We start from the raw sequence: 72,089 nt of genomic DNA on the forward strand, positions 1-72,089 counted from the left end.
AAAGCATGCCTTTGAGCAAATATATAAACAGAATCCTGTCATTCCTGTCGATGAAAAAGGAAAAAGATAATTTGCTTATTTCCCTTGTTTGGGCCCGCCCCTCCAGGTCCAGGGGGTGTAACCAACCACTTACGTAAACTTGAGTCCCCTTCATTTAAGAATATTTGACCTATCATTCCTAAAGAAGAAGAAACCCTAAATACTGTAATTAACACACGTAGTTGCTACATATGTATAAAAAATATGTTAACTACACGCTAATTACGATGCCGTCATAATGGGTCTATTTGTGGCCATTGTTGTCACACATTTATCATACTAACAGTTGTTGTCTAACATGTACGCCTAGACAGCCTGATGTCTAAAAGGTGTCCACTAATTAATCATACCTGGGAGGGTGCTAAGTCCTGATAATGCAGCAAGTGACATGGTCCTCCAAGGATACACCGCCCACTGTGACGCGTGGTCGCGCGGTCAGTGGCCACACCTAACAGGTACACTAGAGCTCGCATATGACTACGCAATCCTACGGCTAAAACTAAAAAGTACTTGTGAGCGCATACCCGTTCCTACCTTAAATAGATTTCTAGGTCTCTGATCAGGCTAATAAGTAAATGGAATATTCTCTTTTTCTACACGACCAGGTAATTATCATCAGTTACTATAAATTAAGCAAATGATTTATTTGAGGGACAAAACGCATTCCAGCAAAATTTCGTGAATTCGAACGAACCCAACCTGAAAGCAGGATTGAGTTCTAATAAGGTTAAATAAAGAGCTTTCCATCAATAATTTCTAGCGTAAATAAACTAAAATGATAAAACAAATCATGTTGAAGGCAGATATTCCAAGTGAAGAGAAAAAGGGATATAAAATCGGTGGATAAGAATAGTGTTTTTTTTTTACAAAGTTTACTCATATATTGGTCTTCCATGAAAGGTAAATAATTATATGCAAGAGCTTAAAAAAAATCATATGGTATGTAAATGATGCTCATAATTCAAGTATGAATCCATGATGTAAGAAGTCAAACAAAAAGTGTTCAATAAGGAAGAAGGGCGTGGTCCTCCAGCCTTTGATATGATACAGGTTTGTTACGACAATAGATTAGGAATTTATCGATTAATAAAGAAAATACAATCGGAATATTACGTCACAACTCACATGTCGATATCTCGCCGTACTATAAGAAGAGTATCGTTACTTCTATGAGACAGGTTAATTTAAAATTTGAGAATGAAACCCATTTCGATGTGAGTTAGTGATATTTCAATCTTAGAGCCTCTTGTTTGAAAGAGTAAGTATATAAGATCAATCTTTTATTTCTATAAATCAAACCAAAAGCATATTATGAATGAAGAATCGCAACAACTTTTCGCAGCCAAGTCAGTTTTCGTTTTATACAGAATATATGGCAGTATTAGATATCTGATACTCAATATATTTACTTATAGATAGTAGTATACATTTTATCTACATTACAAAAAAAATGGTTAAAATTCCATTAATGATAAGGCTCTCTATTTATTACGCTTGTCTCAGTTTTGTTACAGAAACACAGCTACAGTGACGAGGTGTATCGAAGGTAAAACCGTTCGGATAGCAAACTTACAATTCTATCCTAGAGGGGTCCTACCATTGCTCATTATCGTGAGTGTCACACCCTGGAGGCCATAATAGAACCGGTCCCGTAGAAGTAAGTGTATGATTTAACAACACATTACTAAATAAGGGGTAGGTATCGTAACGGATAATTTTATGAATGTAGATTGAACCAATGGATAAGTGAGAATTATTGTTTTGTGGATGCTGACATGGTTTTTTTTGTTGTCACACAAAATCTGAAAACGTTATTTTGGGCGGTGTCTGATCGACATCGTGGTGATGTGTGCCGTTGGCTCGAGAGGTGTGTGGAAGTGTTTACAACCAGGACGTTTAAACTTGGACGCTTATGTGTGGGGAAATGTAAATATGTAAAATTTATAGACAAGGGTATATATTGTATGATATTTTGATTGTATATTTTGTGTCATTTATTAATTTGTAATAAGACGGTGGACATCGAAATGTGTTCAAGCGCTTAGATGACCGCGATCATGATCGCACTTGTCAAAATGAACGTAACTGGACAGGTGGTGCTGAAAGATTAATGACATGGTGCGGTCATTTTATTCTGAGACAGGATGTAGTAGACCACTGACCACAGCATCGTTTAATTATGATTGGTGGTGAGGTCAAAGAATACAGGACTTAGATGCAATAACAAATCTACTGAATTAGAACTTCTGCATCCATTCATCTACAACTATACAGTAATGACCACCTTCATTTGTTTGAAGACCATGTCATGTGATAGTTGGTGCTAGACAAGAAAAAAAGAAGGTAACTGATACTGAAAGGAATATAAGTGATTGTGTCATTCATTGGAACAAGAAGATGGGGGAAATTATTAAGTCTTTGATCATACAATGCTTTGCAACCCAAAACTTGGTTCAATTTTATCAGATGTGTAGTAAGGTCAGACAAGTCTTGTGCAAACTTAAATATAGTAGATTAAGGAAACATTAGCAGCCCTGCCTATTCTGTATGAGCATGTGATAGGTTGTTTGATACAGTATTTTCAGAAAATGTTTTACTCTTTTTAGGAACACTTTTTAGATTGGGTTTGCCCCTCCGTGGACATTTACTTCCCTTTACCTTGGACTATCCCATTCCCTGTCTTTGGTGAACCTTACTCCAGAAATGCCTAAAACGGTAAGTTTAATGTATAGTCAGGTACATGGTCTTCTGTATTGCATATAATATTATGTTCTTGGGGAACACACAATAATTGGAATTAAGTAATTAAAAAATATATGAGAAACCATTCAAGAATGATGTTATAACTCTGACTATACAGCTGAACCCCTTCTTTATTTTAAAGAATTAGATATTCAAATGATTGAAAGAAATCTAGTTAGCCAGGTCAATTAAAAATAACCCCATTCTGTACATAAAGATGATCCTTGTGTGTAGGGTTATAACATGGCATATATTCCCAAACTTTCCCATATAGATTGCCAGTTTTACATACTTACTATAAAGATTTAGATTGATGAGAGTCTACTGCATGCCATCGCATTTATGAAACTTTGTAATCCTGGCCTAATATTTTTATATTGCCAAGAGTAAGCCAAATAATTTTTGAATTTAAAAAAAATATAACCTGATGGAACAGGATTGAACTACAGACTCTTACTGGTGAAGCAAATGTCATTTTTCATGCAGGTACTTTGCACCATACCAGCTATTGTTACAGTCATGTACAATACAAATTACTTTGTCATGTTTCAAACCTATTGTTATGGACTGGAAAAGTTGTTGCAAAAGTCATGTCTTTGATCTTTATGGAATAGATATGCAGCATCAATATTACATCTTTGTTTTGTTTGAAATGATGAGATTCATTTTAATACTTGGTAAATACTAAAACCATAAATTTGTACTGTTCAAGTTTTAGATTTACTTAATACAGTCCTTACAAATGCAATGATTCTTCCAACATTAGGTGGCTGTTTACATTGATATTTGTAAATATTAGAAGACCCAGAAATGTGATGAAGCATTCTGTAGATTGATCATGATTGAGCCACATTTTCAACAAAGATTGATGGCTTTCAAGTGATCTAACAACAGAAGTAAAAATCACAATGATACACAGTGGTAAATGCTAGTACATGTAGCCATGTAATGTGATTATGGCACAAAGAGAAAGAAATGAAAAGTGATGATAGAATTGTGATAATATGGAAGAGAAACAAGTGCATATGGCAGCAGGTGGTTTTGTGTGTAAATGTTGTAACAGCCCTGTTGTAAGGGGATACCCAGCCAATTACCAGGGATAGCCTAGGCCTTCACCCCAGTGTGAAACAAAAAGGAGGGAAAAGATGTAGGTCTGCGCTACACTGGCTTTGTGCTACAGACATCCGAAAGGAGGTCATTAATGCTTGTAATATTAATAACAAGGAAAGGAAACAAGAAGCTGATATACACCCAGTGATATGATTATGTTTGATTTTCTGAAACTGATAGTACAATCAGTATTGATAAAATTCCAAGAAATTCTGTTATGAAGTCCACTTGACTGGAGATTTTATCATACATGTTCTCTGTTGCAGTCAGAAAGTGTGCTGTTTATGAGATAAAACAATAATATAATAGGTCTCTTCAAATTTCCTTTTTCTAGTAAAGTTACCTTGACTTTATCATTTTATGAACAAAAAATAGCTTCAAATTATGCACTGGTTTAACCCAGTAAAACAAATACATTTTACAGTTGTGACAGAACTAGGTCATATTGTAAATATTGCATGCAGGGTCAATCAATGGCCTATCAGAAGCTATGGAATGTGATATTAATTAGTAATGATAATAAAAAAGGAAAAGGAAGGTTTTTCATCTGATTAAGAAACCCAACTTTATGGTCTGCAATATCATACAAGGTAACTCTTCATCTGTGGTTGATTTTGAACACCTAACTCTACAAATATACCAACTATAGACAGTCAGAGTGAAATATTAATGAATTACCTCAGCTTCTTTACAGAGAAAAAAAATGTTGGGGAAGACATGGTCTAGGTTAGGAAGCCTCAACTAATTAGTACATGCAACCTATATCAATAATACAATGTCTGTATGCTAAAATACATTGTGCTTATCATGCTTTTCCTAGATTATTTTTGCTCAAAGTGCTGAGCTTAACTTCTATTATATTTATAGGTTACAAATATTGTGGATGTTTTTGTGATCTAATCCAATTAAAACCTATTATAAAATAATTATTTCAATTAATAGTCTGACAGTGCGTTTCTGTAAATATATTTAATGAAGTTGTAATAAGAATGAAATAATTAAAAGACAAAGAACATTAACTGAAAGGACTTAATATTGTCCCAATAGAACTGATTGTGTCAACTTCTGGAAACTATGATATGTAGAAAACACACAGAAAACAACAATTAGCAGTCATTATTATGATGGTTTAGGTTAGAACACACTTTAAAGAGATCTATGAATCTTTCTGACATTGTTGAATATATGCTGATAGTATACCTGTTCTGTTTCAGTGATATTTAGTATGTATTTGTCAAAAAAGGTACAGCTCTGTATGAATCTGCTTTCACAATTTTATAAAGAAGTAGGCCTTGGGCAGATGCGTAGATGATGCAGTTTGCAGGATATCTACACAATAGTTTACTGAATACCTACACAAGAGTTTAGACATGTAGTATCTTCAGAGTGTTTTTTTTCAACCTGAAGTTTACAGCAGCCTGCCTACATCAATTGGAAAATACATAGTAAATTCTTTAACATTCAGAAGATGCTTTTGCCTGTATTTTGAGAAAGTCATATACATTTCATTTATAGGGTTTTGGCTGTTAAACAGGGTAAAGAAAATCACTGTTGAGAGGTTTGACCTACATAGATATTAGTGTGATGAACATGTTTTTGTGTATCACAGGATCCTTGCATACTTTTGAAGTCTTAGATAGGTATTTTAAGTCAAATGCATCCTTCATACAACTTATGTTGGGATTGGTTTTCATTTATTAGCCCATGTCATCAGCAAGTAAATCTTGACAATATATGTACTTAAACATTAAGTAGTTAAACAATCTTAACATCTACCTCTCAGAAATTGACAGTCAGATTGTTCATGAAACTTTGTGATAATCATTTCCCTGTGATGGAGATAACCAGAAAGGACCTTCCCCTTCATGGGACAGTTACAGGGACACCAGTAGATCCTTAGATGATAAAGTTGAAAGTTCATATTTAAGAACAGTGAGCAGTTCGCCATGAGACTGAAGGGAGGTGCCATAAAGCTGAAAGGTCGGCTAGTTCAAAACCTGCACATGCTTTAGACCAGCATTTCAGAGATTTAAGTTTATCGTTAGATGTTGAAATATATTGATAGGATAAATGAGCCCACATAACATCATGGTATTTATCAGCAGATAAGAGATGTTTTTCACATAATGAAGCCACCTTTTATTAAAGTACATGGCTGTACCACATATAGGCTCTTAATTCGCTGATCCCATTAATGTTTCTGATGTAGTCTACATCAAAAAAGGTATAATCATGCTTTTCAGGTGTTAACTTGAACACATTGCAGACTTGCCCAAAGTGGAGAACTGCTTATTTTGTTCTGTAAGAATTGGTGAGGTGCACACGATGGCCACACCTGGTAACGAGAGTTTAGATGGATGACAGGTACACTACCAAGTCAGAAGTAGATAAGGTACATGGTCACATACCTTAGTATCTAGACAGGACACAGGGTGTGGACATACACATGTAGGTAGAACTTTAGTCATAGCGGTTATATGTGTATATTGTATACACACAAATGGATATATATGAATGAATTATTATGTCCAGAAGCCAAAGGTGTTATAGAGTAATACAGTTGGTTGGTTAACACTGCTCCTTCTGTTAAATTCTACCAAGGTGTGCTATAATATACAGTAAACAATAAATCTATCTGGAGTATTCTTTCTCTAAAAAATCAGAAAACAAGATTTTGATGGATGAACAAATCTATACTGACCCAGGTCACTAGGTTAAATTTTGGGCATGGCTGGTCATCTGGTTGGCCATCTCCTGTGCCTATCCAATGGTGTTTGGTCATTGTAAGATATCTATAATCTCCAACTAAGTAAATAATATGACAAAACATTGAAATAATGTATTTATTGGTCATATTAGCTTTGCTGATTTCACCACTCAGTAATATTAGATGTGATTGCAGTAGATATGAATCACAACTGCAGGTGTATTGCTATAGCAGTAATGGGGAGGGTCCTAGATTAGATGCCAAGGAAGTCCTATTTTTAAGATAAACATGTACATCATGGGTCCCCACCCAGTAGTTCGGATGTAAAGAAGTCATTATAGTGAGGAAGTTCTATAAATATACACAATATATCTTCAAGTCTTCCTGTACACTTTGTGTTCACTTGTCAGTATAATGACTCATTATATCATTAATTTTTTATGGGAAAATAACATATCCTTCTTTTTCATTTGTTGTACTTTTTTAAGGATGAAAAAAAACATTTAATGAGTGATTTCTTTCTTCTTCTTTTTTTTTTTTTTTTTAAAGTTTATTGAAATTAACTTGTTTACTGTCCTCATTATACCATAACAATGAGGATGATGGGTTGCACTGCTTTCATTGGCTTGATTTAAAATATGTGACATGTTGCAGTTCATGTTATAATACAAAAATATTTTGTTGACCTAAATTTGTAAAGATATGAATGGAATTCTACAATTTTACTATATGTGTGCAATAAGTAGACATATGCATGATTAAACCTGTATTATGTATTTAAGTGAATGTATGTAGGTTAAAATTTATTTGTGTTAGCCTGTCTACTGTTGAAAGTAAACATTACAGGTAGGCATGTTATTTGATTTGGGCGTGTGGCACGTCATGTCACAACAAAACGTTTTCATTAAAGTAGGAAATTCATTTATTACTTAGAATTAACTAGATATAATGTATGGTTACTTTTTCCTGTTTTAATGGGTATGATGTGTGAAACTTGTGGTTTGACGGTTGGTGACATAATTTCTGTTAATTACCTGATAGAAAAAGTAATTGACACACTAAAGAAGTTGTTGATTTCCAGATACAGAGGGGTCTCAGTGCCAACCTTTAAGACATATAGGGGTTTTTTTTAAAGAAAAAGAGAGTTAAAGATTGTATTTTGGATAGAACCTACTTTATCATTAAACATATCAATTATCAAATTTCTATTTTTTTTAAAAAGGGTGCAAATTGTTTTCTAAATCCTTCAAGGGACATCGGGCTGCTCGTTTTTAATTCTTTTTGGCATCACAATGCATGTGAACATGTGAATAAGTGAGATTATTTTATGCATTGAAAGTTTGATGGTGTATTGAACTATAGTTAAAATACCCCGATAAGATCAGATCAGAAATCTTTGTGATCGCTATAAACAAGTGTATCATTATCTTATCCTGTTTTATCTCCTGCATATATCTGTATTTAACATAGTTTATTTCATCAGGTAGACTTTAAAATTCAATCTGTTTCAGATAACAATAATACTGTTGCAGTTCATGCCAGTTTTAGACACTATTTAAATGAAACACCTGCAGAGACCTTTCATTTCTAAAAGGATTTATTGACACAATCAAACACTGACAACAGGCCAAGCTGCCAGTATATATATATACAAGTTAATCTTCGGAGATCTTTATTGATGTGTAGGTGTAGGAGATACACAGTATGTTTTGTGAATCTACATTTAAGGGGATAAACTCTACAGCAGTAAACTATGATGTTAATTTAAAGCTGTTTGTTATACAGCCATATAATGTGATGTCCTAGAGTTTAAACTGTACAGTGTTTATATTGTACTTAACATATAGTATACTGTCTATTGTTTTCTAAAGACTGATCCTGGATAAATATTTTCATTTAACAATGTAATAATGACATGATGTATCGCTGCCTGTTCCATGACTAGGACATTTACCTGTCTAATTAACAGTAAAAGTAAGTTTAGTGGACTGAAATTTAAATATAGATGGGATTTGAGACGGTTATTTGAAGATAAGTCATTTTAAAATGCCCCTCCTCCCTCCTCACTTTTTTAAGATGTTTTTTTTTGTAAATTTTTCAGAATTATGTTTTTCCAATTTTATAAAAGAAATTAAGAACTAACTAACCAACAAGTAAAACTGAATATATGTGAAAACCTGGTGTAATTTATACCTGGTGTCCATTGTAAGTCTTATATATACAAAATCCTGCTGCCAACAATTAAAGACTTCACTGATCGTTAGGTATAGTGGTATTATTGGGTTTTATGCACTTTTCAGTACTGATCAACAAGTTTACTTCTAGACATAACAGGTGTTCCCAAAGTCCTTCATCCAACACAGTTAATGGGTGAACAAGAAGAGATTTCTGTTAACACTCCCATAAATGTGTATTAAAATGGTGAAATTGTCCAGGAGCAATGAACCGTGGTAAGGATATATACCACTAATTAAGACTTCCTGGTGTATGGGTGTGTGTGTATACCTGAGTAAACTTACTATATGTCCACAAATAGTTGAATAGTCTAATTTCTTTTATTGCCAGTGAACAATTAATAACTTGTAAGACAGGTTTTGTGTAGGTCAACAGAAGATAGGTTTAAGTCATTTGAGTTTGCGATTTAGTTTGATGGTTGGGGTTAATACATGGGTAGTCTGTCATGTACATGGTTGGATTATTCCCATCATTCATAGTGTATGGAATGTCGTCCAAGAATTTAAAGATTGACTGGGATTGTCTAAAAGTGGTTTGTGTGGTGGTCTTAATCTTTCCTGTCCCTACTTGATAGTTGTAGGGTTTATTGGATGGTGTTCTGCCTGGAATCTTTATAATCACGGGGTCATTGCATTGTCACAGGATTGATCCCTGGGTCCATGTATGTATACAGTACACCACATTGATAAAATCTTTTACATTGAAATTTGTGTCTGTGACAAAACTTCTTGTAGTTCTCTTCCTGTTTGGTGAAATTGGCTTTTAATTTCAAGCCAACAGAGACTTTTGTTTAGACAAAATAAACAAACATTGAATAACACACAATGTTAAGTAATGATAAATCAATCAAGTTCAGAATATTTCAGATGTTAAGGAAAGGATTGACATGCTGGAGAACTAGTTAATACTGTTTCAAATTCATGGTTTCTGTGTCACAAAAAATGTCGGGATGATTTTTCTTAAAGAATTTCTTCTAGTGTTGTTGTTATATTGCAACAGATATAGTCAGTCCTTTCCCTTGTTTCTGTTGCATTGTACTGAGAGATGGTTTTTCCCTTTGCTTGCTTTATTGGTACATGAATATATAGTAGAGGGTTTGCTACCTCATTGAACATAATAGGGAAGGCCCGTCACATGCTATTTAAAGAAATTTGGATGAAAAAGTCTTGGACACAACAAAAGCACATGAACTGATCAGACTATGACCAACCCAACAGGTGAAATCTGAAGATTTCCTTAAAAATAATCACTGGAAAAAAGAAATGTCTTATCATTCTTACAGAGCCAGATGTTGAATGTGGATGTAGCATTGGGTTTACATTTGTATGAGGAAATTGAAAGATTGATAATTATTTATAAGTTGATAACACAAAGAAATGTATGTTTCAAATTACCAAGTAAGGAAGGAAAGTATCATGATGAATGCGGGAAATCATTTCAGCCCAGGAAATGCAGAACAGTGATGTAAAATATTTTCTACAACTGCACATAGAGGAAGGATGATGGAGCTGTAAATAGCCTGCAGAGAAGCAATGCAGACAGACTGCAGCCAACTAGAGAAACAAAGCAGGCTAATGTTCAATAGGCTTGGGAAAGGGTGAATTAAAAAGTCAACACTGTTGATGAGATCAAACCACTTCAGTGCTGTGGTATTACTGTGGAGGTCTCCTCCACATCATCAAGTTATACTGAGCGTTTTATTCTATAGACAAGGAAGGTGTAACCAGAATTTGGCTTGATGGGATCCAAGTATCATTTCATTGCAGAGATAAGGAACAGACTTGGCCATGCCCCAGTTCATTACAGAAATCAATAGAACACTGTACATTAGAGAGGACTGGATTTAGAAGATACATCCAGAAGATGTACTTGGTTTAAAAACTTTCAAGCTCCATATACCTGGCAGATATTTTTGTCATTATACATGATATGTCATCAAAGGAAAAGCCTTAAATTTAACCAGATGATTTTTTTTTGTACCGTAAATGATTAAAGAATTGCTGTCTATGACTAATGATTCCTATGTGACTTTCTTAAAACAAGTTTCTAGTCGGTACCGATGAGGCCAGAGAGATTCATTACTATGTAGTAGTACATTATACAACAATCTAGCCAGTGATGACATCTACATATTTATGGTGCTTACTTTAGTGTTACCTGGCAAACATTCACCTGTCTAATGTTCACTTAGGGCAAGAGTTTCAAGGTCATTTTTCACTATAGAGTTGGCGCACTATACATACAGAGAGTGTTAAAAACTAGTGTCTATATCGGACCCGAGGTCACAGTAGTGCACTGGTGTAATTTTCATTTTATATATATATATATATATGCGAAGTATCTCATATGAAATATTTTTGAAATTTTCATCTGTCCACATTGACGTCTGTCAATCTTTTTCCATATTTACCAATTTTTTCATATCAGAAATAAGGATGATATACAAAAAACTATGTGGGGAAAAAATAAATTTATAAACCATGTTCATTAGAAATCTTCAGTGATACTTTTTCTTAAGGATTCTGTCACTTGCATAACCAATAACAATCTTCTGGGTTTCTTGACAAATAGAATTAAGATGACAGAAATTTTTTGGGCTAACACTTTTGTTTACCTATTGAAAATAATGGCTTTATGTTTATGAATATACTTTACCTGGGACTGTAATAAATGGATCCAAGTTTAAACTTTGCCTATGTGTTAGGCCTGATTGTATTAGTTGACAGCTAGGTAAACTTTATGTCGATTTGTTGAAAAGCTGCTTTAAGAATAATGAGTTCTTAAATGAGACGTGATTTTGGGTAACTGTATACTTCTGTGCTTGGCACAACACTGTCGGTGAAAATAGCACACTTTGTGACATAATGTCCCCTGTCTCGTGATCTTATGTTAGTATTCTCTGCAGATTGAATTACACTACAGAGAATGTTTGGCTAGGTATATGGTGCAGGTTGTCAATGTCAGATAAATTACCACCTATATTTTAATAGACTAATCCTAATTTTCCCAGGGTACTCCTCACCTCAGTAACACTAGCCAGTAATAACACATACATACCTCACTAAACCATGCATAAAAAAAAACTTTTCCAAGTTTTCTTTTATGTTTAAGGTACTTGAAACGTGGCAATCCTGCCAAGCCATTGTTACTGCATTCTTATCAGGGCAAAATAAATAGCTGGGGATGATATACAGATAAAGCACAAGGTCATCACATGATAATGTATGTGTAGAGGACAAGGTCATCACATGATGATGTATGTGTAGAGGACAAGGTCATCACATGATGATGTATGTGTAGAGGACAAGGTCATCACATGATGATGTATGTGTAGAGGACAAGGTCATCACATGATGATGTATGTGTAGAGGACAAGGTCATCACATGATGATGTTTGTGTAGAGGACAAGGTCATCACATGATAATGTATGTGTAGAGGGCAAGGTCATCACATGATGATGTTTGTGTAGAGGACAAGGTCATCACATGATGATGTATGTGTAGAGGACAAGGTCATCACATGATGATGTATGTGTAGAGGACAAGGTCATCACATGATGATGTATGTGTAGAGGACAAGGTCATCACAGAATATAAGATGTACATAGGGGATTAGATTATCACGGGATGCTAGAGGTACGTGTACATATAGAAGGTAAGGTCATCACAAGATGATGGGAGATAAAGAGGACAAGCTCATCACAGAATATAAGATGTACATAGGGGATTAGATTATCACGGGATGCTAGAGGTACATGTACATATAGAATGTAAGGTCATCACAAGAGGATGTAGATAGGTTGATTTAAAAGTTGAAGTAACAAAGAGACATTCTTATTGTTTACAAGGATCATACTATGATATAATCAACAGAAGACCATTGTTGGTTTTGGTTTTTTCTGCCTCATTCACAAACTTATGTGATAAGTCTATTTGCCAACAACTGAACCTGTTAAGTCATTTAAGAAAGAATGAATCCAGTTTTTGTTGTCTAAGAGCTGTGGTAAATAAATGGGTGATGTTATGAGACCTTCACATCTTTTACTTGAGCATTCTGACATTGGCAGCTCATCAAGTCATGTCTGAATCCAGCAATCATAACAAGTACTACAGTGAATGTCTGCAATGGCCTTTAGTGAAACAAGATTCAGCTTCGTGTTGTTAACAAGATTTTCTGAAGAGTAGACTGAAGTCTTAAGACCTGTTCAATTTGTCTATAAGTTGTAACTACAAGTAGCATACTTTGAATATCATCATACAATCAAAGTTACTGTATGTACCTTGTATTCTGCAATAAGCACCAGGTAGGGGGTATTGCCATTTATCTAAAATCAGAAAGTGGGTTTATTACCAAGGCTTATTGCTGGGTCAAGGCGGTAGGTAAAAAAAAACTATAAATGGACTATATTGATGTTTGATAAACATCTGAGCATTAGGAGGAAGAATATATATTGAGTGGCACTGCAGAATTCTAGCATCTGTATAACTGCCCAGATAGATGTACCGTAGACATATTTACCTGTACAGGTAGGCCTATAGTATGTCTACCTGATGACCTAAATATAGCTGTGGTAGTAGTGTATTTATTTCCCAATACACTTGCACATGTCTGATGTGTGGGGGGCCAGAAATGGTCACATTGGCCATGAATAAATCAGTTGTGAATGATGGACTTCATTACAACGCATATCATTGCATTCATTCCTCTGTACATCATTGTCATTCATCCATGGACTAGTCACGAGTATTAGCTTGGACTTCAAATCACCAAAAACTTTCATGTATTGATGGCTAGGTCACCTTGCTTAGATCATTTAGAGCATAACACAAACTTTCAACATCCTAGTACAGATCTACAATTCAGCTATACGCCTAACTAGGATTTCCGGTTACAGGGGTTATACATTAAATAGCTGACATTGTGATTGTGGTCGATCATTGCGTTTATGTTGAGTAAGCCTCAGTCTGAGATACAGATGTTTAGAGCTTGATTCATAAGTTGTGGGCAGGGTGTCTCCCTGCTTTTACATGTCTATGACCCCTGATAACTCCTACCTACTATGGTATTCCAACCTTTACTGATTACTGTTGTGTAGGTGTGTCCTAGGTAAACACTCCTCAGATAGGTAGCTGAAATATGTAATATACATAGCTAGGGCTTTATCAGGGAGAATGCACTGCCGTTCACAGTGAATCTAGTGTATAAGATGTACACTAATATATGAGGAAATTGTGTTTAGCTAGCTGTCTATGAGTGTGACAGGTAATTAGAATTCATGAGGGCAGTAAGAGAGAATTTCTTACCTTGGGAAAGTAACAGGAACACAGTGAACACAGAGGTCAAGGGTATTTCTAAAATTGTGTTCAATCATCATTCAGATATGTTTACTTAAGTCTCTAATCTTTACACAATTTTCTTTGAATTTGTTTACAACTGAATTTGTATTAAATTTTTTACTTTTATAAAAGAATTGTTTACAACAAATGATAACCCCACTACCCAGTCACCACAGAACTGATAGTAGTGAAACATACTACTGACATTTGTTAACACAGTCAACATTGAACTAATAGTCCACCCTTTGAGGCTTGTTAGCACAGGCACCATTGAACTGATGGTCCAACCATTGAGGCTTGATAACACAGTCACCATTGAACTGATAGTCCAACCATTGAGGCTTGTTCACACAGTCACCATTAAACTGATAGTCCAACCATTGTGGCTTACTAACACAGTCACCATTGAACTGATAATCCTACCATTGAAGCTTGTTAACACGAGTCACCATTGAACTGACGGTCCAACCATTGAGGCTTGTTAACACAGTCACCATTAAACTGATAATCCTACCATTGAGGCTTGTTCACACAGTCACCATTGGACTGATAGTCCAACCATTGTGGCTTATTAACACAGTCACCATTAAACTGATAGTCTCATCAGTTATTGTTGATTATCAAGCCAGCTATAAAATTGAATCTGGATAATGACTATTACATCTATGACAACACTGGAAAAGTGATTCACATTTTTGTAAAATTATATGATGCACTTGAGTAAATTTGTATTGATTATGGTGTAGTGTGGTTGTAATTATGATGACAGCAGTATGTATGTATTAGTGAGGGACGAATAAGCAGATAAAAATTCACATGTTCTTATGATGTGTCGTATAGTGACACTTGTGTCTTAGTGTTATTGTATGTTCCTGAGAGATGTCAGTGATCTACATTACTATCCTGACACTTGAAAAAAGTGATTTCAACAGGATGTAGGGAAAATTATATGGAGCAAAAACAGTCTAAAATGAGTCATCATCACACTATCCAGCGAGGCACTATTAGGATTGTTATAGGCATTTATTTCTCTGACAAAGGGAATGAATTTTTCTGGCATGTGAACACATTAATTGTGTTGTTCTGATAGGCTGGTGAATAATTCATGATGATGTCGTCATGTTTTTTTGGCATTACGTAGATATGTATGTATTAAATACACTGCGCTTATAGAAAGGAAATAATTTGTTCAAACCCAGTCCTCTTTAGTATTTACTAAACACTTATTTGAAGAGATGTAATTTATGCCATGGTTGCATGTATACTTGTAGTAGATACTTAAACCTAGAAAGGCCGGCCTACTTCCTGTCTTGAATAGGAAAATCCATTTCTGACCGAGTCTGACAATTTTCTTTTGCGCTCACAATCAAACTTTAAAACAAAACGAGGAACTTACATTAACAAGTCATCAGTTTTGCAATCTTGACATTTTTGCTAGCAAGATGATGTCAAATAGATGAGTATCTTTATCTTTGACTTTTCTACTATAAAGGTGCTGTAAAATAGAAGTAATGTCAAGTTGCAGTGCAAGTTATATAAGATGAACGTTGGTAAAAGCAATAGTAGCAGATGTGTATGTATTACTACAAAGAAGAGTTTATTGTCAGTGACGTGTCGACCATTACATGATCAGTAATATTTCATTTGTTGGTTAAAAGCAAGAGATTTCGACTTCGATGGATTTTGCTGACAAGTGACAACTCTATGTAAAGGCTCAATTTTGTTGTTAGCCTTTGGTATGTTAGTGTCCTCTGAAGGAATTTAAAGTTTAGACCATGTCCAACAAACTACCTGCCACTTTTATGCAAGATTTCGAAATAACCTATAAATTTAAAATGAAAAAATTAAGAAAGGTCTTGGGGATGGAGACAGTTGCAATTGTTTTGGAATGAAGGGAAAATTGACAATGAACTTAAATATTTCTGTGCACAGCATACTAAATATGTGCACTTTTAATTCAATATGAAGACAGAATTTGTCGGTAAAGTTGATATGTTAGCTTGACAAGACCTTTGTGGTAAAATGACACTGTCCCCACACCATCACTTAGACTATTTACTTTTACCAAAGTAAAATTTTCATCTTTGATTGTGATACCATATGGAGAAGAAAAGATAATTTTAATGAACAAAATACTGAAGTTATCATTAAAGTTGGTGTTTAAATTTCAATCATATCATGGTGCTTTTGAATTTTCTTTATCATTCTCTGTACAAGAGGATACATCATAAGTGTGAGTACAGGCAACTTTTGATATCCTAATACAAAAGCAAAATTAATCATTATTTAAGGTGATATTTCATTTTTAAAAGGATTTTTATAAAAAAAAAAAATACTGTCATTGTAGTTGTGCTGCATATATTTGGTGATATATGGGTGGAGGGAGATGTACATTAAAAGGCCATGTTTGTCGCAGTAGTGAGTGTAGGTCCTGTACGTAGGTGAAGTGTATGCATGCAGCATCATACATGTTACACTGCCTTACAAGTGAAAAACATGCTATACGTTGTAGAAGATATAAGAGGGATATTTTTACAAGTTTATGTTCAAGTGTAGGTGGAAATGACTGTGAGGGATTTGGCTGCCATGCATCTCAGTGTAGGCGTTGTTATCAGGGGAGATCACCAACAACAGTTAGAATCTTACATTATGGCTATCATCATGTACAACTTAAAAAAGTAAAAGACCTGCTAAATATCACTAACATGTCAGCAAATTCCAGTTTACCGGTGCACATTTTTCTGATACCAGTAGAAAGGACCAGATTTCTCGATACAGAGGTATTCAACATACTGATACTGTATATGTAGTGGTATTTATATATTTCCCAGAATCAGATCTGGGAGAGAAGGTCAGAAAAGTGCATCATGTAATATTAGTTGTGGTTGGAGGGGGGTAGGCAATATGGCATAGATTAATTTGATAGTTATGGTCAGGGGAGGGGGTAAACTTGCTGGAGGCGATATGTACACCTTAAAATTGAAAAAGGACCATCCATTTCCATTTAGTGAATATTGCTGAAAATGACCCATGCCATTGCCTTCATGAACTTTAAGCTCCTTGATGTAGTCATGAGAGTTATTGAATGCTTGTATATCTTATCCCATATCTGAGGAAAAAAGTGTACTGGAAAATGTGGGGAAAACTATTGAAACCATCTTGGATCTGTCAATTGTTGTGTCGCTACCCCCAAACTTATACCACAGTGTATTTAGGTTACATACAGAATCAGAGCATTCAACTAATGATGAACTCCTTCTGCCTCTGGCCATTTGTATATATTCTATACCTGAAAGTTGGGTAACAGCTGATGGGGTATCATAACACATTTAGACATGTAACACCTGTGGTGTCAATTAATTCTGTAGCAAAACCGATCAGGCCACCATTTGCAAATTTTCAAAATCATGATTTTCTTCCATGTCATATGAAATATTCATGGTTTCCCTATATTTTACAGATGGTGTATTTATGCTACAAGTATATTCCTGATATTGGATACAGAGTTATCTGTCTATTGGACATTGATATGCTGATGTTAACCAGTCCACTTCTGTTACTTCCTATGTCTCGAATTACCACTCTTTTAGAAATTGCAATGGGCGTTGACCTATTTCTAAAAATAAGGCGGAATTTCAAGAAACAAGACTTTCACTTATCACTACTTATATAATCTGTAGGTCAGTTCTCGATTTGATTTCCTCATAAAAATTGAACGATTATAAAGGAAATAAGAAAATTTTGAAGTCATTCTCTGTAATTTGACAGAGAAGTATTGATATGTAACATGACAGATGAACCTTCTTAATGATCAAGATGACAGGAAAATATGGAAATGAAAACCAAATCTGTCGCTTCCTGTCAATTTCTTTATGAAAAAAATTGTCTGTTGTAGTCGTAAATTCAAATATAATAGTAAATTCTGTAATGCAACAAAAAGGTTTTGACAAATTTTCATTTTATTTTTGGGCTTTGTGAATGTGTTGCTAGGTTGTGGATTTCTGGAACAATCACTAAGCTGATTTCCTGGTACATACTGCAGTCTATTGTGTATTGTAGAACTCAGGTCTGTTTTCTAGATTAGATGAATCAGAGTACAACTGGCTGTAATAATGGCCTAGGGCCCGCCTATGTAATGTAATCTTAGTCAGCTCTCCTTATAGTTCCTGTTACCGATGTTACCAGGTAAATTAAGATGTCAGGAAAGGAATGTCAGTATTAGTTACATGTATTAGTTCAGAATTATGTATATTAAAGATATGAGTTTTAATGTTCATAGTAAAATCTATGATGAATGAAATTTAACTTTTGTATGTTCGTGACTTCAGTCGACAAAGTGTGAATCAAGTTATTCATGGCTGTAAATATTTCTAATCTTTTGACATTTAAAAGCAAAAAGCATTTTCATTTTCTTATAAGCTGAAGTCCATTCTGTGGAATGCTTTGTAATTACTTCAGTAAATACATCCTGTATAATGAGAAGTGTTGGATATTGTTAGAAGGTGACGAAAGGAAAATTAAGGACTGAAAGATTGTTGATAACTGCAAGCGAACATCTTCATTCCTGTTTATCATCAGTACCTTAGAAATATACTATGTTGTAGTATCTTACTGTTAAGCATACAAGTGTTTCTACTCAGGAGGAATAGTACATAAACATAGCCTAAGATCACACCCAGGGTTTGATTTTCTAGAAACTCTTTGAGATTATCTGAGGTAATACTATCTTTTTTTTGTTTTCAGGTTAACGTGCGCGTCACCACCTTGGACGCTGAGTTGGAGTTTGCCATCCAACAAAGTACCACAGGAAAACAGCTCTTTGATCAGGTAGGTACTCCCTTAACCATTCCAGGTCAGCTCAGACATCTGAAGTTTTGTTCACAGATGTGGAATAATCTGGTCACTGGGGAGAGTAGTCTTTGTTAACTTGTCAGGATTTGCTGCTGCCCTATCAGCAACAGTTACCAAAATGTTAACCCTGTCCCTCCATCAGTGCCCAATCAGCAACAGTTACCAAAATGTTAACCCTGTCCCTCTTCAGTGCCCAATCAGCAACAGTTACCAAAATGTTAACCCTGTCCCTCCATCAGTGCCCAATCAGCAACAGTTACCAAAATGTTAACCCTGTTCCTCCAGCAGTCTATTACCCAAGTACAATTTCTTAAAAATTACAATCAAAGTCTTATACAGACAGATAGGAGAGCTTGATACTGTGATGTGACTTGTAGGGCACTATAGTGTTAATGAGATGTATGTTTGTTTAAATTATATATACAAAAAAAAAAGTTCAATTAGTACAGTGTTTAGTCAGTACAGCTGGGATTTCACAGAAAAGAATACATTTCATTATTATGGACGATCTTGTTATGACAAAGCTTTGAAGGGGATTATGTTAAAACTTTAAAAGTGGCCCTTAAACATCACTGGCAAAAGTGTATAGATACTAAAGAGATTATGTTTAAAATGATGCAATATGTTCGCCAAATTCAATCCTTTAAATATGAGGCTCACAACTTATCTATCAGCCCTCCGAACGTTTAAATTTGTATTAAAAGGTACTGTTCACTAGTGTGTCTTTTGTACAGGTACATGTACCAGGTAAGTAAAACATATATGTATCTTTTAATGATAAGCATGTTTTTTATTTATGCTTTATGTGTATAGATATATTTATGTATATATATAAACTCTAATGATTTTATCTATTCTTTATTCAGGTTGTCAAAACTATCGGTTTGCGAGAGATATGGTTCTTTGGTCTCCAGTACATTGACACCAAAGGCTACACAACTTGGTTGAAACTCAACAAGAGGGTAAGGCTACATTATGGTATATTTCCTTTTCTTGTTCATATAAGTCTAAAAAGTCAAAAATGGTCTTTGGTATTATCTAAAGACAAAGTTTGTTGATGCCATAAAGGTAATTTCTAATAAATATCAATAATAACTAGATATATTCATTTTGTTAATTTCTCAAAAAAATGTTTCTTGAATCACTTTCAGACAGTATCATATTTGTATCCCCCACTACTTAGATTGGGGAGGGGAGGTGTTCCAAAGTAATTACGTTGTGTGTCTGATAACATTTTTGTACAAGATCTCTGAACAGATTTGGTTTATATTCATACCATATTATCATATCATGGTTTTGATTTGATTTCCACTCGTGAAATTTATAAAAGAAAAATTCATAATTACAATTGTTCAAGTACACAATGAATTTTAGATGTTAAAAATTAGCAAAGTTGCATGTTCTTTGGATGTGCTTCTGGACAACAATGATGTGGATTGTGACATACTGTTTGTTTCAAATTGCATAGAATTCTTGTGGGCCAAAATCCAAATCTTTGAAATTAATAGCTGAAAATTCTGTGAAGATCTAATTGAAATGCTTTTCTAACTTTTCTTTCTTCATCCCTACATCACTTGATCTCTTTTTTTCAGGTTTTGAATCAAGATGTCAAAAAAGAAACACCAGTACAGTTCAAATTCAGAGCCAAGTTTTTCCCAGAGGATGTATCAGAAGAACTCATCTTGGAAGTCACACAAGTATGACAACCATATAAACAATGACAGATATTTAAATTATAATGAATGGGTGTCCATAATCTTGTCTGTCAGATGGTCATTAGATAAATAACAAACCAATTTAACTCCGTGTACAGCTGTACCATTTAAACAATCTTAAATCAGTGTCAAACTGCCCGTGCATCAAGTGACATTTTAAAATTATTTGGTATAATCATTGTGATTCTGTTTGTAATACCATTTATAGGATCAGGATAAAAAGCATTTTATCTTTAGAATCTGAGATTACTATATTTCATCACATATAAGCCCTCTCTCCCGTTGGAAAAAATATTGATCAACAGTAGAGAAAAGGGGGATGCTGGAAAAAATATTGATCAACAGTAGAGAAAGGGTTTATTTGCATCCCCACTGTATGTTTTCCATTTTGGATGATTGTCGTACTTTATTTGACGTCAGATAGCCACGATAACTGACAAGAAATGTAATATTGATTTGGTGACAATGTAATACAATGTAACCAGGAAATAAAGAAATGTTTCCATCATCTCTTTTATGTTCCTTATGTGACTCAGTCCAGGAACTGTTGCTTTTTTGTAGAGGATGTTTTTCCTGCAAGTGAAGGAAGGTATCCTTAGTGATGAGATATATTGTCCACCTGAGACATCCGTCCTGCTAGCCTCCTACGCCTGTCAGGTAAAACACCAAGGCAAGGATGGTGTGGACCTTTCCAACGACACACTCCTACCCCAAAGGTACGGCTAACAGCAATTGAAAGCAGGAAATTGATAATTTTACATTGTTTTCCCAAAATTACAAGGCCAGTGATGGTAGAGAGGAAACAAGTAATGTAGTGTCGCTTTAGCAATAAATATGGCTGATGTTTGTGATATGATGTGTTGGTAATATTATTGTTAATAATTGTTGTTTCAATTCTTACATTAAACCATAAGGCATTGCTTTCATCTGGACATTCTGTCACCATTTTTTTTGCTCTTTGACATACAAGATTTGGTGAAAACTAGTCAACAAGTGATTTTAGCTTTGTTTTTTCTATGTATTTAGAGTAATCGACCAGCATAACCTCACCAAAGACCAATGGTATGAGCGCATTGCAAACTGGTATGCAGAGCACAAGGGAATGCTTGTGTAAGTATTATTTCCAACAATAATTCTAAGCAGATGTACAAAAAAAATGTCAGCATCACAATAAATGAAATTAAGTGGTAATATCAAATTCTAAGTATGCATCCCAAATATATATTGAAACTAAATTTTGTTTGTAATAATTGACACTAGGTGCTAAATTGATGTAAGGGACATTACTCACACTTTCTTTAATGGAGTAACACTGTGGACTGTTATTTTACAGATGTGATGCCATGTTGGAATATCTTAAAATAGCACAAGATTTGGAAATGTATGGTGTGAACTACTTTAAAATCAAGAACAAGAAAGCTACAGTGCTATTACTAGGAGTGGATGCCCTCGGCCTCAATGTTTATGAAGAAAATGATAAGTGAGTAGCTAGAGCCACTAGGGGAACACGATCAGCAAAGGGAGAGATCTTAATGAAGACTTTATTGTTTTGGAAGAGCTTAATATTTAACTGAAATGGAATGGATATTACAATGGAACTGTACAACAGCATTAATGTTTAATTGATAGTTTTAAATAAGATTGTCATATAAAAAAAATGTTAGCGTATAAAAATGCCATCATGTTATTTTGCATGATTACAGTAAGGTTACATCTTCTGTATATTGTTTGTTTTTGTTTTCTTATTTCCAGATTGACACCAAAAATAGGATTCCCATGGAGTGAAATTAGCAATATCTCTTTCAATGACAAGAAATTTATCATCAAACCTATTGACAAGAAAGCACCTGCAAGTATTTTATAATGTGTTTTTTCAATGTTTACTGTTTTTTTTCAATGTTTACTACCAAGCATACTTAACATATTTTCTGACCTATAAACCGCATCCAAATATAAGCCACCGTGCTGGTTTTTAGCAATTTATTTTTATTTGATCTACATATAAGGCACACCGGAATATAAGCCCCACACTTTCTTACAATGTGGTAACCATTATGTTGACATAACAGACACAGACATGATATAACAGACAACGGAAGCCAGTTTATCAAGATCACAAGTAAAACATTTAATAGAATTTTGCAAATGGATAACACATAGATAATTCATTATTTCTTTGATGTGTTTCTAAAATGTGAAATAGCAATTATCGAACTAGTTTTGCTTGGGAGCCTTCAAGGCCTTCAATACACGCCTTACGTTACATACATTTTAATTAACAATGTCTCCATTGGTGGCTTACAGTCCCATATTATTTCTTGTAAGTTACGCGCTGTCATTCTTATCATAAAACTTAGTGAATTGATAATTTTGAACAAGTCTTGCTGAGTAATTGACCATGCTTGATTTCTTGTAAATACAGCATGATGTTATTCTATCTTCAGTATTGGGGCAGCCTATATCCACCTTTCGTTGTAGAGAGCATTTCTTGCTTGAATCTCTAGCTAAATTGATCAGCAGAGGTTTTTCTTATAATATGTATTTAAAAGTAATGTTTGATATCACAAGTGTCAGTGGAACAAAAAAAAATTTCAATTTCAAATGAAAAGAATATTTGCTGAGTAGTGAAAATTGATATTTATGAGATTTCCTTTTTATTTTGACAGGACTTTGTGTTTTATGTAGAACGTCTTAGAATAAACAAACGGATCCTAGCACTTTGTATGGGAAACCATGAACTTTACATGCGCCGTCGCAAACCTGACACTATTGAAGTGCAGCAAATGAAAGCACAAGCAAAGGAGGATAAACTCCAAAAGAAGGAGGATGCTTTGCAATTGCGAAAGGCTACGGAGGACAAAGAAGAAGCCGAGGAACAACGTCGTCTGGCGCATGAACAATGCCGTCTGGCGGAGGAACAACGCCGTCTGGCGGAGGAAAAACTTCTCTTTAAAGAGGAACTACTTAGAAAGCAAGAAGAAGAGCTCAAACTGCAACAGGATGGTTAGTGGGAATGTTTGCAAATTGGAACAGAAATCTTTGAAGCTCTCGGCCTAAATCAATGAACTTCAATATTTTATTTTGATATATATAAGAGCATACAGATATTACTGTCTTTGTTATAACTTATGGCATTGTGAATCCAAATTCTAAGTGTTGGATATACCCTGTATATATAAACTTTTACTTAGTAATGACATGTGAAGGAAAAACATTCATTTCCATAATCAAAATGAAGCAAGAAAGAGAATGAAATTGGAATTCATGGTACTATATAAAATTTTGGCCATTTTAGTGCCTTGACACCCTATTGGGACACTGTTTATGTATGAATTTTGTTTTTTTTTTAAGATGTAAAGTCCCTAGTACTCTATACATTTTGATGGAAAGAGATAAGGGAATAATTGTATTTCTTTGTCTATTGCAGAGCGTATGGAGATTGAGAGGAAGCTCCATGAGATGGCCTTGTTATCCTCTGCAGTAGAAGAGAAACAAAACCAGCTGGATGAAACAACCAACCGCATGAACGAACTTGAATCACGCCTTGAGAGTATGAAGGAAATGAGTGAAGCAGAAAAACAGAAACTGGTATGTCTTTTTATGAAATATGTAATTTTTATGAGATATTGTCTGAAAAGTTGGTTTATTGGAAGCCAGGGGATGTAATTTTTATGAGATATTGTCTGAAAAAGTTAGTTTATTGAAGACTCATGAAACATGTTACTGTAGTTTGGACCAGGAATGTTCTATTAAACCTCAACAAAGCAGCAGTAGCTTCTGATGCTTCAGTATATTTGCCTGAAGTCTTGTATGATATTTGCTTTGGTTTCTGATTTGTTTGGGAAGTGGAAAATTATAGATCGCAAACTAACGCTGAGTCCAACTAAATGCTTATTGGGCCTTGTTTGTGGTTGGTAATAAAAGCTGATAAAACTTTAAGGTGCTGAAATAACAACAGAAGCCTAAATGTTCTGGGTATGGAATGAAAAATAGAAGAAAAAATGCCTCATGGATGTGACTGCTTTAAAATTTCCAGTCATGGAGTTTGCTTGTATTAGGATGATAACAGGACTAGGGGAATCATTGACTTGTTTGAAATATCATTGTGAATGGTGGTGGAATCTCTTTTATTTATCATTGGTCTTACATACTACCATGGTTTGTAGACATTTTTATTGCATTTTGCTAGGCATCAACACAAATAAATGTGGTATGTATCGTCACACATGGAGACATTGATAAATTGTGCATTTTGTCGGCAGTTTTGGCACATCTGGAGAGCAGTCATGTTATCAAAAGAAAAAATCAGTTTAATTCATGGTTATTTTGAATTTATAGGATTCATGCTTTTATTAATTCTTATTTAAAGATCATTTGAAGATTTTTTTAATGCTTCTTTCAAATAATCCAGTTTTCTGGGATGAAATTTTTTCAATTTCATAATTTAGGAAAATATTACTGTTATTTCTTACATTTTCTGTCAGTTGTGGGTTCATGTTATCAGATCAGATGCACAATTTTTAACAAGTCATAATGATGGAGCATGGCAAGAATTAAGTAGTCCAGCTTTTGTAAAGATAACATTGAAGAACAATATGAATTTATTTTGTTACCAAAATGGATTCTACTCTTTCATGATATTTTAATTGGGTAACAATAATAATTCTTAATCTGCTCTGTCAAACACATGGTGGCACTTCATTGTATTCATACTTTTGATTTTGTTGAAATTTAACATGAGGGATCCCAGGTACAAGATTAAGTTATTGACCCTTTCAAATTATTTATGTACTCCACTATTTTTGGAATTAACATTTGTGTATCATGCATAATCACTGTATCCAAAATAACATTATATAGTAGTTATGTACACGTGTAGATATTGATACATATCTAGGAGTTTTGTAATGCACAATTCAAAATTATATACTTGGTGTGTATTTAACGGAGAGAATATTGAAGTAAGTTGTACTGAAACATACTCTGAAGTTTGTTTTGTTCAAAATTTCCTATATATTACCAAAACATTAAACCTGAAAAGGTTCAAATTATCAAGGAAGTCATGAAATGCAGTACTATTTTCAACATCAATTTTTTTATTAAGGTGTTTTATTTACATGATTTTGTACCTTTTTCGGATTATGTGAAAAAAATAAATCAACTCAGAAAAACAGCTTTTACAGTATCAACATACACAATATATTCAGTTAGGTTGAAGGATAAAGGAGAGATATCATATTGCCTTTATTCTGTTCATAAATGTTTGCTTCTGAGGTCATCTGAAGAGTGATGATGACCTATAGCCATCCTGCTTTGTACATCGTCGTCTGCCATTCACCATCCAATGTGCGTGAACTTTCGACTTTTCAAATGTCTTCTTCAAGTCCCACCAATGGGATTGCGCTCAAACTTGCATGAAATGATACTGATATGGTCCTGACCAAGTGTTGGCATTTTTTGGGTATGTCTGAAATCTGTGATGGCTGCCATCTTGAAAAACATATTTTAAACTTCTTCAGTGCCACTAGTGCCATTCAGCTAAAAATTGGTGGGAATGTTAAGGAAAGGTAGCCAACAAAGTGTTGTTATTTTTCAAGCGTGTCAAAACTTTGATACGGAAACTAGGGAGGCCATTTTGTAACATGATTGCGCAATCATGGTTTTCCTGTGCAACACCTATTTCAAACTTCCTCTCAAGTTTCACCAGTTGGATTGAGCTCCAACTTTACTGTTAAAAAATAGGTAACACTTGTTACAGTTGCCAACTCTTCACCAAAACTACTATCTGAATCATGGAAAACAGCTTCTTAGTAAGATTTCATTTAAAGTAGAAAAAATAATGTCTCCCTGCTGAAAATTTTTTTGTCAGAAGACTGTTAAAGCCCATGGGTCTCTTGTTCTGATTTTGATGATAAACCTGAAAAAACATTGTTTTTCTTGTGCTTATCCACGTCTTCATTCAGAGAGAAAATGTATTGAAATATGAGAAATTCAACCACTAGAATATTTGGTTAGCAAACTCTAGCTTTGTTAACCTGCAAAATTTTGCATGCAAGTATTTACAAATATTATACACACACATAAGTGACTAACAAATACCATATACAAAAAATGTAATGAGTGTTACAACCAACAACCACAGAAAAATCCTGTAATTCAAATTTAACAATATGAATTGCCTTTGTTTTAATATTGAAGATGTGATTGAGAAAAAAGGTTCAAGGTGGTATTCTTGATTGAAAAAAATGGTCCTGCTAAAATTCTTGATTTAAAAAAAAGGTTCCTGCTGGTTTTCACATGATTGCAATGTTTAAAATATAACATTTCTTATCAAATACCACCCTACCAAATTAATATTTGGTGACATCCCTCTTTTATTGTGAAAGGAATTTAGGAGCATCCATAATACAACCATAGAAAATGTTTGACCATGAAATGTAAAGCTTTTTGCCAATGTAGCATTATCATCTTTCATCATATCAAAAGGGTTTTTAGATGAATGAAGAAGGTATGGGGCATAGCTGAGAAAATGTCTGTAATAATTAAGCATAGATTGTTGTTTTGTTGGTATCTATTCTGTATTCAGTAAAACAAATCATGTGACAAAGGCTAGCTCACAGGCTGTCTGATGGGAATTTGAAAAGTACAGAAATGTTTTCCTGTACATTGTATGCATTTTAAAAGTATTAAGGCAAGACAGAAATATCATACTAGATCAGTTAAAAATATAGAAAACCAGGGGGAAGCCACTTTCATGCATACTGCATGGAATGGAAATGTTTATTTCAAATGAAATAAAATTGCTTTTAAAAGAGACTGATAAGGAGAGTCAGAATACACCAGGTTATATTTAGTGCAAAGATAAAAGAATTTTGTCATAAAAATAAATAGGTTGTATGACGTATTGTGGAGTCTATCAATTACATTATGTAGTATTCATTATCAGGAACTGTACATGTGATACCTTTGCTTTGTCATTTCTAACGTGATGTTATAAGGAAAAACAAGAAATATGTAGGTAATTTGTAAATGATGCCTATTATAGTTTTAATAGAAAAGATTGAAATTCATTCTGTGCTTGGATTTTTATTAGGAAGAGGAATTGAGGCAAAAAATGATGGAGTTGAAGGACCAAAATGAGGCGTATCAGAACCAGTTGCAAGAGCAAGAGAGTCTCCAGGCAAAGATTGAGGCTGCACGTATTCAGGCCGAGGAGGAACGGGCGATGCGCGAACAGAAGGAACGGGAGTTTAGGGAGGCAGAACAGTCGCGTCTTGACATGGAAGAGAAACTCTCGCAAATGAAAGAGTCTGAAGATGAATGTGAGTTCCAAAGATAATAAATTTGTCACCCTTGTTATTGTATATAGCATATAGAGTTTTCTATCATGAATCATAATTCAGGTCATGCTATCTGAATTACTATTGGAGAATCTGTTAAACTAATGTGACTAAATTCAGGGCTTTTTCTGACGTGTCTCACGGACTGATATACTTCCCAATCAGAATTAGGTGTCAATTTTCCTAATTCCAAAATTTATTTCTCCAATCTGATGATGATGCATATTTGAACCGTAATAGCATGTTTTATGACCAAAATTAAATGTTTAGAAAGAGAGATTATGAAATCTATAAGGATGAAAAGATGCAAACAATAGTAGAAAACTTGACACTTCCTATAAAAAGCCAATTGTTTCAGTTCAAACTGACATGCATAATGTCAGGCCTGTCAATTAACACATGTAATGACAGGCCTATAGCCAGGTGTTGGCATAAATGCTCTTTATCTTAACTAATAGAATTGGTGGACATCATTCCAACTTTAGAAAGAGGTTTCTGTTTAATGACAGTTCAGTGGCTGTTTAGGGTAGGGACAATTTTCCAAACCCGATGCTTATTTGCATTGAGGGTCAATCAAACCCTGTACACTTTGGTCAGTATTTTTAGGTACAAAAAAAATTAAGAATTCTGTCTTTATAATTCAATAAAAGCAATATGAATGAAAAGTTTAGTCAATATGTTATTTTTTTGTTGATAGAAATATTTTGTCGAAATGTAAATGATATTTTCCAATTTAAGTCAGAGACCTTTTTACCGATTTACCCAGAAAAAGTCCTGAAATAAATAGATTTCTTCTGCAGTCACAATTACAAAATGTACAGACCTTCTTCTGCAGTCAAAGTGATATGACAAGCTGTTCAGACCTTCTGCAGTCAAAGTGACATGACTAGCTGTACAGACCTTCTGCAGTCAAAGTGACATGACTAGCTGTTCAGACCTTCTGCAGTCAAAGTGACATGACTAGCTGTTCAGACCTTCTGCAGTCAAAGTGACATGGCTAGCTGTTCAGACCTTCTGCAGTCAAAGTGACATGACTAGCTGTTTAGACCTTCTGCAGTCAAAGTAATATGACTAAATGTGAAGTGCTACTTCTGAAATCAGAATAGTAGGACTAAATGATGGACTTTGATGCAAGGTTATGAACCCCAAGATCATTTTACACTAGTTCCCTTCATTAGAAGTCTATGAATCAGCTCATGCAGTCGTCTAGCAAAGCATGTGTAAGAGGAATGTGTGTGATCTGTATATCTTTTGTTCGATTGTTTGAAGTTAAGTCTGTATTTGTTGTATTTCCTGTCGAAAGGACTGACTTGTGATGTACAATACAGTTATCTTTAACCTTTAGGATGTACACTGTCTTTTAAATGTGATGTTACTATAATAGACATGGACATCCATTTTGATGAATATTTTAATAGTTGTGATTAATAGTTAACCCGTTTGAATAAACTAATATTCTCTTTAAATAGCGGCTGATCTTAAGGGTGGTGAGAATGTTCCACGTCCAGAGGAAGACAGAGATGTATACTCGTCTGAAAGCAATAAGAACAGACTTGAGGTAAGTATTAAATAACTAGCTGTCACTGGTAAAAATAGAATGGGAAAACTGCAAATATTGTGATGAAACGTTAGTTAAGCCCATTAAAAAATTGATGGTTTATGGTATAAGATGCTCTCTTTCTGTACACTGTAGTTTCTGTAAGATAACTAAATACAGTCAAACTTTGTTGTTTCAAAGTTCAAGGGGCTACCAAAACAATTTGATACATCGAGACTTTGAATCTTTCGTGGTGGGTTTTATTGATGTTTTCATGTTCATGGCTATATATAGTTGATGACACCATATTTCTACCTGAGCAAACACAACAAATACCAAAACACAAGTTTAAATAAAAAGATGCATTTTCATCTTTAAATAAAACATTTTCATTCATGCTTACAACTACATTCGTGCCTAGTACACAGTATATGCATTTTACGGATCAGTTTTAAATGAAACGGCATACAGCATTAAAGTGGCCTTCAGGTGTTACAATAATTATTTCAAGACTGATGTATAAACCTTATAGGCCCTCATGAATTTCAAAGAAAGCAAATTATTAATATCATAATGTATTCTGTTCAGAAATGACAGCACTAACATCACTCATCTTCGGTCTTGGAAATTACAAGAGTGTTTGGCGATGTTCTGATGACGGCTAGTCTGAATCAGTTGGAGAATGCATGATTGACTGATAAATCACTGTGTTTCTCATGCTTTTATGCTTAAAACTGAAAAGTTACGCAAATGGCTTGTAAATAAGCAATTAAATTCTGATCTGTGTCCAGTCCTTAGTTAACCTCGTAACACAGAGCCAATGATAGCAGGCTATAGTAATCCCATTCTTAGGCAGCACTCTTCATTGTACAATACAGGTAAATATTTTTTCAAATCATGAGGTGTCAATGACTGTGTTGTCATATAGCTTATGCTGTGCGAAAAATTTTTGATGCATCGAAAAGTTTGATTTATAACATTTTGATTAATAAAGGGGTAAGTTAGTAGTAATTTATGAGAATAACATTTGGGATCAGACAAAAACTTTGGTACATCGAGAAATTTGAATCATCAAAGTTTGATTCATAGAAGTTTAACTGTATCATAGGAAACCTCGAGCAATATTCATATAAAAAATAAATTGACATCACACAGCACTAGATTGATTTCTACATATCAACTTTATCTAGATGTGGATTGTATGAAATTTGTTCAGTATTGATACAATGTGATAATCTAATCAGCACTTAGACAATAACTTAGCTTTAAGAATTTACGGGAAATGGGTGGTGTTACTTTTCTCTTTGGTAATAAATTATGGACAAGGGGAGACAATTACTTCATAATGGTTCATAAATGTTCATGATTTAAACTTCAAATCTTGTAATCACATTTTTGAAAATTTGGTATCACATTTTGTCACACAGGGAAATTTTTATTAGTGTTAGAATTTGATCGAAAAAAAAAAAGAATTATTTTGTATGCATTATTCTACAGATTTAATTATTCCCCGCTTTCACCGAAACGGGGGATATTAATTTGGGTTTGTCCGTCCATCTATCTGATGTCACACTTTCGTTTCTGTGTTCTAACTTCCCCAAATATCCAATTTGGGTGAAATTTGGTCAGCAGATGCATATTGGGGTCATTAAGACTGAGGTAGACTATCAGTGTCATCTGTTCATAATTATGCATACTAATACTAATGAGGTATCCTTTGATTGCATTGGTAGGTTCATTTCCGTGCTCTAACTTCCCTAAATATAATCCGATTTAGATGAAACTTGGTCAGCAGATGGATATTAGGGCACATAAGACTGAGTTCAGCAATCAGCATCATCTGTTAATATCTATGCATACTAATTAGATATCCTTTCATTTCGTTTGTCGGTCAGTTTTTGTTAAATGTCCAATAAAACATCTACTCTCTATAATCCTTTACATCTTTCTTTGGCTTTAAAGCAATACATCATAGCTCAAGAGAATATATCATTCTACATAGCATTATGACATGTTTACTCCTAACCTCTAAAATATTTACTAACAATATGTTTGGAAAGCAGGGGATATAAATTCCATGAATTTGCTTGTTTTCCTTTTTATTGATACTACTTGAACCTTGTTATTGATCATATTTCAGTCTCTGAGTGCAGAACTTGAGAAAGCCAGGATTGAAGGAAAAGAAACACATAATGATATCCTCCACACAGAGAATGTCAAACAGGGTCGTGACAAGTACAAGACGCTAAAACAGATCAGACAAGGCAACACCAAGAAGCGAATAGATGAGTTTGAATGTCTCTAAGACGCACACCATGCCATCTCCTTTGTGATTGAGCTTGGGTGTAGTGACACGCTGTTGTAATGATGGTCGACATTTGTCCAGATACAGTTTGTGTCTGTTATATATAGACTTACGTAACAGAAAGGAAACGGCACACATCTCCAGAACAAACGTCTATTTTTTACTTGAGGATGTATAGGATTCATATCAGTTTGTTGCAAGTATATATATGATACAAAAATATATATGTATGACATTTCATGTACGTATAAAGGAATGTGTTGAAAGTTGAAAAATGTGGAGATGAGTTTAACATAAACTACTATTGATATTTGAGAATTTCCTCTTCTGTAAATATTGAATTATATGAAAGGTATATAGAGGGTTGTCAGAACGATAGTTCACAGAATGGTGCACTATGGGTGTGATCCATATCTACTGTCTCTCACTCTCCTCTTTCCTTCATTGCTTTCTCTTCCTACCTACTGCAAATTGTTACTTAAATGGATTTCAAATACTTTACCAGAATTATTATATTTATGTAATATTTGAAGACTCTTGTACTAATTAAGGACTTTTTAGTACTGTAAGCAGATTATCTTTGTAATGTAAATGAATATACTGGTATCCTTCCATATTTCATGACCTGTTTCACTAAATGAATCTGGTTATACTTTAATAGTATAAGTTAAGAGATTGACCATTGAAGGGATTATTCAAAAAGCAGAGTAAAGATTTATGCACATAGCTTACCTTAAACTGTAATCAAAGTATAAATCAGTTACTTGATAATTAACAAATTTAATTATGTTCCTATTTTTTACACCTGAAATATTTATTTCAACTTTCTACATTTCAGTAACCACTAGTGGAGTTAAATGTAATATCGAAACACAGTTTTTCTAATATGTTGTAATGAAGACAATTACTTCCTGGATGTAACTTTATTGTAATATTTTCTGTAACAATCGTCCTATGCATTATGAAAATCAGTTCTGATGTGTACTTATTGATGCACCAGTTGTATTTCATCAGTTTCCATTCCAGTAGATTAGGGTAACACAAAATATATTTAGAAGTACAAATCGGTTATACCCATATCCTGCTGACACCAAATAGATGACTTTCAAGTATGATAAAGCGAAGCCCTGCTCTTTTATCATTTTCATTATTTAGTTAAAAATATACACAGAAAATGTATTCAATTTATTATATTTCTACTGTAATAATATTACTTTTTTGTTAATTTTTTATGTGATTGGAGATTGATTTTGTCCTGTATTTACATGTGTATTTCATTTTCATGTTTTGGATGGTATCTTTGTCATAGCTGAAGTGTTGGTGTTACAATGTATAGTTAGATTTATAAAGAACAAACCCTTTACATTATAATCATCGCTCTGAATTAGTTCACTGTCCTCATGGTATTTAGTATTATTTTATACATATGTCTGTGTTTAACTTTCGTATAGCTTTTCATTACTCAAAACAAGTGGTGAGTCTAAGCAGAGTATATATGTAGTGTTGAAGGAACCATTGGGGTATACCATGTTTATATATTTAGCTTGAAGTTATATAACTTCCATTGTTTGATTCATAGAAACCTTACAGCCATAAAATGGAACAAGAAATTTTCATTCCAAAATGTATCTGTACATATGGAAGTATAAAGGTGCATGTTTCTAACAAAGTGTTATTTTCTTAATTATATAATCCTAATACTTTATGAGATAAGTAACCCTTAAACTGAATTTTTGGTATATTTTATTTCAAAATTGAAGTTAAATAAATGGTGTTTTGCTAAAGGAATTGTAATAATACAGGTTTGATGAGGCAGTTGTAGTTGGTTATGTAACTATTACGTATTATCAACTTCTACTAATTTAATTGATGAAATGTACTTACCAAGCCATGAATATGTTCTCAAGTGTTCAATATATGTACTGACCACATTTGAGCCCTAATGATGTATTAGATTTTGGAGAGTTTGCAGTAATGTAAGGGATGAAAACAAGTGCTTTATCTGTGCTATCACGGACAAACAATTACATATTCATTAAGATATTGTTGACATCTGTACCAGTTATTATTTAGTACTGTATTTGGGAAAAAATGTTGTGTTCATAGTTGACATGAAAATCTTCATAACTTTGTTTTTGATATCATTGATTACTCGTGTCTCCCACATTCTACACCTTGACATCATTCCTGTTTGGTTTGTGGGACAAACTAGGAATTAACATTGTCCATTCAATCATAGTGACAGTAGCTGCCAGCTGGAGATATTTTGTTGTAAAATCTTTTTATCATTCTACCACTGGTCTGGGTTGTGTAGCCTGATTTAAAAAAGAAAACCATTTCAATTTTCCTTGAAGCTATGCAGTATTGCTGGTTGTAGAAAGCTTGTAATGTCAAATGTCTTTCCATTAACTAGGTCAGATCACAGGGATTGATTTGTAGTTATATTCAATATGGTTGATTTTGTTTACAAATAAAAGGTAGTAAATTGTCATGAAGACCCATTAAGTTAAGGCAGTTTGTTGTACCAAATTATCTTGCCTGCAGTTTTATCTATACTCACTTTAAACCTGAATCGATGAAGGCTTGTAACAGTTAAAATGGAATTTTTGCATCAGCTGTTGATAACGGTCACAAAGATGGATTTTGCACCCTTTACTGAAGTATCACTAGGTAAGCTAAACCGTAGCATGTCCATAGATGCAAAAATGTTTGCTCCAAATAGTATGTAGATTATATTATTAATCAAAGATGTCTCATGGAAAAAACATATACCATCTATAAATGAATAATGATATGTAATTGTCAAAATAAAATCATTGGAGTAATGGTACAATGAATTGAGTTGTTTATTAGGGCCTTATATCTGAGGTAGAATGCCCTTTTGTAATCACACTGTCTGTCCTTCCACAATTTCTGGCTCATAACTTCAGTATTTAATGACAAATACACATCAAATTACATCAAGATATAGAGTTTGACCTTGGTCAAAAAGAAAGGTCAGTTGATTGGGCGACAGACTTCAAAAACTTTATGATCAAAGAGCACATACTGACCAGTCTGTATTTCTAGTGAATATTGAGTTTGTATGCTGTCCTGTATTACTGGTGTTATCTCTGAGCCAGACACATCACTAACATCTCACCTCAGACAATGACACAGACTGTTCATAGTAAAGAGGATATATGAAATGTAAGTGGAACAGAAAATTTCCATTAATGCAGGGAAACAAGATTGGCACCACAGTACATGTATAATGTTTTATATCCTTGTCGTTTTTAAGTCCAAATGTTGAACATCATCCTCAGTGATACGGTTATAGGTCATACATAGCCATGTGACAGGGGGCAGCTCTGTGACCTGTCAGTGCTTTACTTTTTCTGCATTTACTTGGAGACCAGTATTGGTAACTTATGTCATCTGCTGTTCACTAAACTTGTTACAATTGTATCACTAGATGTTTATAAGCTTTCTATTAGTTGGTGGTCTAGTATGACATTTAATTCTTTAAAACAATACAAAAATTGACAAATGGAAAGCCTCTTCAATGGTAAAAGGTGGTATAACATACAGGGAAGTAGCTGCATGCTTTTATGACAGCCATTTTGTTATTTCTCAGTTAGTACAGCATATGAACCAAACCAGGCATGTTGATGTGTCCAAAGTCTGGAAGACCTCGAAAGACAGATGAAGATGGAGTTCTGTGTAGACAGGCAAGGCGATCCCCATTTACCATCGTCAAACATTAGACCCATAGGTAGACGACTTCATTCTAGCTGACTAGTAAAACATCATCTGTTGACTTCACTCTAGCTGACTAGTAAAACATCATCTGTTGACTTCTCTCTAGCTGACTAGTAAAACATCATTTGTTGACTTCACTCTAGCTGACTAGTAAAACATCATTTGTTGACTTCACTCTAGCTAACTAGTAAAACAACATCTGTTGACTTCACTCTAGCTGACTAGTAAAACATCATCTGTTGACCACACTCGAGCTGACTAGTAAAACATCATCTGTTGACCACACTCAAGCTGACTAGTAAAACATCAGCTGTTGACTTTACTCAAGCTGACTAGTAAAACATCATCTGTTGACTTCTCTCTAGCTGACTAGTAAAACATCATTTGTTGACTTCACTCTAGCTGACTAGTAAAACATCATTTGTTGACTTCACTCTAGCTAACTAGTAAAACAACATCTGTTGACTTCACTCTAGCTGACTAGTAAAACATCATCTGTTGACCACACTCGAGCTGACTAGTAAAACATCATCTGTTGACCACACTCAAGCTGACTAGTAAAACATCAGCTGTTGACTTTACTCAAGCTGACTAGTAAAACATCATCTGTTGACTTCACTCTAGCCGACTAGTAAAACATCATCTGTTGACTTCACTCAAGCTAACTAGTAAAACATCATCTATTTACCTCACTCTAGCTGACTAGTAAAACATCATCTGTTGACTTCACTCTAGCTGACTAGTAAAACATCATCTGTTGACTTCACTCTAGCTGACTAGTAAAACATCATCTGTTGACCACACTCGAGCTGACTAGTAAAACATCATCTATTGACCTCACTCTAGCTGACTAGTAAAACATCATCTGTTGACTTCACTCTAGCTGACTAGTAAAACATCATCTGTTGACTTCACTCCAGCTGACTAGTAAAACATCATCTGTTGACTTCTCTCTAGCTGACTAGTAAAACATCATTTGTTGACTTCACTCTAGCTGACTAGTAAAACATCAGCTGTTGACTTCACTCTAGCTGACTAGTAAAACATCATCTGTTGACTTCACTCTAGCTAACTAGTAAAACATCATCTGTTGACCACACTCTAGCTAACTAGTAAAACATCATCTATTGACCACACTCTAGCTGACTAGTAAAACATCAGCTGTTGACTTCACTCTAGCTGACTAGTAAAACATCATCTGTTGACTTCACTCTAGCTAACTAGTAAAACATCATCTGTTGACTTCACTCAAGCTGACTAGTAAAACATCATCTATTGACCTCACTCTAGCTGACTAGTAAAACATCATCTGTTGACTTCACTCTAGCTGACTAGTAAAACATCATCTGTTGACTTCACTCAAGCTGACTAGTAAAACATCATCTATTGACTTCACTCAAGCTGACTAGTAAAACATCATCTGTTGACTTCACTCTAGCTGACTAGTAAAACATCATCAATTGACCTCACTCTACATCATCTGTTGACTTCACTCTAGCTGACTAGTAAAACATCATCTATTGACTTCACTCAAGCTGACTAGTAAAACATCATCTATTGACTTCAATCGAGCTGACTAGTAAAACATCATCAATTGACCTCACTCTACATCATCTGTTGACTTCACTCTAGCTGACTAGTAAAACATCATCTATTGACTTCACTCAAGCTGACTAGTAAAACATCATCTATTGACTTCAATCGAGCTAACTAGTAAAACATCATCTGTTGACTTCTCTCTAGCTGACTAGTAAAACATCATCTGTTGACTTCTCTCTAGCTGACTAGTAAAACATCATCTGTTGACTTCTCTCTAGCTGACTAGTAAAACATCATCTGTTGACTTCACTCTAGCTGACTAGTAAAACATCATCTATTGACTTCACTCAAGCTGACTAGTAAAACATCATCTATTGACTTCAATCGAGCTAACTAGTAAAACATCATCTGTTGACTTCTCTCTAGCTGACTAGTAAAACATCATCTGTTGACTTCTCTCTAGCTGACTAGTAAAACATCATCTGTTGACCTCACTCTAGCTGACTAGTAAAACATCATCTGTTGACTTCACTCTAGCTGACTAGTAAAACATCATCTGTTGACTTCACTCAAGCTGACTAGTAAAACATCATCTGTTGACTTCACTCTAGCTGACTAGTAAAACATCATCTGTTGACTTCACTCTAGCTGACTAGTAAAACATCATCTGTTGACTTCACTCTAGCTGACTAGTAAAACATCATCTGTTGACTTCACTCTAGCTGACTAGTAAAACATCATCTGTTGACTTCACTCGAGCTGACTAGTAAAACATCATCTGTTGACTGGAATTCACATGACTACAATGGGCATACGATCACCAACAAGGTCTTGATGAAGAGTACGCTGATGAATGCTGCTTTTTACTTAGCTCGACAGATGGCAGGGTCCATGATTGGAGACCAAGTAAGGCAGCATACCATCAGAATCACATCTTAAGCTCAACATCATTTGGTGATGACAGTGTTAACTGTTCGGGGATGCTTTTCTCTCAGTTGTTTTTGACTAATGTCACAATTTTGCTTCAATAAATGTCAACAGCACTGGAGATAATACTTTACCATGATGTGGTGTCACTATTTTGCCCACTGCAGACTACATAACATTCATAACAGTTTGAATTGTTTGTATTCTCAACTACCGGTAATCTCTTAATAGGCTTAATCACCATGACATAAAGTTCTATTTTCCCCACAGAGAGTTTTATTTGATTGCTTTTTCATCCGATCTCTGTCAAACTTGGTAGATTTAATCATCATGATATAGTGTTGTGTTTTCGTGAATGACAGTTTGATTCAACTGTTTTTGGAAGAGTTACTGTCCCTTGTTTTCATCATGTTTATCTCCCCTATCAGATTTTAACTACTATCTTTTTAACTTGGTGAGCTTTAAAACTATAACATGAGGTTATGATTTCAGGAATAACATCTTATTTCAAAAATATTTCAATGAGTTACTGCTCCTCCTTTTTTTTTTTCTCTCTCAACATTTTTAGGTCACCCAGGAGAATGTTTCATAATGACCCATTGTGATTGCCTTTTGTTCGGTATCATGTGTCGTGAGTCCATGCATGTGTCGTGAGTCCAAGCATGTGTCATGAGTCCATGCATGTGTCGTGAGTCCAAGCATATGTCATGAGTCCAAGCATGTGTCGTGAGTCATGAGTCCCAAGCAGGTGTCGTGAGTCCAAGCATGTGTCGTGAGTCCAAGCATGTGTCTTTGAGTTGTGAGTCCAAGCATGTGTCCATAACTTTTGGCATTTTTGACTGCTGAAAAACCCCTGTTCACCTCTGGTGAAGTTTATTAAAGGAAATTTGGATTTTTGAGAATAAATTTGTTCAATGTTTGCTGGAAATGATAAGAATTATTATGATCACAGTTATGGTGGTGTGCATATATTATCACTGGCTGACTCCTAAGTGCTTAAAACATATCACTTAAGTCTTACTATCATTAATGAAGTTATTTTTGTGACACTTACTCAGTAACTTTCAAATTCAGCATTTCATACGTCCAGTCGCTAGGCCTCTTGTAAGAATGATGGAATATTTAGTGGTCTCAACATCTTTTTTGTGTGGTTTGTTAACCCGTTATCTTAATAAGTATTGCCCTTGTTTGTTGATGTTACTATATCATACATTCTTCTGTTCAAAGGACATATTCCGCGCGTTAGAAATTCACAAGATGCTTTTGAAGAAAACTGTACAAAATTTTCTACTTCTGTTCTTGTGGAAATCATACAACTGAATTTACCATTTTAATAAACATTCTTCATAGATCCAGCAAGATCGATTTACAAATGTTTGTGCAGCCCTGATTGCATCATGACAGATTTGCATTAGTTTTGAAATATGTGTATTTGTATAAATTATAAAATCAACAGAAAATAGGCCTAAGGAGGTAATAAAACTGCAACCCCAACAGAAATCTAAGTAAACAGCATACACACTAGTGTATTTACTCAATACTATAAATAAAATCTATGATCCATTGATATGCAAGGTCTAGATTTCCTGATAATTTGCCAGGGACTATTCCCACCCATTCTGCCTGTCCAAACTGACCACAGGAAGCCAACAATAGTAAGTCATTAGAATAAGTTCTTCAATTAGCACTATTTTGAAAAAAATCTTGTGTTCGAGATAAATAGTAGTCCATGATATTCCATATTATTCCATAACAGTATCCATTATATGCGAGATGTATTCAATCATTTCGTTCAATCCAGCTGGCTAGATGTTCCCTTAATAAATGGAAATCTTTTACTTCTATGAGTTTAAATATGAAATAGAAACATGCAAGATTCCTATTTTAATCACCCAGTAATATGTATATGAATAACAAATGACAAAATATAAGCATAAATATATTTTTATGAAATAAGTAGCTGCCTGCCTGGTAGTAATCACAAGTTACACTTAATACTGATCAAACTGTGATAAATACATTAGTGCCCTCATAAAAGAAAGTTCAATTCCCTTGTGAAATACAAGAAGTAAAATATTAAAAGACGTACATAGATGTAATATATCATAGAAATGACTCTCAACAAAATACCGGTAGCCACAATACAATTAAAAACTTTCCCCTGTATTACTTACCATACCAAATATATCGATGTTGATAGTATTTGTGAATATAAAATATACAAGGATAATCATATTTTGTTGGAGATAAAAGCATTTACCTATTGTGTCAGTAGTGAGAGGTGAGAAGATTTATATATGGTGTTAGTTGTGAGAGGTGAGAAGATTTATGTATGGTGTCAGTAGTGAGGGTGAGAAGATTTATGTATGGTGTCAGTAGTGAGGGTGAGAAGATTTATGTATGGTGTCAGTGGTGTGAGGTGAGAAGATTTATGTATGGTGTCAGTAGTGAGAGGTGAGAAGATTTATGTATGGTGTCAGTAGTGAGAGGTGAGAAGATTTATGTATGGTGTCAGTAGTGAGAGGTGAGAAGATTTATGTATGGTGTCAGTAGTGAGGGTGAGAAGATTTATGTATGGTGTCAGTGGTGTGAGGTGAGAAGATTTATGTATGGTGTCAGTAGTGAGAGGTGAGAAGATTTATGTATGGTGTCAGTAGTGAGAGGTGAGAAGATTTATGTATGGTGTCAGTAGTGATGTTGAGAAGATTTATGTATGGTGTCAGTGGTGTGAGGTGAGAAGATTTATGTATGGTGTCAGTAGTGAGAGGTGAGAAGATTTATGTATGGTGTCAGTTGTGAAGGTGAGAAGATTTATGTATGGTGTCAGTTGTGAGAGGTGAGAAGATTTATGTATGGTGTCAGTAGTGAGAGGTGAGAAGATTTATGTATGGTGTCAGTAGTGAGAGGTGAGAAGATTTATGTATGGTGTCAGTAGTGAGAGGTGAGAAGATTTATGTATGGTGTCAGTTGTGAGAGGTGAGAAGATTTATGTATGGTGTCAGTAGTGACAGGTGAGAAGATTTATGTATGGTGTCAGTAGTGAGAGGTGAGAAGATTTATGTATGGTGTCAGTTGTGAAGGTGAGAAGATTTATGTATGGTGTCAGTTGTGAGAGGTGAGAAGATTTATGTATGGTGTCAGTAGTGAGAGGTGAGAAGATTTATGAATGGTATCAGTAGTGAGAGGTCAGAAGAATTATATGTATGGTGTCAGTAGTGAGGGTGAGAAGATTTATATATGGTGTTAGTTGTGAGAGATGAGAAGATTTATGTATGGTGTCAGTAGTGAGAGGTGAGAAGATTTATGTATGGTGTCAGTAGTGAGAGGTGAGAAGATTTATGTATGGTGTCAGTAGTGACAGGTGAGAAGATTTATGTATGGTGTCAGTTGTGAAGGTGAGAAGATTTATGTATGGTGTCAGTAGTGAGAGGTGAGAAGACATGTATGGTGTCAGTAGTGAGAGGTGAGAAGACATGTATGGTGTCAGTAGTGATAGGTGAGAAGACATGTATGGTGTCAGTAGTGATAGGTGAGAAGATTTATGTATGGTGTCAGTAGTGAGAGGTGAGAAGACATGTATGGTGTCAGTAGTGAGAGGTGAGAAGACATGTATGGTGTCAGTAGTGAGAGGTGAGAAGTCATGTATGGTGTCTGTGGCGAGGGTGAGAAGATTACGATCTCTTCTTTCGTCTGATAATGAACACAATGTATCACAAGATAACAATCCTGTTTATAACATATAATTGGTTTTATATTACTTTATACATTACAAATCACTCTTGAACATACGTATGAATCTCTTGATAACATCCATGTTATTCCATCATAATTCACAGTCTTTTCACCACATGAAATTGCTGGAGGCTTAGGCATTTGCTTCAACCAAATGAGATCCTAACGGTGGCCTTCATGGGTCCACGACAGATTGGACAAACTTTGAGAGCAGGAGCACACTGTGCACAGCTGACGAGATGTCCACAAGGCAAAAACACAATGGCTACAGGGTTTTGGAGACAGATTTTACATGTAGTTCTTTCCTTCAGCGTTGCATTCTCCTGTTCCAAACGAGCTTTTGGCACTGTAATACAAAGTCAAGGTTAAAATTTCACCAGCACTGCAAATTAGGTTTTAGGTAATTTCTGCGGGGGATTATTTACCAAAAACATGTTTACATTTCTATATTTTGATGAGAATATCATCAGATCTCTACATACACATTATACACGCACTACTCAATTGCAATTACTCCATATGTATTGCTTGTTGATAAAGCAAGTGACAGACCCGACATCAAGACCCTCGGCCTTTTGGTTATTGAGGAGATATTCCTTAAGCATTTCCCTGTAACCTTTCAAGCAGATCAAGTTCATTAATATTAACTAGGGGTAGAATCACCTTTCTGAAATTGAGGAAATTATTTCCGACTCTCCATGATGTTTTAGACTAAATTTGGTTGAAATCCATTCAAGTATTAAGAAAGAGTAGCTTTTTGAAGCAAAATCTTGTCTAACTTTCCCATTTGGGGCCTTGCCCCTAAGTCCTTAGGTGTTGAATCAACTTTTTAAATTTAAGAAATTGCCTACCCTAACTGATGAATCCACCCAGGCAGAAAGTAGGGTTTTAAATCTAATTTCAGCACCTCCTCCTTTGGGACCCTGTCCCTCGACCGCTAGGGGTTTGAATCAAAATTCTGAATTTAAACAATGACCCTCACGCATTGATGCATCAGACCAAATCTGGTTGAAATCCATCCAAGTATGAAAGAGGAGTAGGGTTTTAAAGAAAAAATTTATACACGACACTTGGCGAATGACGCACGGTGATGGACGAAACACAATGTTGACCCTTCGGGTCAGATGACCTCAAAAAACTATACACAATTTGGTAAACAGTTATCCTCATGAATGACAAAATTTTGAATGAGAAACTCCCTACCATATCCTCCTTACCTGAGATTTTTTCTTTCAAGCGTTTACGTGGCCGTTGTGAAGGGACTACAGACAGATCTGGATCTAAGTCTCCAACCTCCTCCTTTTCCATTATCATCTTCATTAGCTTCCTGCCACTCACTGCATGCCAGCCTAGACAAGGAAACCATACCACAGCTTTGATACAATGTTACAAATTGTAACACTAAATAGCATCAGTTATCTGGAGAACGAAACAAATACTTGATAAACAGACCAAACCGCTTTCCAATAAAAATAAATTATGTATTCATCACTACATTACCATTCCAGATATAATCTATTTGGATTTTATTGAATTTAGCTACTGAAATTGTTTGTACTTTTCTGCTTTTTCTTGGCATTAAATTTTCAGACTTTCATATCTTACTATATACAGTGATTCAAACTACATAATACCTTAGTCATTGTCCTAATTTTTGAATAACAAGTAGTTTATTTATTGAAGCATTTCATCTGTCCTTGTCTACTTTACACCAAAATTTCTAACTCACTTTAATCAAATACCCAGTTATCTCATGGTCCTGTAAAGTTTGAGATAACAAGGTTTGATTGTATATGAAATGATATGATACCTTCAAGTTTCAGAAGTTCATCCAAGCATTGTTTAACAACTCGTGGTAAGTAGCCCATGTTTAGCACACTCTGGGCAGCATCACATAGCAATGGGTTTTTTCTCTCTGCATCTGTAGGAAACTGATCAGGTCTTCCTGCAATAGAAAATGAGATATGAAATAATCTATATGATACAACATGATAGATTTTAAAGAAATTGATAGATTTTATTTATTGGGCCCTGGCTCTCTGGCCCCAGGGGGCTAAGACCCAAAGTTTATACAAAACTGATTTCCATTCATCGAAGCATGCTTCAGACCAAAGTTGGACAATATCTTACAATTCCTGAAGAACAAGACAGATTTTAAAGAAAATAATAGATTTTCCCTATTGAGCCCAGTCCCTCTGGCCCCAGGGGGCTGAGACCCACTGTTTATACAAAACTGATTTTCCTTGACCCAAGCATGATTCAGACTAAATTTGATGAAGATCTGCCTAGTAGTTTATGAATAGTTGTAATTATAGCCAAAGTTGACAGACAACAGGTTGGACACCCCTGTATCCCTATAGCTCACTTGGCCTTTTGGCCTTTACATTATCTTCAGCAGAAAGATATTTTGATTTAATATGACAAATGAATGCACCAAGACTCATCATCCCAGCTTAAATACAACCAAAGTTATGCTTCAGACACAAAACTAACAAAAGGCATTAACTCTGTAATTAAGGGGCTGTGGGCCCTGACTTGTAACAGTACACACTGTCTTAGTATGATCAATGGTTTCACTAGGTTTCATAATCTTTGCTTAACTTTGGGCAAAGTTATGCTCCACACAAAAAAGGACAAAAATGAAAAATAGAATATGTTACTGGTATTTCAACACAACCAAATTTAACTGATTTAAAATGAGAATTTGTACAGATACAGATCAAGAAATCAAAGATCAAGGCGGAAATTTTAATATTTTACCGGTAACTAATTTGTTATAACACCATGAGTTGACCAGAATCAACTGGTAGTCACCTTACTACAGGTCATAGTCACAAAGTAAACATCTGAAGGTCAATTTTTCAAAATTATAATAGTAAATATTTTGTTATGACATTTATTTATGAATCAAGGTCACCAGTCAAATGTTAAGGTCAAATTTTCATTATTGTACTAGTTTAACTCTGACAAAGTTGACCAAATCAAATGAGTCTTTTGATCTCTTTACTAGTAAATAATTTTATCCTCACATTATGAAGCAACATAGGTCATTGTGAGATTCATAAAAAGTCAAGGTTACTGAGTTGAAGACAAATGTCAAATATGAGATATTATATTGTATTTTCTCAGGACTTTTTGAACAAGAAATATATCAATGTATTGTCTTAACATAATGAATCAAATCTTACTATCTTAATTGAATAAAGAATTAATATGCTGCAGAAAAAAATAACAGGTAAAAAAAACAATGTAGAGGTCATCTTACCACACAACACACAAGGTAGAGGTCATCCTACCACACAACACACAAGGTAGAGGTCATCCTACCACACAACACACAAGGTAAAGGTCATCATACCACACAACACACAAGGTAGAGGTCATCTTACCACACAACACACAAGGTAGAGGTCATCTCACCACACAACACACAAGGTATAGGTCATCTTAACACACAACACACAAGGTAGAGGTCATCTTACCACACAACACACAAGGTAGAAGTCATCTCACCACACAACACACAAGGTAGAGGTCATCCTACCACACAAAACACAAGGTAGAGGTCATCCCACCACACAACACACAAGGTAGAGGTCATCTCACCTCCCAACACACAAGGCAGAGGTCATCGCACAACACAACACATCACACAAGTAATTAATGCTATAATCAAATATGCAGTAATTCTTTATCAATGTATTCATCATGTTAAAGCTTACTCAAGTTCCCCCGAAACAAATCAATCTTAAAAAGATAAACAACATTTCAGATAATTACTTGAACAATATCATTTACCATTCTAATTATGATAGGTTTTTGGTTGCTTACCTGGACGTGTTGATTTAGCGTTGAAATTTTCTGGATTGTCACTATCTACTTGTGACTTGGAGTTACTGGCCCCCTGGGCCTGATATCCTCCAATGACATGTCTCTCATTGTTTTCTTTCAATGCTTGTTGCTGGAATAGTCCATTTAACAATTACTCATTGCTATCTGATGATTTTCTTCAATTCTTATTGCAGATTAATTAGATATTTCTTTATCATTCATCAGATTTATCAGCTTTATCCAGTTAACCATTGTTTTACCTTTGTTATAATTCCAGCTTTATCCAGTTAACCATTGTTTTACCTTCGTTATAATTCCAGCTTTATCAAGTTAACCATTGCTTTACCTTTGTTATAATTCCAGCTTTATCAAGTTAACATGTTTAAGTAATTTACCACTTCATGACTTGATTATAAATTACTGAACATTAAAGAACATTCCATAATATGCAATGAAACTCAATGATACCAACATTAAGGCTTTTCTGATTTCCCATAAAACCCAAATGCAATGTCACGTTCCCAGGTAACATTAGTAGTTAAGTTTACTGACACACTATCAAATCTGATCAATGTCATGTTCCCAAAAATTATCAGATAAGTAAACAGTCTCCAAGCAATTGTCTTTTAATTAGAATTATACAGCACCATTCTGCATTTAATCAGATCTTCATAAAGATTACCTACCAGTTCAGCATTGCGAACAGCTTCCTGGACAAGATCGATGAAAGTTTGACCTTTCTTTTCAAGGACATAAGCACATTTAGGTGACCATCGCGCATGTTCTACCCAGGGGTTGTCGTCCTGGTCCCAATTCCTCAATCCAATCCCACACACGTAACACCTCACACTGTCTCCATTCACTGTAATATGAAACATTGAGGGTTGAAATGTCAAAATAAAAGATTGATCATTCTAAAATCCTACATTTTACGGTACATTTACATTTGGCATTTCAATGTTTGTGTTCTTAGTGATTTATATATAACAAGAGGCCCAATGGGCCCAAATCACTCAAGTAGCATTCAAAGATTTTCATAAATTTTTACATTAACAATTTAAGTCAACAGTCAAAGTTTTGGATAAGAGAAAACTCAACAAATTTGATCTCTGTGACCTAAAATTTCGGCAGGATTATTTCTTTTTTACAAATTTAAATAGGCTTCATCCATGGAGCCTCACAGCCAAATATCATTATTCCAGGTATTTTGATCATTGAAAAGGAGTTGTTAAAAAAGTTTGAACATATTTGATCTAAGAAAACCACCAGCCAAATATAAAAGTCATAATTCAAGGCCTTTTGAGTATTTGGTTTTCACAAAAAAATTGACCCTTGTGACCTTGTATATGGTTGAAGGTCATTTCTGTTTTCATATTTTTGGAGCTTTTTACAAGAAACACATCAGTTGAATATGATTCTAGGGCTTTAGATTATTTAGAGGATGTTGATTGATAGTTTCAACAATTTCCACCCCTATGACTTTGAATATAGGTCAAGGCCATTTCTTTAAATAAAAACCTTGCCTGTCAAATTTTATCAAAAAAACCTACCAAAGAAAAAATCATGATTCTGGGTTTTCTGGTTCATCAGAAGAAATTGTTTGATGATAGGCTTTGACAAATTTGACCCCTGTGATCTTGCATATGGGTTAATGTTATCTCTCTTCATAAACTTTGCTGTACATTAATGCAAGCCAATTATCATGATTCTAAGCATTTTGGTTAGCTGGATGGATGCCCTACCACAGCATAAGCTTACTTGTGCCTTTATGTAAGGTAACTTATGATGAATTTGAAAATATACTGGTGTACATAAATCATAGATAGCAGTGCTGGGAAATATACTTACTTGAAAAAAAGAATCCTGCAGCTGACATTATTTCTGGTGACTGTTGCAACCTTGCTGGCCAGTTTCGGAACGTCCCTCGCCTCTTTAGTTCATCTGCATATCCTGGGTGTTTAGTAACTGCTTTGTTCAATGGCGCATTCCCTGACAATGCTCTTTCCTCTTGTCCATTAGGAGAATTCTCATTCCTCGGAACATTCACATTAGAATTTGTATTCCGTTGAACAGTTACATTAGGAGAATTTGTATTCCGTTGAACAGTTACATTAGGAGAATTTGTATTCCGTTGAACAGTTACATTAGTAGAGTTTGTCTTCGGTGAAACAGTCACATTGTCCTTCTCAACACTGGCTGCTGGTAACTCAGTAACATCCCTCTTTTTAAAACTTTTTTCTGCACCTTCATTGCATTCTTCTCCCCTATGTCCACAGCCTGCAGCTGCCTCGAATTCTTCCACAGTATGAGCAGAATGGTGTGCTTCAATACTGTCTAGACTTTCATAGGGGGTAGATGTCATAGAACCACTCATTATGTTTTGGTTTCTGTAAAACCAGAATCTATATTCATACTTGATACGTGAAAAGAGATTTCTATAAAATTTACAAAATTCTGATAGTTTTAACTGAACTTCAACTGTCAAAATTGAAGATGGCCACATGATGACCATTTGTATCTTATACATCTGACTACATGCCATCTACTAGTGAATGACTTTTTTTTTTTTAACTCAGACAACACTTTGATGTAAAAGCAGAAAAAATGACCTGTGGACAAGTTAAGGAACTTTTGTAAACCTGCTAGTCAGTCCAGAACTGCACACTTACCTATATTGTACAATTTGAATATTGTAAAAAAGGAAGAAAGTCACTTCTCATTTAGAATACTTACTGTGGTTTATGAAACTATCTGTAAGACTGATACTAACTTTATCATCTGATGTATATATATCAGTTTATAAAAAAGAACAAGTAAGAATTATTTTTATTACCAAAAGACCTATTAGAACTCTATCTTGAAGTATTACAAACCTATTGCATATATCTATATATACATGTTACTATTTTTAGAATAGACCAAGAATTAAGTCATTCCTAAATTTTGAAAGCACGGAAGTTACTTAATATGGCATTTAGGTATGATGCAATTCCCATTCCGAGAGAGAAAAAAGATAAAATTGTAGTAATTTTCAGGAAATTGTTGGGGTATGTTAACCATGTGTCAATCTAAAGAGTGGGGAATCCTATACATCTTGGAAAAGGGAAATTTTTTTGGCCTAATCTAAGAAAATGGGAAATTTTGGACGGCTCTTCTGGTCAGAAATCTATAATGGATAGGGTAAAAAATATAAGACATGCATGAAGGTTACTTAATAAAATACGATAATGTTGAGGTTATATTGTTATTTCCTTTCATGACTGCATGATTTGAAAATAAGTGGACATTTTCTTGTATTTTCAGTTCATTTTCTTGCCGGGGACTTTTGTCTCTTTTCAGAGGGTAAAACTAGGGACGTATATGACCTGGTATAGACATATACGTCCCTGGTAAAACATACCATTGGGGAATAAAACCCTTTTCCAGTTGTTAAATTTGTCTAGATTTATCCCTATTCATTAAGTCTCACACCTACCAAATATCTAAAATGTTCATGGTTACTTAAAGCTACAACATATACGACTTTCACTAAAGAAGAGAAGCATATCAGTTTATTTATATAGATATAGTTAACGCACTGATATAGAAGTTTTCTTGGTCTTCTCCTCTTCTCGCAAACACGTCCATGATACATGAAGTCGAGAACAGTCGGGACCTTTCGGACTCGAGTGATAGCAAAGCCTGCTAGGTGTCAGTACGCTAAACACATGTACAAACGTACAAAAAAAGACGATAAAAAAGACAGACTTACTTACCAAACGGCGACTTTCCACACGATGAATTCTTTTCTAATTATAAAGCTGGAAAATTCCAACATCTATTTTTAGATTGTTACTACTTTTGGCATTCTGCTGGAAAACACCGTGCTAAAATTAAACTACATTTATCTCTTGGCAGCAGGAAACAGGTTATTTGCATTTAGCCTGTAATCATTAATCATGCTTGAGATATGCAGGTATAGCAGATTGGTTATGAAAAATACATCATTACAGGTTGATATATTTATAAAACACATAACAATTAAATTAACGCAGGGACGTAGATAACAGAGGGAATGGTATCGCTTGCGGAATGTGCCGAGCGTTCCCGTTTGACGTGACTTGAGAGCCGCGAGATAGTTTGTGCGCGCATGCGCCGATCAATTGTTCACATTAGTAAAAAGAGGAAAACGGTCGGCTCTCGGTCTAATATTTTATGTACATGGTCACTTCGTTTACTAAATAAGTGTCGATCGATGTGTTCATTGTTTATTTGGCAGCGGTAGCCTGACCGACATTTAATCTATTTGAGATTTGATATATACTTGCGGTACAAACAATTTTATTATCACCTGTTAGCCAACAGGTGGACCAAGAAACACATTGTTTTTATTACTTTCGAATCAGGTATGTTTTAATAACGTTATATGGTCCACATAATTAATGATATTGTACATCTAGATCGTAATAATTTTGTAAACTTACGTTTGAATATATATTTTAAAAATTGATATAAAAATATTCTGCTAGCATACATGAGTTAATAACGCCAAGTAATTGTCAAGAATGACAGATTGGTGGACGATTAGAAGAGAACAAAAATTAAATGAGGTCATATTTTTATCTGTAATTTCACTATTACATTTTTGCAATAATCATAATTAATGATTGGTGTCTGAGAAAATCTTTGTAAAAAATTAGGCTTAACGTACTCAGTACGTACAGCCAGAGACGTATATAACACGTGTTATATACGTCTCTGGTACAGCCTATTGCGACGGCCTTTTAGACAAAATTTACCGATCCTGGCCTTCTCATTGGCTGAAATATCGAAAAGAGTTAGAGCCCTCTAGCGGCAATTTTCTGCGTAAATAATGCCGCGATCTTTTAAATCGCTATTTTAAAAGCATCCACAATAAGTTATTTTTTAATAACAATACTATTACTATATATTTAAAAAAAAGGAAGCACAGTGTGGTTGAACTATTGATAAATTTTGAACAATAGATTTTACGGAATTTGCTCACGGACATCCCCGACCTGTGCTGTTGAAGAAGATCGAGCTGACGTGATTCTTATCGCCTGCTGTGAATATTCCTAGAAAACAACCATATCAACCGTAAGCAGAGATACGTCTCTGCCGTAAGTAAGCAAAAAAATGGTCTCTTGTATCTTCAAAGTTTATTGTAACTGCGTGACTTGATTTACAGTGTATTTACTGTATGACGGCTTATGAATCCTTCTTGACATGACGTAAATGATAAGAATTTTCACACAAATGTCCACAAGAACAACTGGGGGTATCCACAAGGTTTATCCTGAATAAATCATAATTTAAAGAACTGCACTGGTGTCTAAGTTTCGTTAGTATGATATTTAATTTACGGTCACCTATCCCAAAATGAGAAGGCGGAGAAATGTGATCGATAGGTTTTAGAGACTTTTTAAAAACACTTAATGAGGATGACGACCTGATTGAGTTATCCAGATTATTCCAACAACGCATAGTAGACGGTAAGAAAGAAGAATTAGTTGTAGAAAGACGGAAAAAGGGAATTCTATAATTATTACTATTTCTCAAAGAATATTGAGCTTGATCTTGTTGAGGAAAGTAACGAGGAAAGATATTCAGGTGTTTGATTAGTATGCATTTTGTAGAAGAGTTGAAGTTTTCTTTTCCTTCTAGAAGACAAAGTTTCTAAACCCGTTTCAAAATTCAAAGCATGAATACTATGTAACAAAATGAGTAAAAAAATGGGTTTAATGGTAATTTTGGAATGGTGTGTATCGTAGAGAGCAGCATCTTAGTTTAAAGTACATCAGGTCAAAAGTCAGTTAATCCCGTGAGTGATAGATAGTGATGCACGCCTGATAACGGGCGGGGTGTGTACCCAAGTGGTGAAGCACCGTGGCAGAATATCGCCATTATGATTGATCAGGACAGGTAGATGCTTTCTTGTATGCCTTGCGCTGGCGAACACATTTGTAAGTAAACAAGATAAGAAACAATGTATAAGGTAGATCAAAGATGGGAAGTTGATAACGGGTACTCCTAGTCGCACGTGCCTTCATAATTAGATGCTCCGGGGGCTGGGTTATTGTTGTCCAATTGAGACTAGGCTTAAATTAAGTATTTGGGTATTATTTATACAAAGATAATAGCCAGCACTAGGGTAGTCGAGTCTGGGATCGAGTAGCTAGAGAGAGAGTTGGGAGTCGGACGTGCAGACGGGCAGAGTCCCGTATGGGACCTGCTCCGCGATGGAGTGGGTCCTGGCCAAGTTGGCCCATGGACATTTGTATGGAACTCTTTGATATGGACGGGCAGATTTTTAGTTGTTGTCTGCCTTACACAGGTGTTTAGTTTTGGTGCCACGACATGATGCTGTATGTTGATTAGGAACTATCTTTTGTAATGGATACTAACGCGAAGTACTAACTATGGAAAACCACTATACGATGAAATAAAAGTTTCGGTCAACCCAAGTAAACACTGTGTTTAGTCATTGTGTTACAACTAGCATAAGAAGGAAGGCCTGTAATAATTCTAGCTGCTTCACATTGGGCTTTTTCTAATTTTTCAGATTCCAAATTTGAACAACCATCCCACAATTCGCAAGCGTATTCTAGAATGGGTAATATAAAAGTACTCTAAATTCTTAAAAGCGCATCCCGTTTTAATAAAAATTCCAATTTTCTCAAAACATTTATTTTTTTCATAACAGATGAGTAAATCACTTCAATATGATCCCCCATTTAATACTTAAGTTGAGAATAACACCTAGATGTCTGTGACTATCAGTGAAATCTAAAATATTTCCATCAAATTCTAATTCTAATAAACCTTCTATTTCATTATTATTAGAGATGAAAAGTACATCCGTTTTGTCAGGATTAAAAGTTACAAGCCATGATTTAGCCCATGAATTAAGACATTCAAGGTCTTTGTTAAGGACAGTTTGAATTTCTTGATATGAGGAAGAAGAACATTGGAGAGAAGTGTCATCTGCGAAAAGTCTTGAAGCTGAATCAAATACATCTGCTATATCATTAATATAAATTAGAAATAAAAGAGGGCCAAGAATAGAACCCTGTGGAACCCCAGCATCTATAAAACCTAATTTAGAAAAAGACCCATTAACACATACTTTTTGATGTCTCTGATGTAAATAGTCCTTCAACCAAGTCAATAGCTCTCCGTCTATTCCATAGGATTTTAACTTAATAAACAAACCTTTATGTCAAACTCTATCAAAAGCTTTTGAGATGTCACAAAAGACGATACATGTATGCTTTTTTTCTTCGAGTGCTAGACATATATTATGATACATTTCAATCAGTTGATAAAAAGTAAAATGTCCGGGAAAGAAACCAGACTGATATTGATAAAACAACTAATTTTCTATGAAGTAATTAGAGATATGATTGAAAAATACACGTTCAAAAACTTTGCCAACAGTAGACAGTAGAGATATTGGCATGTAGTTAGAAGGAGAGTGTCTATCACCCTTTTTAAACAACGGCATAACTTTAGCTAATTTCCATACTTTGGGATAGACACCAACAGAGAGTGACATATTAAATAGTAACTTAAGTGGTGTACAAACAGTATTACAAACAATTTTTAGCATATAATGACCAATTTCATCCTGGCCCGAAGCCTTTCCAAGTTTCAGTATTTGCAACACATATAATTTACTCTAATAAAATTAAAAGTTTTATTGATTTTTGGAGCAATATCTGGAACTTGGGCGTCACAATCATCAATACTAGTTATACTGCAAAAATAGTCATTAAGTAGATCAGCTTTATCTACATCACTAGTAATTACAGTATTAGTAAAAGGGTCTACCAGAATTGGTATGTCATTAGATGTACCACAAGAATTAATTAACCGTTTGATTAATCTCCAGTAAGCTTTGGGATCAGTAGATAAGTAACCATGGACATGCTCATAAAAATGTAGCCTGCAGTACTTTTTCATATTATTGACTTTGTTACGTTGTGTTTTAAACTTTTGGATAGCCGAAGAAGATTTCGATTTTCTAACTGCTTTGTGTAACCTATCACGAAGTAGTATATGTTTCCGTAGCTCAGAAGTCATCCATGGCTTATCATTTGGTCGTATGGTTACATCTTTTGTAGGTATACAAAGTTCCACAAATTCAATAAAAAACATTAGTAAAAGTTTCACAAGCAATATCTACTGATGCACAATTTGCAAAGGTTTCATTCCAGTCATATTGAATAATAAGCTCATAAACTTATTGTAATCTGCTCTCTTATATAACCAGACTTTGCGTGTATAGACAGGTTTAAAAGAACTAGGAAGTTTAACGCCAACAGTACAACCTTCATGATCACTAACTGACCTATCTATATTTATAACAAAAGATTCTATACAGAACACAGAATCACTTAGAAGAAGAGGATCAAGTAAACTTGATCTAGTCGGACCTACACGAGTAGGTTCCGATATTACATTTTTAAGACCAAAGGAATTTAAAATATCTGAAAAAAATGGGTTGGGGCAACAGTAATTAAATCGACATTAAAATCACCATTAAGTATAACGTTAGCTGTTATGTCAAAAGCATAATGTATTGAAGAACGCAAGTTTTCCCAAAATGGTTGAACTGAATTTTCAGGTCTATATATGGTTCCTACAATAAAATTTGTATTGTTTAGGGAAATTTTTAACCAAACAGTTTCATCGCCATAATATTCTAAATCTGTCAGTCGAGTTACTTTTAACAAATTATTGACATAAACAATTACACCACCACCTGCAAAATTTCTATCCCGTCTAAAAGGAGAATGAAATCCCTGAATCAATAAATCATCAGTACATACTTGGTCATCTAAATGACTTTCAGTCAGACATAAACATTAAACTCTCCTGCTATGTCCTCGATAACATCCAACTTTTTTTCTAATACTTCGTATATTAAGATGAAATAATGAAAGTTCACCAGACTCAGGGCCAGGATTAGATTCAACATCCATACAAATTAATAACAGCAGCAGAAGAGTTACAGAAAAATGAACATTTAGAAAGTAAGAACGCATAAAAACACAAAGCAAGTTCATTAAGTTTAAATTGAATTATCAACTAACAGCACTTAAAAACAAACAAAACTTACAAACAGAACATCAATTTTGTTTTAATCCTTGTCGTTGTGGCAAGATCGTCTTAATATATAACATCACTTTACCTCATTAGACGTCACAAAATTGGACTGTTCGTCCCACGCGCACATCCGCCGATATGACACTTTTTCAGGTTTTTCACACCCACCCCCATGACACTTTTTCAAGTTTTTGAAGATAAAAAGTTTGCGCTTCGCAGGCAAGGTACATTCGGTGCTCATGATTTATGAATAATATATTTTTAATACTGTACTGATCATGATGTTGACTCTGTTATAACTTATAATTTTTGTCTTTTAGTTTTATTTGATGAATGCTGATTGTGCTGATTTCTCATGTTTTGTTAATGTGTATCAAAGTTCCTTGAAATAAAAATATTCCTTCAAACAAAGCGCGTATAAAAAATCCAAAATATTCATGTTTATAATTATCAATTAACTAGAACGAAATATTTCCATAACATATTTATTCATTTTGCGTGTCATGGTGACATTATCTAATGCATTGGAGATTAGAAATAGTAGTAGCTATAGTGAAAATATTGTAAATTTTGTATAGATATGAAAGTCTGGTTTAATCTCAAAGAACTATATCTTTATAGACATAACTACTGGAAGAGAAGTCTAACCATGATACTTCAAGGAAGATAGGCATGTAAATACATTTAATGTAATTACTTACACTTCAATCTATCTGAAATGCTGTGTACACCTTATCTACTTTCCTCAACTACAAATATAATTATATTAAGTAAGGACTATTACTTTGCAATACATTCAAAATAAAGAAGTAGGTATAAAGTCCTTTCAATTTGTCTAAATCCTCATATTGATAGGATAGTAATTGCAACATATTGGGTATTTCAAAGGTTTTATTTAGTCAACTTCATCATAGAGCTATTTATCATTTGGCTTGTTGGCGATAAATATATGGTTGTGTGTATTTTGTTATTTTTTTTACCTATTTTGATTTGTTCACATTAGTGTCGTCAAATTTGAAATAAGAATTAAAGAAGATATAAAATCGCTGAAAATTAAGAAAAATAGCCTCTGGTTCTCTTATTTTAGTAATTTTTGCATTCCAAAGTGTAGGAGTATGGGGAAAGTAATATAGCTTTGCGGTTATTTGTGAACATTTTTCAATACGTTTAGCCTTTCAGTACTTTCAGTACTTTGATTTACTGTGATTCCAACTATATATCCCGTGAAAGTTCGTTAGCCTATTGCAAATGACTTGCGTGTCAACCTTGTGTATTCCACGAATCATAACATCTATACACAAGTCAGTTATCCAAGTGAACCGTTGTCTGGGAGACAACCTGGGATGTAAGAGGTTCATTTCTAGTTTGTCTCTGTACCAATTCACAACTAACAAATGTTTAAGGCTGATTTTTTATCATGAGATTCTGACTTAGATCTTGATGTTTTATTGGGTGAATATACTGAATATGACGACAATGACGATAGTGATGACTTTGGAGATACCACCAGTTCAAAACGACAGAAAACAGACAATTCTGTGCAAACTAATGAGAATATCTCTAAAGGCAATGCTCCTGTTTATCAATGTCCAGTGTGCAACAAAACAATATCTGGGCTTCGTGGTCAAGAATTTTCCGGTTAGACTGTAACATTAGGGAAAATCCAGATCATTTATTCCACCGGAATTAAGTAAAATAGCTTTCTTTCTGCAGCTGATTTTGGAGGACATTATTGGCGAGATATTTTACATTGCTGGATATGTGATAAATTCTTTAAGGAAAAGATACTCTAGTCATCCATCACATTTCGATAAACTATCATTTTAGGCAACTTTGTGAGCGAGTCTCAATCTGCAAAATCTCCCAATTACATAAAGAACTTGGTATACTAAACAAAATAAAGTCGGGTTGAAAAAACCTTGTGACAATTTCTTCCTTCTTGTTTAAAAATAGAAACAAGACAGACCACAGATACCCAATTCAGTGCCTTAAATGCCAAGACCTTACTTGTTGAGCCACTACCAGAAGCAATTATGGAGTCCTTTCTGGTTACGTATTATGCAAATCTGCTTACGCCTGGTGAAAGTGACCTGTTTTCCAAAGTGTTAGTGGATATTGCAAGCATTTGACAGTTCGTGGTTTCTCCATCACTCGTCTTGTGAGAAATGACATTCAACGGACAATGCATGATGTTAAGAGTTCCAAAAAATCATCAAGCTTGCGACAGACATTAAAAGAAAAGAGCAATAACTTATGAGTTGTTAGTACGGTATCCATGAAGAGACATTTGTGAAATGATTAGAAAACATTTATAATTTCATCTTCATTCTTGAGCAACTTTTACTTTGTTTAATAAATTTATAAAGTGCATTTATCTAATATTGATATTGTACTGTATGTTTAAATAATGTATACCAAGTCATATAATATATTTGCAAATTTTAAATACCTGTCCATCATATCATTAATAAGAATTCAAAAGTTGCTTGAGAATGAAGTGATCACCAATCAAAATACATTAAACTTAACTATACATAGTAACACAACAGCAGAATTAAGTGTACTCCCTTTATTACATGTACTGGAATAAGTGTAGACCGATATACAGTTGTATTAAATAATTGGTACATGTACACATGTAAATAATATTAAGTGATTGCAAGGTACTTAATTTATCAGTGTAAAATCTAAAATTTCGTAGCATACAGCACAAACTATATTTGTATATTATACAAATGAATTATAAAGAATGGATTGCATTCACTTGTAACTGGGAATTCAAAACAGCTCTAGATCTACATGATTCATGTATGTATGCAAGCTGGGAAATAACTCAACTGGTTATAAATTATTTTCAGCATATCATGTCAAATTTTTCTACACATCATCGCCATGTACGCTTAAGCAATATAATAAAATAAAATGTACATTAATATATACAGATATATAATCACCAAACTCTAGCTATCTGTTTTGAAGACTTCACAAGTATATTTTTGTTATAAATTCGAAATAATGTAACACATGCTGATATATTATCTAAATAAATACATTGTGATAGAAGAAATAAACTTTGATCAACAATCTGTTTTCTTGTTTTCTAGTACCAGGTATATTTGTACATGGGCTTATCTTGTTTTATGTCACTCCCACTGAAATTATACATTTTTAAAACTAAAGCAAAAACTAAAATTAATGTATTCTAGACATATTATGTGATTAGTGTTTATTATATGGAAAAAATACCAAAACATTTACAATTCATACATAAAGAGTTAAGCTGCAACAAATATATGAATATTTGTTAATATCTCAAGCTCGCCAATTCTATTATTCAACAGCAGTTTCTGCTACATTCAACACATTTCACCAATAAATTCATTTGATAGATACTAACCAGGTTGCAACATTATTGACAGGAATACTACTGAATTTCAAATATGATATACAATATTTATCCTACAATAAGCCCAAGGGACCAGTGTAATTAACATTAAATCAATAGTTGGGGTGGGCTTATCACTATCACAGGGATGTAGTTAATATCTAGGTTAATGAATTTGATGTCTATGAAAAAGACAAAGGATGGGCTTATTACTTGGCATGGTCTTATTGATGGATAAATAAATTATGGACTACAGATCTTACATGATCATAATATCATCTATGCTTCATGGTTTCTTTGTCTCTTTGGAACTTTAGAATTGTCTATTGTATACGCATGGTTCTCTCTGTCATAAGTCACATTGTCTCGCTTTGGGGCCAGAGCATGAGCACCTACAGCATGCATCGGAGTCATCATATTTCTGTTACCTACGTCTCTGATTAACGGTAGAGAGATAAAATATGTGTAAATAACAAATTTCCTCTGATTTCTGACATGTGATTGCCATAAAATACCTACTGGAAAAATTCTTATAATGCAAAAATGCTGCTAATTCCAACCTGACACTACAACTTTCTAGAAGAAATTTATTTCTAAACATCTGTCTTAAAATCAACAACACTACCATGGTAACAAACTACTTACATTTTAGCAATTCCAACTCGGAAATTCTTCACAACATGACCACCTGTAAACACTATGAAAATTTCACTTCCTGTAAAGCTACTTTTATAGGGGACGATTAATGAATCGCTAAATATAGTAGCAATATCTCTGTTTTTGGTTTAGTATTTATATATTTGTGTAATTATCATTTTGCTGTAGTTATGTTGAAAATGATAAATGGATATATAGTGTATATTGATATCCAGGAGGTATTACTATCAGTTAAGCATGTTTTAGTTTATAGAATGCACACGGTTATAGACGGTCCAGGTGTATATATTAATTACACTTAGCTCCTGTACAAGTGTCAGATATTAAGTATAATCACCAGAATGGGTAAACATCCAACGTGTTTAAGTTTAGTCAAATTAACACCTTTTGTTGCAATGAGAGTCCTGTAGCACATAGCGTTAAAGGACATGGTCAACCTTGGTCCTGTCCATCAAAGATCATAATTCTGTGATAGTTATGTGTAAAGACGATGAGTCTACAGGACTTATTTGAAGCACCATCACATCGGTCACGATATGTCGATTATAAGAACACGTAAGTCATTTTTTCTTGAATATGCTAACTTTAAAATTATTTTTTATATAGGAATTAAAGAAAAAATAATTAACTTTTGATTTGTGTTTGAAATGAAACCCGAGGAAACTGCGAATAAAGAGAAAACAGAAAAAATACAAAATATTTTGAATAATTTTTAATAAGTTTCATAAAAAAGCTTGTTTATTGTTTAATATTTTAGTAATAGTATCACAACTTTTTCAAATTTTATAAGTCACGTATATACCAAATGTAACACGTTTTGTATTTTAATAAGGAGATATTTGAGAAAAAAGGCGTATACACGAAAATATTAAGTCTCATTCCGAAAAAGTTTACTGAGTATAGGAAACCGTTATTCCTAACGTCTTTCTAAAACGGAACAATGTTAATATTTCTGTATGTAGTGCAAAAGTGACGCCAAGAAAGTTCATAACATGATAAATTCCAGACCACTGCTCAATAGCAGGAACTCAATCAGAAAAAGTGTGGTTAACTCAATCAGATAATGTGTGGATAACTAAATTAGAGAATATCTGGATAACTCAATTAGATAATGTGTGGCGAATTATGTGTGGATAACAGAAAAAGTGTGAATCAATCAGATAATGTGTGGATAACTCAATCAGATAATGTGTGGATAACTCAATCAGAAAAAGTGTGGATAACTCAATTAGATAATGTGTGGATAACTCAATCAGAAAAAGTGTGGATAACTCAATCAGATAATGTGTGGATAACTCAATCAGATAATGTGTGGATAACTCAATCAGATAATGTGTGGATAACTCAATCAGAAAAAGTGTGGATAACTCAATCAGAGAATATGTGGATAACTCAATCAGCGAATATGTGGATAACTCAATCAGAAAATATGTGGATAACTCAATCAGAGAATATGTGGATAACTCAATCAGGAAAAATGTGGATAACTCAATTAGAGAATATGTGGAAAGCTCAATCAGAGAATATAAGGACAACTCAATCAGAGAATATGTGGATAACTCAGAGAACACGAGGATGAATAGATAAGAGAACATGTTGATACCCCAGCCAAAGAATATGTTGATAATTAAATGAGAGAATGTATGGATAACTCAGTCAGAGAATATGTGTTTCACAGTGAACAAGGAATGCTGATCTGAAAGTCGTCATCACTGTAGATATTTTAACAACATAATCATATTAGATATAGTTCATATTAAAGCCTTGTCATATTAGTTAAAACATTATCTAATCGTCCAACATCAGTTATCACATACATACAATATGGACGGGGAAATCAGACTAAGAGCCTATATAAATATTTCGTTTTGTTAACCAGTTGACAAGCAAGGTTATGAATCAGGAGAGTGGATGGCGACCAATACTTGGAAATTTGCCGAAAGTCGCAACCAAAATCAGGGACTTGGCGAAGACAATGCGTCTGAAGACCCCAAATCTTATATTTCTTTGTATGAATGATAGTTACACGCACAATTTTAAAGATTAATGTCATTATAAGTTGATATGAAACGTTTTCAAAACATTTTTAAAAAATCTAAGGGAAATAAAATCACACCGGTTATAAACGGGGACATATACATTCCTGTTACCAGTCCTTTGTGGACTTAATACCATAAAAGTCAGATACAGCAATACGAAAACTTAACGCGTTGATTAATAAATTTCCACACTACTGAGCGTGTTCCAAAAAAGACAGCTTTACCCTGACTGAAATTTGACTGAGGATTAGTGTTTTAAAATATTACTTGATCCGGATCATCATGCGACAAAACACTTATCGGATTGCTGTTTATATATGTACCAGTTCTATAAGATTAACAGGCGACAGTGCAAGGCAACATAACTAAACAACGTTCAGGTTTATGTGGTCAAACAAAATGGCGTTCTAACAAAAACATTTTTTGTGTTCCACGTTTAGGACAGAACAGTAAGTATTGTGTTAACATCCTGACATAGATGTAACGACCATACGGGAAATATCATTACACACCATGGCTTCTATTACTTATACAGAGGACAGAACGGTAAGTATTGTGTTAACATCCTGACATAGATGTGACGACCTTACGTCATTACACACCATGGCTTCTATGTCTTATACAGAGGACAGAACGGTAAGTATTGTGTTAACATCCTGACATAGATGTGACGACCTTACGTCATTACACACCATGGCTTCTATGTCTTATACAGAGGACAGAACGGTAAGTATTGTGTTAACATCCTGACATAGATGTGACGACCATACGGGAAATATCATTACACGCCATGGCTTCTATGTCTTATACAGAGGACAGAACGGTAAGTATTGTGTTAACATCCTGACATAGATGTGACGACCTTACGTCATTACACACCATGGCTTCTATGTCTTATACAGAGGACAGAACGGTAAGTATTGTGTTAACATCCTGACATAGATGTGACGACCTTACGTCATTACACACCATGGCTTCTATGTCTTATACAGAGGACAGAACGGTAAGTATTGTGTTAACATCCTGACATAGATGTGACGACCTTACGTCATTACACACCATGGCTTCTATGTCTTATACAGAGGACAGAACGGTAAGTATTGTGTTAACATCCTGACATAGATGTGACGACCTTACGTCATTACACACCATGGCTTCTATGTCTTATACAGAGGACAGAACGGTAAGTATTGTGTTAACATCCTGACATAGATGTGACGACCTTACGTCATTACACACCATGGCTTCTATGTCTTATACAGAGGACAGAACGGTAAGTATTGTGTTAACATCCTGACATAGATGTGACGACCTTACGTCATTACACACCATGGCTTCTATGTCTTATACAGAGGACAGAACGGTAAGTATTGTGTTAACATCCTGACATAGATGTGACGACCTTACGTGGAATATCATTATACACTGTGGTTTTTTTTTTACTTATACAGAGGGTGTTTTCTGGTGATGGTAGAGAATTTCTTGAAGACGTAAATACTTGTTGGCTGTATAATTTATTTTCGTGTCGAAGAAGGGAAAATGTTCTCACAAGTCAGAGCAATTTATTAAGTGTCATTCGTATAAATGGAATCATTTTTTCTCAGACACGACAACAGAAACATGGAGGAGGTGGAGGAGGAGGAAGATATTCTCCCAGAACTACCAGAAGGAGCTCGTCGTAGTTCTGGGAGGAGGCGTTCTTCGGTAGGTAATGAGTTCAATCTACTGCAGATGTTAACAAACTTAATATAGTTTATTTTATATTGGCAAAACAAATAATGTCTTTTACAGCACAAGTTACGCAGATAAAGCATCACATGGTATGATTGCATGACACATGGTCTTTATATTCCACTATCGTCATTGGATTTTGACAGTAAACGTTATACGTAGTTTCCGCTATTACTTCGTATGTATTATATGAGTAATCTATGTATGCCCGTCAGTTTTAGGATGTAGTATGGTATGGAGTTGTTCGCCCGATCGTCCCTCCGTCGAACATTTTTTGTCCGGATATCTTCCCCCACAGTTTTCAATCGATCTTTTTTTCAAACTTGGTAGTCTTAATAACCATGACATGGCGTCGTTACTGAATGTCAGTTTCATTCTACAGTATTTGGAAGAGTAACTGCCCCGTGTTGATTTCATAATGTTGATCTTTCGATCGATTTCTTTCAAAGGTTTTGATAAAAAACAACCATTAGGACACGAATTCGACTGTGTTTTAGAGAGTTCCTGCTTCTTGTTGTTTTCCACCTTAGTCGGAACATAGGATTATAGTACACCCGAAAAGTCGTGCTATTTCATTGTCATCGCGCATGTTGTAATCGTCAGCGCTAATACACATCTAACTGGTCATTTGTCTGATGTATGAGACAGTGGTCAGCTAAACCCTGTATATAATTTCTTACTGATCGCGATCTTAAAAAGTCCATTCTTAGACTATTTATACTTCGTAACTTTAAGAAAATGTTCACAAGAATGGAACGTGTTTTGGTTTGGTAGCGCTATCAACAATATGTTAAATTGAAGTGTGGTGGATATTAAAGAAAATCAAATGAGAACAGTTGCTTATTTTATGGAATAAAACACAGCATAATCGACAAACCTATATGCCCGGTTAACGAGATTTCAAGCATGGTCACCTATTTATCATGTTCCGAGAAGTTTAACGCGAAATGACTTACAGTTAGTATTTTTGTACACATTGCGATATAAGTGATTACACTAACATTGATGAATATCTACAAATCTCTCTTTTGGTTCAGCTCCATATAGAGGACGAGTATTTGGATGGTGGTCGGAGACTGTCAATAGAGGGCTATCTGAAGGGCCGGAGGAGGTCCTCTATGAGGAGGGGAAGCAGCAGCCTCGACCTATCACAGCTTCATAAAGGTGGAACTCAGGCCAAGAATCCATTTGAAATTTACTCGTCTGAACCACTGTGGGAGCAATATGAAGACCTACCTGATATACCAGAAAAGTGGAAGGGCAATGTTATCGATAGAGGGTAAAGACTTCACATTTCCTTTCTCAAAATTGTAAAGATATTATTGACCAATCCAGTTAACAGAGAAAACTGTATGGACACCATTGACTATTGTAGTGTACAATCAAAGAAAATGCTTTACCTTATCAAACCAGGGTCCGTATTCATGAACCGTTCTCATACTCAAGCATGAATTTTGTGTTCAAGCTTGATGTCTTGTTTAAGTTAAAAATTAATAAATAAGGCTGATTTTGCAAAAAGATTTTTAAAAAATTGAAAGGACGTCAAGTCAAAGTTATAATCAATTTTCATGTTTGATATTTGTATTATTTATATGATTTAGGAGAATTATAAAAAAGTTTGCCTGAGCACAAAATCTATGCTTGAGCATGAGAATGGTTTCATGAATACGGGCCCTGATGATGTCCAATCCATAAAGATAACATCAGCAGACCAGACTGAGTGACTGCCAGGATATCAAGTGTCACACGTATTGTGAGCAAAATTCGAAAACCGTAGGAACACAAGAAGTGATGGTAACACAAATTATCACAATACCAAACGAATATATATTGACCAAGTGTTAAACAAAGTGTAGCCAAATTTTCTACAGTACATTGTGACCATCTGGTGTATTGTTTGGTCTATAATCTGTTCACCATCTCGTCACACTATTTTCTACCTTAGTGTACATAGGATTATAGCGCACCCGAAAAAGATGGTCGATTCCGTACCATTTCGTACACTACGTACGTCAGTGCTAGAACGCCTCACACTGGCCATTTGTGCGATGAAGGTGACCGTGCAGTCATCAAAACGTCACACGTAATCTTCAACTGGAGGTGTTATAAGAACTTCTATTCTATTGACATTGCAAAACTGAAGAAAATGTTCCAAAATATTTTGAAAAGTGTCAAAAAGGAATTGTTGTAAATTCATTTAAACTTCTTTTCACAAGTTGAGATGAAGTGAGAAGTGATTGAAGAGGCTGGTGGGACTGTTAAGATATTCTAACGAATCTATTATCGACTTCTTATTTGGCTTTCTATTGGATCGTATTTGTATATAAATGTAATATTCAATACTACACACAGGAATTGAAGATCATGATCCCTTGGTACGCAATGTTGGGTCTCAGTGGAAGAAAATGAAGCGACAGTTTGAAAGATTTTTAGTGAAGTGTAGTTGATAGTATTTAAACGTTTGTTGCAGGCAGTACATATGCACTTTCAGGATAAATAACAAAATTGTTAACATTGTCATGTTTGTTTTCTTTTCTTTGCAGGTCCCTCTATTCATTGAAAAAAGAGCAAATTGCTGGGCGAGAGTTACCATTTCTAGCCAACCGTCCAATGAAAAAAGACGACGAGAATGTCATTAACAATATGGAGCAAAAACGCGAGCGGGACTATATATCCCGAAGTCATTTGACCGACAACACCCAGACCAAGTTCAATCACGCGGTAATCCAGCACTTCTATAAAGCCCCGGCTCCTCGTGCACATCCGGGATACGGAATGCCAAGACCGGAAACATCCGAACATAGTCCATTTCGACTTTTAATGAAGGATTTGGAGAGAGATCCGAGTGTCGTGTCGATAAGCAATTATCCATCGCTTACGGCTCCCCCTTCTTGTTCTAAATCTGTTGGCTTTTGTGAAATCTTAGGACCAAGCGCATGCGCATTGTGCATTGAGGGATCTAATAGATTTATTGGTGAAGAACTCCAAAAAATAATCTTCCCTGAAATTGAGATGACCGCAGCTAAGCTGGTACAACCCAAACTTGCAAAAGTCATGCGTGAAGGTCATCTGAATCAGATGAGGAAACGCAGATTGCGCGATCTTCATTTCCCCACTTTCATGCTACCCCTTAAGAGGCAAGAGACCAACTTGCTGGGAAAGAAAATGTCAGCTTTAAGACGAGAAAGAGAACGCTCGAAGCTGAGTTCGGGCCCCTCCAAACATAGTTCCTACAGCGTGTCCTCTCGGACAACACACCTGACGGCCGTTCACGAGGAAATAGCATAAAGTGTTGTTAATAGGCAAGTTGTTATGTAATCTTCGAGAATAAATGTAATGATAAAAGACCCTTTACATAAATTACACTACACACTTGTTTTTTTAATTGGCATAGATCATTAATTTTGGATGTATTGTAAATAAAAATAAATTTCCGTATTACATTGTCTCTGGCTATTTAACCATGAAATAATTTCAGAAATCATTGTATTAAAATGGTTGATAAATCACGAGTGTCTTTTTTTTCAAATATTTTCCGTGTTTCATAACTACTGCATTGAGATCAATGATATCATCACGGAAAATACGATACCCAATAATTGGGATACAACAGACATCATTCAGGTTCACAAAACAAACAAAAGCAAAAAAAAAATGATAAAATTAATTGCAATGAAGTACTTATAAGATGTCAATTTGTTCTGACTGGAATAATAGATGGAAACAGTTGCTTGGTCAACAGACCAAAATTTACCAGATTTCCACCATAAAACACGTTTTAATTTAGTAAGGCAATAATGTTGCATGTTTGGTCATTTTCCTTTTTTTTCTCACATGCATTTTTTAATTTTGACATGCGGTTTTCCATGCATTTTAAGACATTTCAACAAATCAATACTGTAATTCTGTATTTGATGTTTCAATAGGATAAATGGGAAAGTAAAACAAAATTCTAAATCACACGGAGTTAATGATTTACGCAAAATGAGCAAAAATTGAAAAGGCATTGTCCGATAAACATATCATATATTCTAAACCACCCTTTAAACAATTGAAACAATATCCAATAAGGTACAGATGAAAACATTTAAGCATCGGACTGCCATGAAACGGCATTTATGGTCGATATAAAAGACTTTTTCAAGAAATTATTTTAACGTCCATACATGCCATAATAAGTAGTCATACACATTAACGCCGATGAAATCAGCATTAAATTTAAATTAAGCATTCATCATCAACAGCGTATTCCGTCTGGTTGAACAGTAATTATGACGTTAAGCCACGTTTCCATTCACACAATAATCACGTTGTTATGATGAGTCGTTATATGTTAGTTATGTTGTGACACTGCCACAGTGAATTTTAGTATGCCTTAATGCCTCTCGTTCTAGTCTATATTCTTATTCCAAGATTTGGAGTCCCGACCTCTGCAGGAGCGTTATTACAGCAGGCATGGACACTCCTGCCTCAAACAAGTACTTCAACGGTGGAAAGTTCTTTTCTCTATAGCAGAAATCGGGATAGCCTCGAAGGTACATCAGCTGCACAACGAGTTGGTCGTTAACCATCGCTATAGCTGGACTCCCTGATGACCCATCCTCAAACTGCACCGAAGTGTGCAGGAAGACCTTTCCATTGTCGTTGTTATACTGAACATCAGCGTATTGATCTGTAACATCTTGATTTCTTTGGTTTTTCCACCATTCTATGGCTTCATTGACATCTGCTTGAAGATTTTGGTTGTTTTTGTAAACTCTACAATCTATATCAGTGCGCAAATCAACCTTCGTTGGACCTTTTGGATAACCAGAAAGATTTACAGTACTTTTAACAGAGCGTTCTTCAAGGGGCAACGAAGGAGGAAGAGTTTTAACATTTTCGCTGATTTGTAGAACCAAAACATCATGCTCCTTGTCAGCAAAAGGTATGTCGTATTCGAAGTGAAATGTTCCGGCAGTTGTTTCACCATCTCTCACTCCAAATGCTATACTGACATTCCTTTTCCATGATTTTTCAAAGTCTACAAGTAAGTTAAAAGTAAAAATTATGATGTAGGTTTTACTTAAGCTTGTGAACTCTAGTAGTATACATTTATCGTTGACGGGGTACCATATGTCAATATCTGAAGATTGTACAAAATCCACATTAGAGAATAGTAACTTTCAATTAAGATTTAGGATTTATACAGTATACCTACATTATCAACTTAAATGAATAAATTAGCTATGTAGTCCCTTAAGGTCTCGTCCTTCACCGAGTGGACGACAAAAGACAACCGAATTCGATCGAGACGAGTGTAAAAACATAGTAAGATGCATTAAACACGACCTCCAATATGGTAATGTTAAACGCAGCCTATTATTATAAAAAAAAAGTGGACCATTTACTCGTTTTTAAGACCGCGAATCAATGGATAACTAACGACCGAAATCTCGAGCTCGTAATACCAAAGTTCGACCGATCAAGGTTCCATTGAAAAGCAGATGAAACTGATTTTAAATAACTTGATACTGCGAAAGATGTATTACTAATTTTTTTTACTGAAATCGGCAAAGATACACTACCTGCACAATCTAAAACGAACACATCCTCGAGAATTTGTTTACATTTGTTTCTTGATCTAACTGTTAATGCATGTTACTTCGAGCAAACATAATTCGTATCCTGATCAAGCTGTCGCCTATTAATGAACATACCATTTTGTATATTGCTAAATAAGATTAGACAGTGTTTTAGAAAATGAATTCAAAAGATGGGAAAAAAATCCTATTTGTCCGCTCGTCTTGTCGGGAGGAATTCATTCGTCGATAAGGTTTATGATAAACAATGTAACTTGTACATGCATTCCATACAGAAGCAAACTGATCGAAATAGGTCTATTGCTTTGAATGTCAAACATGTTTTGTTTGTTTTAAATTGGAAAAATTCTGAGAATCCTTTTCTACTTTTGTTTAAAAACACCCTTTCTGCACTCGCAATGTCATGACAACTATATACATTTCCTCGGAAACATCTATGATCACAACGTTCGTGTAACCAACGTAAATTAGAGAACCTAGACAGAAAAGACTAAGAAAAGTAATCCTCTTAAATTCAATTAAAATTTGAACATAATTATGATAGTATCCCATTTGTCCAATCGAATATTTTAAGCTCTAAGTTATTCATTTGCTTTACTGTTTCCGCTTAACCCCAAGGTTATCTGGAATTTCGGGACATTGTTTCGTTAAGCATGTTTGAAAACCCTACTGGATCTGGTCTGTAAGTACAATTTTAATCGATTAACAGGTTACACGGGAGGGAGATTACAGAAAAGGTTAGTAAAACTAGATCGGCTTATTAAATTATGAAACACGTAAACAATTTATATTGTAGAAACAATAGTACCTTCAACTTTCCGACCTTTTTTCTGTAGATAAGCAAACAGTTCCCCGAATGGGAGACGCTGATGACAAGGTTTGATACCATCAGGCGGTGAAACCCCAAACAGTCTGCGGATCTCCTCATATATTTCTTCCTTGTTGTCGCTTCGTTCAGCTTCATTTATTACTGTTTCCCAGTCACTTTCTGTACAGGTATGTGGAACCAGATGTAAGAAATATTGATATATGTTCAAAGAATGAAGACAAATACTTTAATCTAATCGTAACATAATTCAAATTTTGTTGAAACAATAAATGATATCTTACAGATGATGAACACCGGTATATAATGAACGAGACACATATATTGATTTTTTTTTAAATCATGCCAGTTAAGGTGTCAAACGTACCGATAGTGGATTTAAATACATGATAAGCAGTCATGACGAAGTTTTTCCCAACACGAAACCCTGTCCCAGAACTGGTGCGATCCAATCTGATGCTTATAAGTCCAACCGACTTGTGCAGATTAGATTTGCCTATATTCTGGAGCAGCGAATGCGAAACAGCCGTATCATCCGTCCTATGAAAGTTGCCTGCAGGCTCTGGTAAAACTTCCGCTGTAAATTACAAATTTATTTCCCGTCATTTGATATGAACAGCTAATCGATTCAATGAGACTTAAATCAAACCAGTTCTTTTTAAATAACATCCATTGTATATATCTATTCTATGATAAGTAAATCACGCCATTTTAGTCAACGTACCAATATACAATATGTTTAATTCAGAGAAATATTAACCGATCTGATGATAATACGCTTTATTGATTTGTAAATTTTGTTAGTATATTTGTAAAGTTCCTTTTCTGAATGTTTAATCTTTTAACTTTTAATCCAATCATTCGTATGATAAACAGCTTAGAGTACTGATGGGTTTAATGAGTACTTTTTATCCTAAACATCAAATTTCAGCAAAAATGTTTAGATTTGCCTATATTCTGGAGCAGCGAATGCGAAACAGCCGTATCATCCGTCCTATGAAAGTTTCCTGCAGGCTCTGGTAAAACACAAATATTACAAATTTATTTCCCGTCATTTGATATGAACAGCTAATCGATTCAATGAGACTTAAATCAAACCAGTTCTTTTTAAATAACATCCATTGTATATATCTATTCTATGATAATTAAATCACGCCATTTTAGTCAACGTACCAATATACAATATGTTTAATTCAGAGAAATATTAACCGATCTTATGATAATACGCTTTAATGATTTGTAAATTTTGATAGCATATTTGTAAAGTTCCTTTTCTGAATGTTTAATCTTTTAACTTTTAATCCAATCATTCGTATAATATACGAAATAAAAGTTACTCATACTCAAATCCTTACGATGCATTTTTAATATAAAATGTAGTTTGTTTAAATATCGACTTAAATATTGATCATCGTTTAGGAAGCCATGACACAAAGTATAACAATTCCTAAATACCACACCAATTACTGTGTAATTGTCCGGACCACGTCTGTTCTCATTCATCAATTACATTACAACGTACTTATTAATCAGATTATACTACAAAACATACATCACATGAAGTTTCAAGTTAAGAGAACATTTATCTGCAGTATTATAATTACGATCACAAAATGATAAATGTAAATTGCAATTCTTGATTATTAACCACGATCATATATTGAATTTAAACAATAACATGAAAAAAGTATCATATTGTTTAACACAATAAAGTTGACAATGTTTCTATACTTATACCTGACATGTATCCTTGAATTTGTTTTTTCGCATCGTTGATCATTTTAAGAAGTTGCTGAGCTCCTCCAGGTGTATTTTCTACTAGCTTTTCCAATACGTTTAGATTATCCAAACCAATGATTCCCTTTCCCTCTAAGTTCGTACATATCTGAAAGAAGGAGAGGTTTTCATACTGGCCTGGACCATCAAGATACGCTGAAGCCCCTACTCTAAAGCTTTCGAGGTTGGCGGTATTCTGCTCCATGAAATATGCGTTTTTCATCTTTATTTTAAGGCGAGCATATACTTCTTTGACCTTGGTTTCATCCATTCTTCATATCTACGATCAAAGGAATATACATTTAGTAGAAAGCGTGTAAATGACAGGACACGAATGCATTGCAAATTTTAGGAAAAGAGTGCACTGTTAATGATAGGACAAGAGTGCACTGTTAATGATAGGACAAGAGTGCACTGTAAATGATAGGACAAGAGTGCATGGTTAATGATAGGAAAAGAATGCACTGTAAATGATAGGACAAATATGCATTGTAAATGATAGGACAAGAGTGCATGGTTAATGATAGGACAAGAGTGCATGGTTAATGATAGGACAAGAGTGCACTGTTAATGATAGGACAAGAATGCACTGTTAATGATAGGACAAGAGTGCACTGTCAATGATAGGACAAGAGTGCACTGTTAATGATAGGACAAGAATGCACTGTTAATGATAGGACAAGAGTGCATGGTTAATGATAGGACAAGAATGCACTGTTAATGATAGGACAAGAATACAATGTAAATGATAGGACAAGAATGCACTGTAAATGATAGGACAAGAGTGCACTGTTAATGATAGGACAAGAGTACATGGTTAATGATAGGACAAGAGTGCAATGTTAATGATAGGACAAGAGTGCACTGTTAATGATAGGACAAGAGTGCACTGTTAATGATAGGACAAGAGTGCATGGTTAATGATAGGACAAGAATGCACTGTTAATGATAGGACAAGAATACAATGTAAATGATAGGACAAGAATGCACTGTAAATGATAGGACAAGAGTGTACTGTTAATGATAGGACAAGAGTAGATAAATCTATTTTTGTGATATATAAATATTCCATGCCTCTCAATTTTTGTCACAACTCCATATTTGTCCATATTAATTAAGTTTGGACATCTCATGTTACCGTCATGCTTATCATATATATATAAGCGCCGAGGAATCCGCTCTTCAATCCCAATCCATCCCAACCCAACCAACCCCACAAAAACAATCATATGTACTCACACTTTAGGCTTTCGGCTTCAAATATAGGAATTTTAAGGATGGTTTTGTCATCAATCCA

General features: G+C 34.6%; 4 protein-coding genes across 5 annotated transcripts; 2 read left to right on the forward strand and 2 right to left on the reverse strand.

Annotated features, from left to right (window-relative positions):
• Positions 1-1,554: 1,554 nt before the first annotated feature.
• LOC132550251 (radixin-like) lies at positions 1,555-34,751 on the forward strand. 2 transcript variants are annotated; one of them, XM_060214297.1, is made up of 14 exons: positions 1,555-1,734; positions 2,646-2,754; positions 18,914-18,997; positions 19,888-19,983; positions 20,614-20,718; positions 21,298-21,452; positions 21,763-21,846; positions 22,070-22,216; positions 22,489-22,585; positions 23,403-23,739; positions 24,164-24,324; positions 27,830-28,058; positions 29,546-29,634; positions 31,754-34,751. In XM_060214297.1, the coding sequence occupies exons 2-14, from the start codon at positions 2,743-2,745 to the stop codon at positions 31,916-31,918; spliced, it is 1,761 nt and encodes a 586-aa protein (XP_060070280.1). In that variant the 5' UTR covers positions 1,555-1,734; positions 2,646-2,742; the 3' UTR covers positions 31,919-34,751. The 2 variants fall into 2 exon arrangements, with proteins under 2 accessions (XP_060070280.1, XP_060070279.1); XM_060214296.1 differs by having other exon boundaries at positions 1,555-1,696.
• Positions 34,752-41,849: 7,098 nt separating this feature from the next.
• Positions 41,850-49,483, reverse strand: LOC132550247 (baculoviral IAP repeat-containing protein 3-like). The gene is made up of 7 exons (XM_060214287.1): positions 49,444-49,483; positions 47,537-48,075; positions 46,375-46,550; positions 45,689-45,818; positions 43,668-43,802; positions 43,075-43,206; positions 41,850-42,203 (listed from the first exon to the last, which is right to left on the reverse strand). Exons 2-7 carry the CDS (start codon positions 48,060-48,062, stop codon positions 42,004-42,006), a joined length of 1,299 nt encoding a protein of 432 aa, XP_060070270.1. The 5' UTR covers positions 48,063-48,075; positions 49,444-49,483; the 3' UTR covers positions 41,850-42,003.
• Positions 49,484-59,328: 9,845 nt separating this feature from the next.
• On the forward strand, positions 59,329-65,896 carry LOC132550239 (uncharacterized). The gene is made up of 4 exons (XM_060214279.1): positions 59,329-59,393; positions 62,482-62,581; positions 63,646-63,887; positions 65,152-65,896. Exons 1-4 carry the CDS (start codon positions 59,329-59,331, stop codon positions 65,894-65,896), a joined length of 1,152 nt encoding a protein of 383 aa, XP_060070262.1.
• A 471-nt stretch (positions 65,897-66,367) lies between these two features.
• LOC132550267 (uncharacterized) lies at positions 66,368-71,063 on the reverse strand. The gene is made up of 4 exons (XM_060214313.1): positions 70,754-71,063; positions 69,384-69,593; positions 68,999-69,178; positions 66,368-67,631 (listed from the first exon to the last, which is right to left on the reverse strand). Exons 1-4 carry the CDS (start codon positions 71,061-71,063, stop codon positions 67,012-67,014), a joined length of 1,320 nt encoding a protein of 439 aa, XP_060070296.1. The 3' UTR covers positions 66,368-67,011.
• Positions 71,064-72,089: the final 1,026 nt, after the last annotated feature.

The sequence above is a fragment of the Ylistrum balloti genome, unplaced genomic scaffold, assembly GCF_031769215.1.
Source record: "Ylistrum balloti isolate Yb309-2 unplaced genomic scaffold, AGI_CSIRO_Ybal_v1 Utg370114, whole genome shotgun sequence".
NCBI lineage: Eukaryota > Metazoa > Mollusca > Bivalvia > Pectinida > Pectinidae > Ylistrum > Ylistrum balloti.

Excerpts from the sequence above, each read along its gene's own strand:
- LOC132550251 (XM_060214297.1), top strand. Across the intron at positions 18,998-19,887 it reads GAAAACAGCTCTTTGATCAG|GTTGTCAAAACTATCGGTTT; the intron begins GTAGGTACTCCC and ends TTCTTTATTCAG. Across the intron at positions 21,847-22,069 it reads GAGCACAAGGGAATGCTTGT|ATGTGATGCCATGTTGGAAT; the intron begins GTAAGTATTATT and ends GTTATTTTACAG.
- LOC132550247 (XM_060214287.1), bottom strand. The coding sequence starts at position 48,062 with ATGAGTGGTTCTATGACATCTACCCCCTATGAAAGTCTAGACAGTATT. Across the intron at positions 45,819-46,374 it reads CTGTTCGCAATGCTGAACTG|CAACAAGCATTGAAAGAAAA; the intron begins GTAGGTAATCTT and ends GGACTATTCCAG. Across the intron at positions 43,207-43,667 it reads TGAACTTCTGAAACTTGAAG|GCTGGCATGCAGTGAGTGGC; the intron begins GTATCATATCAT and ends TTCCTTGTCTAG.
- LOC132550239 (XM_060214279.1), top strand. The coding sequence starts at position 59,329 with ATGAGTCTACAGGACTTATTTGAAGCACCATCACATCGGTCACGATAT. Across the intron at positions 59,394-62,481 it reads TATGTCGATTATAAGAACAC|ACACGACAACAGAAACATGG; the intron begins GTAAGTCATTTT and ends ATTTTTTCTCAG. Across the intron at positions 63,888-65,151 it reads GGCAATGTTATCGATAGAGG|GTCCCTCTATTCATTGAAAA; the intron begins GTAAAGACTTCA and ends TTTTCTTTGCAG.
- LOC132550267 (XM_060214313.1), bottom strand. The coding sequence starts at position 71,063 with ATGGATGAAACCAAGGTCAAAGAAGTATATGCTCGCCTTAAAATAAAG. Across the intron at positions 69,179-69,383 it reads TGTATTTAAATCCACTATCG|AAAGTGACTGGGAAACAGTA; the intron begins GTACGTTTGACA and ends ATACCTGTACAG. Across the intron at positions 67,632-68,998 it reads AAAAGGTCGGAAAGTTGAAG|ACTTTGAAAAATCATGGAAA; the intron begins GTACTATTGTTT and ends ACTTACTTGTAG.